This window comes from Protomyctophum parallelum (assembly GCF_964188405.1).
Source record: "Protomyctophum parallelum genome assembly, chromosome: 14".
Classification (NCBI taxonomy): Eukaryota; Metazoa; Chordata; class Actinopteri; order Myctophiformes; family Myctophidae; genus Protomyctophum; species Protomyctophum parallelum.
The window spans coordinates 31,287,608-31,359,696 of record NC_139709.1 but is presented as its reverse complement, the minus strand read 5'-3'; the positions used below and the strand labels follow the sequence as shown (position 1 = coordinate 31,359,696).

General features: G+C 42.7%; 5 protein-coding genes across 5 annotated transcripts; all 5 read left to right on the top strand.

Annotated features, from left to right (window-relative positions):
• The first annotated feature begins 22,706 nt into the window (after window positions 1–22,706).
• On the top strand, window positions 22,707–23,938 carry foxq1a (forkhead box Q1a). Its single transcript, XM_083781457.1, has one exon. The coding sequence runs from the start codon at window positions 22,943–22,945 to the stop codon at window positions 23,930–23,932; it is 990 nt and encodes a 329-aa protein (XP_083637583.1). The 5' UTR covers window positions 22,707–22,942; the 3' UTR covers window positions 23,933–23,938.
• Window positions 23,939–27,502: 3,564 nt separating this feature from the next.
• Window positions 27,503–29,884, top strand: foxf2a (forkhead box F2a; the record flags this gene model as incomplete). The annotated part of the gene is made up of 2 exons (XM_083782740.1): window positions 27,503–28,831; window positions 29,829–29,884. Exons 1-2 carry the CDS (start codon window positions 27,877–27,879, stop codon window positions 29,882–29,884), a joined length of 1,011 nt encoding a protein of 336 aa, XP_083638866.1. The 5' UTR covers window positions 27,503–27,876.
• A 10,025-nt stretch (window positions 29,885–39,909) lies between these two features.
• On the top strand, window positions 39,910–40,755 carry LOC310871250 (DNA repair protein complementing XP-A cells homolog; the record flags this gene model as incomplete). The annotated part of the gene is made up of 1 exon (XM_083782739.1): window positions 39,910–40,755. The coding sequence occupies one exon, from the start codon at window positions 39,910–39,912 to the stop codon at window positions 40,753–40,755; it is 846 nt and encodes a 281-aa protein (XP_083638865.1).
• A 7,437-nt stretch (window positions 40,756–48,192) lies between these two features.
• Window positions 48,193–48,600, top strand: LOC310871249 (small ribosomal subunit protein eS17-like; the record flags this gene model as incomplete). Its single annotated transcript, XM_083782738.1, has 1 exon — window positions 48,193–48,600. The coding sequence occupies one exon, from the start codon at window positions 48,193–48,195 to the stop codon at window positions 48,598–48,600; it is 408 nt and encodes a 135-aa protein (XP_083638864.1).
• Window positions 48,601–54,086: 5,486 nt separating this feature from the next.
• On the top strand, window positions 54,087–56,433 carry foxc1a (forkhead box C1a). The gene has a single exon (XM_083782965.1). The coding sequence runs from the start codon at window positions 54,413–54,415 to the stop codon at window positions 55,943–55,945; it is 1,533 nt and encodes a 510-aa protein (XP_083639091.1). The 5' UTR covers window positions 54,087–54,412; the 3' UTR covers window positions 55,946–56,433.
• The last annotated feature ends 15,656 nt before the right edge of the window (window positions 56,434–72,089 follow it).

Genomic DNA, 72,089 nt, shown 5'->3' with positions numbered 1-72,089 from the left:
GAGTACACTGAACACAACTGACACGTTTCAGAGTACACTGAATACAACTGACACGTTTCAGAGTACACTGAATACAACTGACACGTTTCACAGAGTACACTGAACACAACTGACACTACAGTCCTTCCTGTTCATACATACTGTATTTGTACATTATTTGAACAAAAAAAGAAAGAAAACTAAACGAAAATAAAAATAACAAGGCCATTTTACATGTAAATGGCCCTCCTCCTCATTGACCATGAGGCCTTTTCAAGAAATAAGGCAAATGAAAAGGTGTACTTTTGACACAGGCGCTTCAGTCTCTCGAAATCCTCCAACCATACAATGAGTTTAATATGGAAAGGTTAAGAGAACAGAGTAAGGGCAACCATGGGAAACGAATAGCTCCGGAACGACTAGCAGTATATGCCAGTTAAATTACAGACTGTTATAAGGGCTTGATTTAATTCACCTCAAATTAACAAATTAAACGAAGCCCTTAACTGTCAATATTGAATTATTTCAGACTTTCTTCCTCAACACCACGCCCACGCAACACAACAGTGGTCCCCAGGTTGATTCTTAGTCAGGGTGGTGGTCCCTGGTTCATAATCAGTCCAAAACCCCAGACTTAGGCCCATCTAGACCAGTACTTTAACGCCCCCCCAAGTGGTTAAACATCAAGTGAGGAAGTTATGTTCAATCTGTCCTACTGTATAATGGAAACAGACATTCTCTTGCGTTTTCCTCTTGACATAGGCTACTGTATCTTAGGGGGAATGAATTGCATATTTACGTACCGTAAGTAATATGACACAAGATTCAAAAAATGTATAGTGTAATTCAAGGGGTGCCGTGGATGAAAAGGTTAAACTTATTTTACAGGGGTGCCCTGAGTCAAAGCGGTTTGAGAACCACCGCCGTATGGCATAAAATGATATCAGTCTCTCCAAATTAAGAATTGCGTGCCATTCAGATCAAACAAACGAACCAATTCCCAACAGCATGAAAAGGAGATAAAGGTGCGATAGATGAGGTTGAAATCCACTTTCTGTTGATACAAGATTACACTCTTAAAACAGCTACACGCCCAGAGGATTGTTTGTTCCATATCGCATTACGTGAGCTGCGTGATTGCCTTTTGTTACGAGGTGTAACAATCCACTGAGAGTCGCAGGCTGAGCGCTGAGGTCTGTGTAAACCTGCACGGCCATAATGGCCCTTAAAGTGCTCTGAGGCCATGAGGTAATGGTGCCAGGGTGCACCGCCTGTGTCCGGTTTACTGTGACTGACATCACTCCGTCTTTAGAAAGACGGACAGGTCTGACAGCGATACTCTCCATGCAGACAATGGGCTGAACAGAAAGCTAAGAGGGTACTGTATAAGGATTACCCGTAAGCAAAGGTACAAATTTGGCTCAAATGTTAGCTCTATAGAGTATGTCCTTTCTATTTACTGCTTACAAGACTGGATCCCTCAATTAAGCGGAGGTGATTATAGTTATTTTAAGCGACCCTGACCTTATTAGCCTGACTCATGGTATACTTGATACATACACTACCGCCGACCATATTTCCAATGCATACTGTGGTTTGGTTGCTTTTCAAGGAAGCTGTGTTAGACGACATTCATTTCAGTACAGCATGAAACACAACTTGCAGAGACTTACAACTTACTTTAGGTCATCTCAAACACATTTAATATGTACAGTATGCATGCTGCAGTTAAATGTTTTGTAACAAAGTTACAATATCTTGGCATTTTAATGTATTTGAAATCAAGACCATTTGAGAAGTCTAACCGGAAATTGTCCACGAAATCTAAAAATGAAGCAATTATAGGCATTTAATTTATTCTAGATTCTGGCCATAGATTCTGGCCATAGATTCTGGCCATAGACGTGAGTAGAGTGATATTTAATTATTGATCCCAGTGTGTTCCTTCAAAGCATAGGTTATAGTTATAACTGGATGAGAATTAAATGGTATACAAAGTTGTAAACAATTAACTAAAATGCATACACTATTGACTGTCTTAATATTGTTAGATCCCATCAACCCATTTAGACCTGAGGACGATTCTACAAGTGTCTTCAAAACCATGACAGTTTTCTGAAACACCCATGTTTCTATATGTCAGTGGTGGTCAACCTTTTTCACGTCAAAGACCCCCAGAATTATCTGTATGTGGCTGCCGACCCCCATGTGAAAATATGTAGTTTGATCTCCCCCAGAAGCAAAGATTTGAGTTACAAACGTTCGCTCTGAAAGAATATATATTCAAAGATTTGCACCACATTTTCACGACTTTTCAAAAATAGCAGACCTACAAGCTCGTATAGCGAGCCACTCGGTGCTATGAGCTTGTAGATCTGCTATTTTCAATAGTTAAAGTATAACAACGCTTAAAACACCAAAAGGGGTTCCCGCCTTAAAACCAAGGGCTCTTAGTCTATAGGCCCCCTCCCATTTTCACTCCACACTACGCCAATACATCTTAGAAGGAATTGGGATGCTATAGGTTTCAGAGAGACCTCACTTCCGGGGATTGCTACATTTGAAAGCAGACAAATCTAAATCCAATCCTGAAGCCGAACGCACAAGAACTGAAGGACTACTGGTCAGTCAGTGTGGTCTCACTTTGAGATAGGGCAGGGCTACTCAACTTAAGATGGTCTCACTTTGAGATAGGGCAGGGCTACTCAACTTAAGATGGTCTCACTTTGAGATAGGGCAGGGCTACTCAACTTAAGATGGTCTCACTTTGAGATAGGGCAGGGCTACTCAACTTAAGATGGTCTCACTTTGAGATAGGGCAGGGCTACTCAACTTAAGATGGTCTCACTTTGAGATAGGGCAGGGCTACTCAACTTAAGATGGTCTCACTTTGAGATAGGGCAGGGCTACTCAACTTAAGATGGTCTCACTTTGAGATAGGGCAGGGCTACTCAACTTAAGATGGTCTCACTTTGAGATAGGGCAGGGCTACTCAACTTAAGATGGTCTCACTTTGAGATAGGGCAGGGCTACTCAACTTAAGATGGTCTCACTTTGAGATAGGGCAGGGCTACTCAACTTAAGATGGTCTCACTTTGAGATAGGGCAGGGCTACTCAACTTAAGATGGTCTCACTTTGAGATAGGGCAGGGCTACTCAACTTAAGATGGTCTCACTTTGAGATAGGGCAGGGCTACTCAACTTAAGATGGTCTCACTTTGAGATAGGGCAGGGCTACTCAACTTAAGATGGTCTCACTTTGAGATAGGGCAGAGCTTCTCAACTTAAGATGGTCTCACTTTGAGATAGGGCAGGGCTACTCAACTTAAGATGGTCTCACTTTGAGATAGGGCAGGGCTACTCAACTTAAGATGGTCTCACTTTGAGATAGGGCAGGGCTACTCAACTTAAGATGGTCTCACTTTGAGATAGGGCAGGGCTTCTCAACTTAAGATGGTCTCACTTTGAGATAGGGCAGGGCTACTCAACTTAAGATGGTCTCACTTTGAGATAGGGCAGGGCTACTCAACTTAAGATGGTCTCACTTTAAGATAGGGCAGAGCTTCTCAACTTAAGATGGTCTCACTTTGAGATAGGGCAGGGCTACTCAACTTAAGATGGTCTCACTTTGAGATAGGGCAGAGCTTCTCAACTTAAGATGGTCTCACTTTGAGATAGGGCAGGGCTACTCAACTTAAGATGGTCTCACTTTAAGATAGGGCAGAGCTTCTCAACTTAAGATGGTCTCACTTTGAGATAGGGCAGAGCTTCTCAACTTAAGATGGTCTCACTTTGAGATAGGGCAGGGCTACTCAACCTAAGATGGTCTCACTTTGAGATAGGGCAGGGCTACTCAACCTAAGATGGCTCAGGGGCCACTCTGAAAAATTCCAAAAGTTCCTCCCAAAGGGCTGCAAACTAAAAATGTCAGTGTTATTTTTGAAACGTTAACAAATTAATTTAGCAAAATACTACACGAATAGTCAAATATTTAAGGAAACAGGCAGTGAAAAGCCACATTTCCATCTATACGGTCAAACCTCAATTATCAAAAAACATTGGGATTAACAATGAAGTTACTAAATGAGTCACATATTAGATTATCACAGGCGAATAAATAAGTAAGTGGTTAATACAGCTGACATCAGACCATATCACTTGACAATACCTACACAATCCTGTTCAAAACAATGAAAACAACTCATTAAATGGTTATTGGTATATGACCATGTGACGGGCCACATGTGGCCGGGCTGCCACGGGCCGCGGGTTGCACTGCGATAGGGCCTACGTATATGGCTGCAGTGTTGCCTGCTGGATGTGGCCTAGCCTTCAGCTGATGCTGAGCAGACTCAGCAGAGCCTTGCTCATGCAGAGCACTGTGTTTGGGGCCCAGCTATAGGGAACAGAACAGACATGACAGATAGACATGGCTGCCCATGTTGTAAATCTGCCCAGCGTGACGGGTAGGAGCAGGCTAATTCACCCGGAGGAGAGCCTTGTGTATATCCATGTTGCAATAAACGTCCCATGAATTCTGTCAGCAGCGCATGCACTTGCGCACACACACTCTTTACAAGGCAGGTGGGGAAGACAGTGAACATACCAATGGGAACGCCACGCACGCATTCGCGCACACACGCACGAGCACATACTTTTCCCAAGCATGTGTTCCTGCTGGATCAGCCAGTTCGTTTGTGCACGGACTCAAATCACAACTCTCGCCTTGTATGGATCTCTCCTCTTTCTCTGCCCTTCCTTCCCCGTCTCTCTCTAGTCTACAATGGGCAACTGGCAACCCGGGGGCCCCAACTTCACTTAACCTCAGGTTAATATATCACAATACTGATACAGTATATTATTGATTTGCAAACATGACCCGCTTTAATTACTTCAGTCTAAAGTCAAATGTTATTGTCTGTTTATTTGAAATTAAATAAACATGTTACTTTTCAGGATTCCAATTCAAAAATGGCAACAAAAACAATTCAGCATTTCAATTCAAACAGCAAAAATTGCTTATCTACAAGTAGATCGGATACTTTTCCTACGACAGTAATATGCAACGTGGCCCTCTGGAGTGAGTGTGGAAATATAGGGGCCCGCCTCTCCATCTTCAAAGTTAGCCCACCCCTGGTCTACATTGAAACAAGGCATAAAAATGCCACACGCAAAAAAATAAAAAATAAATAAACACTCCCCCTCCCCCCAAGCACAGACATGGCGGGGCAAACACACACCGGGGCATTGTGCGGAGCGCGGGACGACTCAACAGAGCGGATCCAGAACAAGTCTGGCAGCGTGTGGAACTGGAAATAAATATCATTAAACTCAGCTGTCAGCTTGCATTTGGCTCCGCCGAGTGCCCCGCCATCCAGAAGAGTTTTGGCTGTCTTCCATACGGGCCTGCTTTTCTGTTTCTCCCTCTTTCTCTTATACACAGACACGTCGTGCGCATATACGCACGCATGCACATCACACACATACGCACGCACACACACACCCACACACACACACACACACACACACAGACAGACCACCTGGGAGTTCTGTTTACGGTGGCCAACAGAGACCGCACAGAGAAACTGACTTTTATTTCGTTTTAAGCACAAATATCTAAATATGTGGTTGTCAACGGAAAGAAGGATTATAAAGATATATACGTAGAACAGACCTGGTTATATAAACAACAGGCGGCGTCTTTATAGCTATATACTGTAGGTCTACGTGACAGTCCATATAGCATGGCTTACAAGTCCCTTGTGTCATCTCATAGTTAAAGGCAGTACGTGGCACTGGTAGAAATAAATACTATGCGGTATACAATTACACAAAAGTACTGTACTTATAGGTACAATCTTTAAGTGCTTTTTCCTTACTTGAGAATTTCAATTTCTTGCTACCTTAGATTTGTATACATATTTCTACTACATCTCAAAGTCAAAATGATCAAATGCACTTTTTGCTCCAGTGGGACAGGAGAGAGAGGGAGAGAGGGAGAAGGGGAGAGACATGCAGTGAAGCACGTCATGAGCGGGACTCGAACACGCAACGCGCTGCCAGGCCAAAGCCTATGGCATGGGCCTGGAGCACTAGGCCAGCGGGCACCCCCTCTGGTACAGTCCCCTCTGGTACAGTTATTTGACAGCTTTGGATATTCAGATGCCCACGACGTGTTGTGACTTTGTAGATTGGCTATTTTTGAATAGCATCTACGGTAATTATATCTATCCATCTAAAAATGCACCACGTGTCTGTGCATATACTGCATATAGGCTACTCCATATATGGCGCGCGCACGCGCGCACACACACACACACACACACACACACACACACACACAACACACCTAAAAGGGGTATCTAATTATTCCTGACACCATGCATGCATGGTTACAGGGAGCAAGTGCAACCGAGTACATGATGACAGAAACAGCAACAAACTTATAACGTCGCAACTTACAATACAGTCAAATGTAATCGCGGTAATCAGTAATTGCCCTCCAATTGACACCTGTGCATGCGCGTGAGTGTTTAATAAGTGTGCGTACAAGAAACGAGGTGTGCTCCGGTGAACGTGCGTCGAGGTTTCGTGCAAAGCCCGTGTTTCGCAGGCACTCACTCACCTGAAGGGAGTTCCTCCTCCCTGCTTGCACGCAGGGCCCTTTTGTTGTCTACTGGTACACGTTGTGAGCCTTCCCCATTCCCCTCCCCCCTCGCGTCTTTCTCTCTCATTCGAAAATAACCCAAACAGGTTCTGTGTGGACGTAGTAAAGGGTGATATTATCTAAGCACACTACACCTGAAGGGGGATCCCGTCACACAGGGTTTCTTTCCCCCTCACCTCCTCCTCCTCCTCCTCCTCCTCGTCTGCACGAATGAGGCCCGGAGCAGAACTCATTTTTTTCCCCTTTCCTTTTTTTCCTTCTCTTTCTATCTTTCTTTTTTTTTTTTTTACAGGCGAGAAACAAGTCGAGCACCGCCGGGGCATGAGGCAAAGCCCCTTCGAACGTCTTTCAGAGGCTTCGCTTTCTTTTCTCCCCTCACTGGCTTTACCGTAAAAATAGTCATTTTCTAGTCAAGGTCGGGACCTTTTGGATTTCATAGGCGTTTTAAATAAACAGACTTTTTCAAAGACCCACAGTAAATGGCAATGCTGACGAGGGTCAAAGGTGACAGGTGTGCGTGCGCGTGTGCGTGTGTGTGCGTGTGTGTGCATGTGTGTGGTTTTTAACAAATCATGCAACGTTATACTGTATCAAAAATAGCTATATGCAAGCTTGATGTGATGCTTCTTGTATCATAACTTTTAGGGGTTAATATCTGAAGAGCAACGTTCAAATAAGATCGTTCATTTATCCATTTGAAAACTCAGCAAGTGTAAATGTAACCTAATGGACATTTAGCCTGCAGGTCCATTTGGTTACGTGCGTGTGTATGTACACATAATTATGCAGTCAAAGCCCCCCTAAAACATGATCAGGTACTATGATTATACTAAGAGAAATGTTTTTTTCTTTTTCAAAATAAAGTGTACAGTAAGTGTTAAAATCATGTATTTATGTGTGATCAACCTAAACTGAAGCCGCACCCAATTGTTGTATGATAAAGGGGGAAGCGTTAGGGGAGGGGATGATATTGTGATGCCACTATATCACTGTCATCTCGATTCGGCCTTTTGAGAAACCAAAAATGCACAGGGAAGACATATTTCAATATTCTAACCCCACCAGGGGGTCTATTAGAGTAATGTTAAACTCCATAGATACAAAACAGAAATCACAGCACTCCATCGTTAAGTACCGGTATTTTGATGTTTGAAAAATAAATGTAGAGACCGGTCTAAAATGTTTAGGCATCAGACCATGCTACTGTTCACCTCACAGATTGGTTCTGATCATTTGGTTGGTCAGCTGCCTGTCTGTCTTCTGGCAAACAGCCAAATAAAACCTCTTACACTTAACCGACTACAAACTAACGATATATTGTGCAAAGCTTAACAGCAAAAGCCCAACATTCCATGGCTTCCATCCAGACACTTGAGACAAAGGGAAAATAATCGAGTTACACAAACACCGGTGAGAAAGGTTCACCTGAATGTGTGCCATGGAAATTAATTGAGTGTTATAGTGCCAGCGGTGGAAAGTAGCTAAGTGCATTTACTCAAGTACTGTATTTAAGGGCAATTTGGAGGTGCTTTTACGTTATTCTTAAAAAAAAAAAGAAACTTAACAGTATACTTCCACTCCACTACAGTACTTTTATACAATTATTTTAACAGTGGTTACTTTTCAGATTTAGATTATTAGGCTACTACAAAACATACCTTAACCACTTAAGCTGTATTTTATACTATACAAAAATAGCAAACCTACAAGCTCACAAGACATCTCTTGACAAAATTATACAGTATTACGGGATCTGCAATGGTTGGGGCTACAGTGATATACTGTATGCATATGCCTATATCTTGTATCTCAATTGACCAAGATATGGCTACACATCTCACTTGTTCTCATGTTTTTGTCACTTATAGGTCTGTGTCCTTCACAATGTTAAGAATGTAGCCCAATTTAGATACCATGCAATTTAAACGGATGCTATGGTTAATTGTTTACCTGGTATTCTACAATCTCAATTTACGGATTTGTATTAATTTAGTACAGGGTTCGTTTGAGTAGACAAAGAATAAAGAGGTCATGGCTGCTATCTGTTTTTGCATTTGTTCTTCTGGAGTGTCAGTTGGAATAAAACTGTATAATGTGGTCACAATTGGAGATGAAAATAAAGGCTTATTTGTTCAGATATTGTGGAAGGCTAACAATAGTTTAGCTTCATGGATATTCCCCGGAACTGCCAACAAGGCTATTGACATCTGACCAGTAACATGCAAACAAGTCAGAATCTAAAAACAAGAAGGGCTCACATGACTTGTGGTGCCCTTGACAATAAAAACAAAGGATGCAATACAAGTAAATGCGAAATAAATAAAGCCTAATGACCAATAAAAGTGTCCTCTGGCAGGTGAAAAAGTCAGGGGCATAGAGAGAAAATTACATAGGACCATGACTTCGGTTTAAACATTGACCATTTTCCATTTATACAGCATTCACTCCCACTGTGGTGGCCTGACTTGGCACTTGCAGTAACTTTTGGATTCAAGATTCAGTTCACATGTTCACCAATAACATGCCACTGCAGGTTATGCGCAGAAAGTAGCACAGAGGGAACAGGTCTTAGCCTGTTTATGGCTCAGAGTTGTTTCTATTTTGGTTATGTCTCAACGCCTCAAGGCCTGCATGGGCACACAGGGTGCCAAACAGATGGCAACCGAAATGTATCAGGACTGTCAATTAAAAGGACTATGGTGTAAGGTTACCCACAGGTGATGATGAACCCACGGTGTACCTCTTCTGGGTAATTGCCTTGCGCGCTGCGGCGCAAAGGCAATTACCATTAGATTAGAGTTTATGAGAGAGAGAAATAAAACGACAGATTATAACCGACTAAATGTAGTGTGTACAACATGTTAACTATACTCCATGTGAGCTGGATCCAAAGCAGCTTGAGATGTTCACATTATGCTTTCTAGTTTGCTCCTGACAGTTATGGTCCCCACACACCGAGCGCGCTTTTCTGATTTCTAGCTGCGTTTCTCCATCGGTTTTCCGAAAAACGCGTCCAGTGTGCAACCACCTTTACTCTAACATACACATTTATAACACAAGCACACGAGGCAGCACACCTAAACCTAACCATAACCCATGTCTAACCAATGCTATGTCTAACCAAAGTATGCCTCCCTAGCTAGCTTCTACCAAGCTACTTCTTTCCTCAACAATGTATTAGAAATCATGAAATCCAACACAAATCCAATAATTGCATTCTGACCCTAAACTTAAATTACAATGGTAATCCAAAGCTCATTTGGTAATATGCTATTGCTATCGAGCCGTATAGCTAACTATAAACAGGGAAGCCCAAACTGTTGCAATGCCTGGCTTATAGCTACTCTAAACGAGAGTGACTAGTTGGAAGGGAATCTGAGGAGATGTCATGAAAGGCCAGTCATGTTGAAAATCTATAAAGGTGCTCCTCGGCTAATTGTTTCATCTATTGCTCAGTGACAGTGTCATAGGCCTTGTGTGGACTTACATGTAGTGACTTGGTTCTCAACCTTTTTCACGTCAAGGACCCCCAAATCAGACCCCATAAGAAAGTATTTTGTGCCTGTGTCCCCCCCCCCCGCCCCCCCTCCACACCTCAGGACTGGATGGGTGGGTAGAACGTGGTCGACACACACTATACCTATACGGACAAAGCTAACTCAGCTCCTGACAAATCATGACAATGAACAAAACATTTTGGGCCGAACTAATAATTAGAAAGAAGAAAAACTCCAATAAAGTGTTCTACCCTCCCCTGTTTTTCTTCTTTCTAATTATGTTAGTCCCCCAAAATGCATTTAGTGTCATGATTTGTCAGGAGCCGAGTTTAAAGGTATTTAAATAAATATTTGAAATGTCTATGGAAGATTATCTTCTGGTGCCCTCGCAGGGGGCGGGACTGCGACGCTACATATTAGAGTAATTAGTCAAATTAAATCAATCTTTATCAATGACAACATCCGTATTATGGTCATACATCAATAGATTCCACATACTTATCAATCACATCCTTCGCAAAAATAATACATGCATGTCATGACCCGTGTATCCAAGGGGTAACAGGTATGGTCGCCCCTTTTCCATCTCGCCCCACTACTCTTCCTAGCTGTAAATAACAAACTTCATGTTGGTGATTATATAAAAGGTATTATCATATTAATTATCATTGTTAAGTTCACTCTGTATATCCACGGGCATAAAGTAACTGTTAACTACATTAAAACATTTCGCGGGGGCGAGTTGGTAAAGGGGGCGAGTCGTTTGGTATTCATCCAAGGCCATTGTTTAGCACAACAATTCATCAAATCATTGATTTCAATTTCAGCTTTCCCCTATAGCAGCATGGAGTCAATATCAGCACCACATATGCTACAAATTTCACTTTCTGCCAAATTAAGTACACAACATCTCAAGATGTATGTGACAATGTGCATTTGATGTTCCATAAACTGTTTGCCTGTCAGTGGCTTCCAAATTGTGGAAGGGGTCTATTTCTTACAAAAAAGATGCCATGTCATAAACACAACATCCAATCAACCCCTGGGTTGTATGCGTTGCATACGTCTGAAGGCCCTGGGTATGCAACCCAGCCTGGCATAGATATGCGCTCCATGGAGCACTCCTTTCTAGTTTACTGGATGTTTTCTGAAAGCAAATGTATATAATAATACATATTATTGTAAAATGAATATAACGTAATTACTATTGCTATAGTAATTCTACATTAACGTTCATTTTAAACTTGCAGTATACTACTACTACATATAGCAATTGGGAAATTGCCGTCAAGCACTCAACTCGTTCCTGCATTTTCTGGAGGAACAATATTCCCCGTAATTTTATTACTTTTTCATATTGATTATGTTTGTCATAAACCATGTATCCACGGGAGTTGGAATTGGCACTGACAGGTAATCAAATCATTGATAGCGCCTGAGGAAACTGAGGTGTTCCATATCATTTTAAGTATCATATCTTATCTGTCTCTCTCATAAAGTATGTTTGTCATCATAGCCCATGAGGATGTCTGCGTGCATGTACTGTGTGGGTTTCTGAGCTAAGATGAAAAGTTTATTGTGTTCACCTCTATTCTATATAAATAAATATTGGGTCATATTTGTTCCCTGGGAGTCAAGGCTGCATCACAATGATGACCTGTACCAAGGCAATAGCCTACCGTCAGTGTGAGCTATTAATCTAGGTGAAGAAGAAAAACAAATGATATGGGCACAAACCCCATTGTCAAAACACCAGTTGGCGCTTTAACAATAAAATTCTCCTCTTTTAAACGTTTGAGTGCCTTTTGATTGCATCCCCCTGGATCCGGAGAGCGGAGGTCCTCAGCTGTGGAACTGCTTGCTCAAGAATCTCAGGTTAGCTAAATCTGAATTTATTATGCTTGTCAATGCTTTTGCTTTATCATTTTATCAGTTACCGTTTAGTTTTATTGATGCTGTCATGTTTCAACATTTCACCTGTTATTTCACCTATGTTTACATCCTTATTGACTTTATCATAATTGTCTTCCCTGTTCCACCTGTTTCCCTTTCTTTTATCTCTTCTGTTGGCAGTTCGTAATCAATTACTCTTACCTTAGTACTGACAGTGTGCCAACAGCATTTACAACCAATCATATTACGTCAGCTGTGCAGACTGCAGACACTTCCGTGGAGCAGATATACAGTAACTATGAGCAGTCTAACGTCTGCAAGATACAGACATCCACACAGAGACATCAAGAAGACTCCAATTCAAGCTCCACAGAGAGAGAGAGAGAGAGAGAGCCTCACGCTGACATCATGTTCCTGATTCTGGGCCTGCTAGCACTATAGGCGCCGTGCACGCCAGTCCCTCGGCTGAGGTGAAGCTACAGCATGGAAACCCTGCCACTATACACCCTGCATGGACACTGCTGCTGCCTCGGCTGCTGAGGTCATAAAAAAGAAAAAGACATAATAAATGCCATTCTGCTGAGATACTCATCCTCATTATTATAGCATTCATATGGTGTGTACACATTTAAAATTATTAACTTCTTGTCACTACAACACAGCTCTGAGCCCCCCTGGAATCCTCCCTCGAACCACTTTAGAACACAGGTCGGTGGTGGATTCATGTTTTCAGTGACCTTTAACTGATTTCAGCACAGCATGTATCTGCTAAGTGAATGTACAAACTCTGTACAAGATGTATTACTTTCTACAAACTCAGTTTATGAGACACCGTATATAGTAAGAGATAAAGCATGATAAAAGATGTGCAGTGGTTTATGTCTGGTGATATATTGGATAAGAATCATGGACTATAGATTAGATAAGATGGCTTGGAATGTATTGGAAGATTTCATGCAAAGTCTGGCGTTTAAAGGAGTAGCCTGTGGGTGGTCAGAGAAGAGAGTTTGGAGAATACTTCACTTCGATACGTTTTTGTTTTTTTCAGTGTACAGAGATAGGATGCATAAAATCCATAAAAGAGTCTGTTGTTGCTAAATAAAATGCCCATAAGGCAATTTTGAAAGTGCTATACACAATATGCATTGATGTTGGCCTACAATAAATAGCCTACTACAAGTATACCGTGTACTGTAGGTATTACTTCCGTGTTCACAGCCATCTACTTTGTTGGGGATGTGATGACATCCCCAACAAACAGGAGTGGCTGTGAATGTGGTTAAACCAGGAAAGGACCTGGAGCCTCTGTAAGTACAGAGGATAAATTAGACTAAACAGTTGACTAACAATGTCCCAATGTCAAAACCCTCTTAAATCCCATTCCCCTACCCTTTACTGGCTCCGGCAACGTCCCAGCTCCCAGTCACAAAACATCACATGCACCTGCCGAACTCTGTAAATGGAATATTAAAAGTCACTAATTAAAATATGTCCCCTTATAATACAAATTCATTATCAAAGCATCGACATTTTTGCTTGACGTTTTCTTACCAAAGTAGTAGGCTGTATACACCTCATGCCTCCAGGTCCCCAACAAACACTCAAATCAGGCTTCTGGCCAAACATTAGGCCTCAAACATGCACCTACCCTTAAAGGGGCAGTGCTATGGTAGACTCAAACCATTTCTCTTATCCATTCAATTCAGAGCTAAACATTAGAGAAAGTTATAATAATGGTTAAATCAATGACAATTTTACTGAGCAGACGTATAGAAGTATAAAGCTGTGACCATTTTGGGGGAATGTGTTCAATACTCTATCCAACATTCTACAGCAAAGGCTCTGGCACTGCTGGAAGGGATGACCTTCTACTAACACGCATAGTGTCGTATGGTCGACTTTGCCTTGTTGCTCGCTAGGCGTGCTATTCTGCTCAAATGGAAGGATGCTGCCCCGCCCGTGCTCCATCAGTGGCTTCGTGATATAATGTCCTGTCTCGAGTTGGAGATGTTAAGGTTTTCAAAAAAAAAGAGTCATCTTCTCGCCTTTGCATTGACTTTGTATGTAATCGCACCAATCCAACTATCCAGGTCTGAATGCAGCTGAAGAACATTGTGGAGTAAAATTGCAACGGTCTGAATTTCTCCTAAAACAATCATCAAGTCCCCCCAGTATTAGATTACTGGTTGGCGTGATTGAAATGTATCTCTGGCCTTTCTCTACGCACCACTGCCGAGTAGTATTCCAGTCCAGCTGCGAATGTAACCGCTGCTTGTCAGTAACAGCTTATGCACATCTGTCTGTCTGAGGCGGCTGCTTACACGCTAGCCCCCCCTCGGTATATGGACTACACCACCCAGAAACCCAAAGGAGTACAAACAGAGAGACGGCTGCTTCTGCTTCTAAATGCCTCCAGTGTCTGTTATCACTCGGGCTGTTATGGACTTACGAAGCAACGAGCAACCCCCGTTCAACGCCTTACAAATTTTTCGGCATTCGTGAGCTGCATCTCATCCCTGCTATACTCTGGCACCGAGCCTCGCCCTCTCTGCTCCTTTCTTGGCACAGTTCACCCCCTTCCTCCTTTTTTTGTCCAAACACAAGAGAGGAGCTATAAGAGGTGTTCTCAGAGAGAACGCTTGCACGAAATGCACATCCTAACCACTGTACCACATTGCCCTCCAGCCTGCATCTCTCTGCTATAAATGCCTCCCCCCTTTTCCCTTTGCTCGGGCTTCCTCCCAGTCAGGCACAGGAAGACCTGTTTCTCTCTCTAGGCTGGAATCAAATCAGAGAACCCTGGAACCGTGTGCTAAAAGGGTAATGAGCTGTGTAGAGAAGCGTATAGAAGAATGCCATCCTGTCAGTCAAAGTGTATTATTTTCTTCATACCCGATACTGTATCACCTGTATACAACACACAATGATTATTCCTTATCTTTTTTTCTTCCCCCACTCGTTTATTAGTAACGTCAACCAAGCACATAATACGGTTTTTGGATGTGTAATGGCATTTAAGCATTAAATACAGGGTCCAAGGCTTCCCTTCGGGGTGGAAGTTCTCTCAAACGTGGGTTAACGTTAAATCAACTGCAATACAATTCATCACATTTATAAATTATTTCTGCTTTTGGGACAATGCAGACTTAAACTTCTATACAAGATTTGAAGTATTCCCAGATAGGGCGTTTCTTCATGTTCAATTCGCTGCCCATAATGTTCCTAGCTTGCAATCTCCATCATGCATCATAGGGTGTGACAGATTGAAGGCTCTTATCTATTGCAGTGTGACATGGGTGTACATTTTCAAGGTTTATGCCACCAATTGTTTAATGACAGGCGTTATAAAGAGGGAAGAGCTAAGACGGTTTAGTTGAGTGACGTATGATTCTGGATTGGTATATTTATCAGGGATAAAGACGTACTGTAGGACAGACACCTGAAATAGTATGCTCTACACTGATTTTCCTCACCTGTAACTGTCTTCTGCTTTTTGTTCACATTTCTTCTGAACATTGTAAGTGTTTTCCCTCTGAAGTGGAGAGTAAAATACAAACTTCTTAAGTCAGCCACACACAACCCCCTCTTTGCTACTTTTTGTTATATCATTGGGCATGAGTGAACTTGAGCTTTGTTTACTGTCATCTTCACCATTTTGGCTCATGCTGCTTTATTGGAGCTTGCCCAAGCAGCAAAACTGATCCTGAAGTTCAAACTTAATACCAAATTCATCCAAACGCTAACTCTTATCTGGTAAGTACAGTGTTTGTTTTCAAGTACTGCTAGGCAGTTGCCAAAGAAAAGGCAGTTGCGAAGAAACACAAGATGTGCATTAAGAGGGTGTGACTAAATATACATGAAGAAACAGTCCCTATTGTAAGCTGTACTATGATTACCAAGAGCACTCACATGTTTGTGCAAAACCATAAAGCTCCAGTTGGGCACTGAGGCACTGGAAAAGTGGTTTGAAAACAAAGCTGTCAAAATACTATAATTATTGCCTGATGAAATACGTTGAGGTGGAATGTATTGTACAATAAGAATAAACACACTGCTGTCATGAATAACAAGGAGGAATGTCTGGAATCAGCATGGAATTCCTTGTCTATTTTAAACCATTCAGTCCATGTCCCACTCAGTTGAAGGGGCTCAATGATCTTTACGCTCTCAACAGCATAATCTTCGGCAAAACATCTGAACATCTCGAATTATGTGCTGCCTCGCACGCAAATGCTTTATGTCAGCACGGAACGACAGACACAACCCTCAGGCTGAAGTTATGCAGACTTAATGCATGGCAGGTTGACATCTTCGGCTGGATATTTTTAGACAGCTTGCGCAAGTAGGTGCAACAGTTTACATAACAGGAATACGAAGAAGTCAAGATTATCCCCCCCCTCCCTGATGTTTCAAAATCTCAACTCTAACCATCATAATAATACATTTTGTTTGTAACTATATATTTGACAAAAACCTCAAAGTTATATTCATAGAATATAATATAAAAATCACACCCGTGTGAAGTGAGGGGCGCTCTTAGGGCCGATTCATACTCCTATTTTAGAGCCGAATAAAAGTCGGTTCGGTGCTGAAGAGCCTACAATTTGACGTCATTTGAGGTTCGGGGGGGCGGGTACCGTCCTAAAGTCGGCTCTTCGGTGCTACTGAAAATTTCTGACGAGCCGAAATCATTTCGGCACTACAGCGCCGAAACAGCGGTAAAATAGGAGTATGAATCGGCCCTTAGCATCATACATCATCGGATTCCGGCCAATCACAATTTGTCTTCAATGTTTGTGTTTTCACAAAAACATACTGAAATATTACTTAAACAAGCTTATCTTCGAAATTACATTTAGCTTTACCAAACCTACACAGTCACAGTCAATTAATACAATTGCATGGATTATTTGTTAGAGAAGCATACATATAATGTGGACGGTATGCTCTCAATCATACAATAATTGCTCTCCTATTATTGTGTCAAGAACATAAATGAACAAAATTAATCTACTAAATGCTACTATAACTAAAGCTACTGTACTGTAATGGCACATTAACACTGCCACATAACTTTGGGTCCATTCAATTACATTCCCATTATACATCTGTGAATACTTCATGTGGATATCAGATACCTCCTACTACTACCTGGCTGGAGGCTACAGTTTCCTATTTGAGGGACATTGGTTGGTGTGTAGCTCTTTAATCAAGAGTCAGTCACTATTACTATAGAGAGAATAAAAACGGCCCTGGCTTATTTGTGGTGGGGCCGGGGGGGTACTCATTTATCATTGATTGGGTCTTTATTCTTTAATATACATTAACATTTCATACTTACAGTATTCGCTTTACACATTTGCACCCTTTGGGATTGCATTATATTCAAGTAAGTAAAGAATAAAAACTGTGGGACAGTGTAAAGTAGCTTACTGTAGCTAAATACATTTACTTACTCAGATCAGCTATTTGCATATTATATAGATGCAAAAGATGCATATATATATTTGAAAACTTGAAATGGCACAGTGAGTATTTCTACTTTTTTCTACATTTTGATGCCAATACTTTTGTACTTTTATTCAAGTACATTTAGAATTCTGGACTTGTAACAGAGTACTTCAACATTACTTAAGTAAAACAATGTAATACTTTTTCCACCAGTGCTGTGGGTTTATACTTGGTGTTGTTATTCCTTCATGACAATACTACCTTGACAAAACAAACCACAAACTCCTCAGCTAAACAAATACAAGGATGGGTGAAGCATCATCTACCTCGTTAAAACGTTAAGAGAAACTAAGCTACAGAAAAATGAAAAACATTCATTACAAGCAAACACACAATACACACAACTCAATGCAAATGTGACACATAAAAGCCTATATATAGTATGCCATGGCCATTACTTCATTCTTTAGTCAAGCACCTGCTGCAGTCCACTAAGAGAATTATTGTTTATACTTATGCCTGGGGCCCTCCGACCAAATGATTTTCCTTTAGAAACAAACAGAGGGAAGGAAATACCAAGCATAGGCCTATGTCTGCATTTCATTTAGGATTAACTGTTGTTAGGGCCAATATCAGTCCAATGGACAGTGCTATATAGACCTGAAAACGTTGAATTAAACAGAGAAATGTAACATCATCTGTTTCATGCACGTCAATGTGGATTAATTAAGCTAACCATACTTTATTCATGCAGCTATTTCAACAGTCATTACAGGGAGTGCAGGTGTATAAATTGAGTTTGTAGTTTCTACATCAGTAACATCTGTGCTAATTTATTCAAGTACGAATGTAACCTAGACTAGTGCACTGTCAGAGTTCTAATAACTGTGGATTTTACAGTGTGGATTCCCCTTTGTTGAATGCTGCTAAAATGTGAGCTGACCTGCAATTGCAGTTCCTCATGCAAATGAGGCTTTTAGAGGCTGCGTGCTGATGAGAACTACATTGACAGCATACCTGTAGACAATTTGTGCATCTGAAATTTCTGGATCAATGTCAACCATAGCAGAGGGTAGGTACTTTTACAGTCTGTGCCCTCTCGCTTCCCTCACAGAACGCAACGCAACGCTCTGGAATTTATTCACACTGCTCATTGAAATGTGTCTGTGTGAAATATGTTCATATGCATATAGTTCACAGGTCAGGTGCTCAAAGGTGTGTGTGCACGCGGGCGCGTATGTGTGTGTGTGCGTGTGTGGTGGACGTGGGTTTGTGTGTGTCTATCTGTCTGTGTGCATATGTTAAAACCTGACTTTTTTCATTAACTGGAGGGCCTTATCTGATCTAAGGCTTCTCGTGAGGCCCCGAATGTAATCTAATGTCTTCATAAATCTCATTATACTGAAAACTAGCTGACAAGAGGCGAGACGGCAGGGAAGACTGAGACAGAGTGAGCAATAACTGTCAATCAATTGCTTCATAAAACATGCACACACACGCGCACGTGCCCACGCGAGCACACACGCACACATATTAGATTGTTGAAGACAGCAGCAATATTATAAAATGTGAGTTGCAAGTGGATAAATCAATGTTTGTCCATGTTTTTTGTCATTGAATTAAGGTGGCCAGTATATTATTTGTTATTTTTCATGAATAATGTGAAAAGCACACAGCAACCTATCAGCGACAGACAGTGGCCTTGTGGTTACAGTGTCCGCCCTGAAACTGGGAGGTTGGGGTTTGATCCCCGGCTTGGTCATACCTAGCCTGGGCAGCATTCCATTTGGGTTTATGATGGTTGGGAGCGGATGGTAACTTTCGTCATGTTGTAGTCAATGATTTGTAGTCATCTGGCAGGAAACCACGAGACGGAATCGGTACTATGAATGTACTTCTTATTCCACCTTGTGGTTTCCTGCCTGATGAATACAAAACAAGACTACAATATGACGTAAATTACCATCCGCTCCAGACCGGTTCACACTGCGATTTTGGAACACACCTCCGAGGTGGAAAGCCTGGTGACGCAAGGTTAGGTCATACCAAATACTGTAAAAATGGGACCCAATGCCTCCCTGCTTGGCACTCAAGCAGGGAGTCACTGGTCACTAAACTGCCTCCCCCTGGCCAGCCGGGGCACCTGATGGAGGGGAAAGGAACTGGTTGGAATAATGTGTTCCTTCCACGCGCTACGTCCAACCAGGGAAACTCCCCCTGTCAGGTGTAAAGGAGCAACTTGGACACTCAGGCATGAAGGAAGCATGAGTTCAAGTCCGTTGCTCTCCCCTTGTCCCCCATATATGGGGACTAGGTTGGTGGAGGGTGTGTAGAGCCCAGGATCACATTAGATGATTGACACAGACAAATGGGTTACAAAATCGTGGGATATTTTTTTTTAAATAAAAAGTCTATAACACTGTCCCAATGTGCATGCACCTATAATTTTGGATGAGGGGCTCAGGCACGTTCCTTCACTCTGGACCAACCTGTTGATCTCTGTCAGATAAACTATTATTGAGCAGATCAAGACCTATATACGAGGGCACCGGTGCACGTATATACTCACAAGCTGCTACATGCACGGCGCAGAATACCATATGCTATTTGAGCTCTTGTCTTTGTGTGGTTAGCTTACAGGAATCCATCCATGATGAGCTGCCTTTCAAAAACAGTGACTTCACCTTGGATTGGGTGTCATGTACAGCACAAACAGATTATCACTCTGAAGCCTCTATCAAAACAAGCACGCACGCACGCGCACGCACGCACGCACACACACACACGCACACACACACACACACACACACACACACACACACACACACACACACACACACAAAAACAACAACAAATCGCCATGTTGGCTTGTGTTGGACATTTTTGTCAACATTCCATTTTTGCCACAGACATACAAAATTAGTGGACAATAATATTACCAGAAACACATAAATAGATAACACTGAAGGACCACAACAGGTCTATAACTCTGAGAGTGTTCAAATGGTCCCATTTGAACACTCTCAGAGTTAACGGGGGGTCCTAGCAAATACAACATTTGAGAACCACTAGTACCATAGTGGACTCCTAATGTGCTGCATAGTGTCATAATAAATAATTTTCATACTCATTCTAAAGAAAACCTGGAGATTGACATTCAGTTTGGTGTTATGATCAAAATAAGAACATTATAATAGATGTGTCAAACAGATAATCTAGAATTTTCCACGGACAAGCCCGCGTACGGACATGTTGGTGACCCCTGAATCTGACTATCTGCTGTTTACACCTTATTATCAGGCTCTATAACAACAACACAGCGATGGGTTACTCAGTTTATCATGACTGCCAGGTGAACCTGCCATGCAGTGTGTGTGTGTACTGTGTGTGTGTGTGTGTGTGTGTGTGTGTGTGTGTGTGTGTGTGTGTGTGTGTGTGTGTGTGTGTGTGTGTGTGTGTGTGTGTGTGTGTGGGAGGAGAAACGTTCACACACAACTGGAGTAAACATAGCAGAGATTCTGAACTTAGGAGTGGCACTTATTGCAATGAAACATTGGCATTAGGAGACAAAGACGAAATCGCATCATTACTCCCGTATACGCACTCTGAGAACTTTAGAAAGATGTGTCAGGAAGACAGACAAAGAGCATGGATAATTCATTATGCATTCTTAACCAAAGACTGATGCATATTTTGTGCATTCTTAACCAAAGGCTGATGCATATTTTGTGCATTCTTAACCAAAGGCTGATGCATATTTTGTGCATTCTTAACTAAAGACTGATGCATATTTTGTGCATTCTTAACCAAAGACTGATGCATATTTTGTGCATTCTTAACCAAAGGCTGATACATATTTTGTGCATTCTTAACTAAAGACTGATGCATATTTTGTGCATTCTTAACCAAAGACTGATGCATATTTTGTGCATTCTTAACTAAAGACTGATGCATATTTTGTGCATTCTTAACTAAAGACTGGTGCAGTGATGCATATTGATGCATATTTTGTGCATTCTTAACCAAAGACTGATGCATTTTTTTGCATTCTTAACGAAAGACTGATGGATATTTTGTGCATTCTTAACGTAAAGACTGATGCATATTTTGGCAATTTTTAACTAAAGACTGATGCATATTTTGTCTATAGAATGCCAAGAAATAACCATTACTGACATCCATGGATGGACCTGCCTTCATCCAACACATTATTCACTATAGGGAACTATAAGATATAGCCTTAGCAATATAGCAAATAATATAAACAAATGCTATTTTGTAAATATTTCTACTTTGCATGAGCTATTGACAAAATCCCACAACCACAATCATGGCACTTAGGGAACAGGGAGCTATTCCCCAAACATGACCCTTATCCAGTCTGCATTTATATCCAGACTTTATTTATATCCAGACTCTTTGTATAACCTTATTTGTTACATGGACATTTGCCCACCCCCCATTTTCACTCATCAAAAGCCCATGCAATATATATTGCAATAATTTAGTAATTACTCAATATAATGATAATCCATTATCCCATCACTATGCAACATATCTGAAATATACAACTGTCTTTAAAAGACAGAATTGTCTATATGACTGATGAAGCCCATTGTCATTTGTTGTGACAAGACACTTTGATGTAGCCTATTAGATTAGAGCATATACTGTATAGGCCTATAGGGTATTCCCCTAACTGCCTTTATAACATTGACATTGACAAATGGGAATATCCATCTTAAGACACAGCAAAGGGACTTGCCATGGATGAACTGCACATCACAATAAACAAATCCACACTTGCAGCAACGAGACACATTAAAGGATACGTTTGAATAAAGGTGATCCTTAATAGCACCGTCACCTTGACATTAATGTGCAGGAAACGCACGCCACCTGGTTGTCTCAGGTGAAATACTCCGCGGCTGTGTTGTTTGCCAGATCAAATTCTGCAGGTGAGCCAATAACGAGCCTTTTATTGGGCTGATGAAAGGAATATGCTACATGAGCCTTCATTGACAAACAAATCATGTACCCATGTCATGAATCCTTGTATTATAATGTATGGTACATCATCCCCCGAAATATACTAACATGTTTGTTTGAACAATATAAAGGCTTTTGAAACTATAGCCTATGCTCCGCCCTACAGGGCTGGCTCTGAGGTGAGCCTGATATAAACGGCACTCTGGCAAGACTGTAGGTGAGAGACGGGCTCCAGAGCTCCTGCAGGTATGACAAGGAGCAGCACTTCCATTGGATTCCAGGCTCGTTCCGATTCCTCGCACTTGGCGTTATTTTGACAGAGGACACGCGGGCGACTTTGCACTCCACGCGCGCGGATATAGCACATGTCATTGTTGTTGTTGTTGTTGGAAATAAACTGGACCTATAGAAGAATCCTAACGGGACTGGAGTATAATAGAGGATATATATATACATATCAGAAAGCATGAAACTCGAAGTGTTCTGTGGAAACCATGTGAAACAACCTTTGGTGGACATGTGCAGTGATGCTGAAGGCAGCGTCCGGTCTCCCCTCTCGGGCGAAGAGGAGCTGGGCTCGGACGGGGACTGCTGCGTGGCGCGCAGTCCGCCACCTGTTACTCCACCGCCGTGCACCGACGGCAGCAGCAGCAGCAGCAGCAGCAACAAGGCAAACAAGCCCTACACGCGGAGACCCAAGCCTCCGTACTCCTACATCGCACTCATCGCCATGGCCATCCGCGACTCCCCCTCGGGCCGTCTGACCCTGGCGGAGATCAACGACTACCTGATGCAAAAGTTCCCGTTCTTCAGGGGCGGCTACACCGGCTGGAGGAACTCGGTGCGACACAACCTGTCGCTCAACGACTGCTTCCTCAAGGTGCTGCGCGACGCGTCGCGGCCGTGGGGGAAAGACAACTACTGGATGCTCAACCCGCACAGCGAGTACACGTTCGCCGACGGCGTGTTCCGGCGGAGGAGAAAGCGCATCGGCAAGAAGCACAGCAGCGGCCATAAGGACCCGGAGATCTCCGAGGAGGAGGAGGAGGAGGATAGCAGCACGCCGCTGCACGCCACCACCACTAGTAGCACCGCCGCCTCGAAAGTTGAACCCGGCGGCTGTGCCAAATTCACCAGTTCCTTCGCCATAGACAGCATCCTCAGCAAACCGTTCAAAACGGAGGCGGCGTCGTGCAAAGACGATGTTGTGACAGTTGTTGTCCCCCCTCCTCCTCCTCGCCGCCATCATGTCTTCAGCTGGCCGTACATGATGCCGCCTCCTCCTCATCTTCCTCCTCCTCATCCACCTGCCGTCCCCTTCCCACACCACCACCACCACCACCACCACGTCAAGACAGTGTTCCAGCTGGACTCGTACACTGCGCATGTGCTGCACGCATACCATCACGGCGGGGGGCTCTTTTCAAAGGGGCATGATCGCGACAGCAGAATGTGATGATAAGCACTTGAACCCTGCAGTGGTGGAAAAGTATACTTTTTTTTTTACTTAAGTAAAAGTATATTAATAGCCTACTGCAATATATAGAACTAGCCTACTGTAAAAGTCCGGAATTCAAATATGTAAAAGTGCAAAAGTATTGGTATCAAAATGTACTTAAAGTACTAAAAGTTAAAAGTATACTATATGCACAATTAATGTGCCATTTAAATTTTTCAACTGTAGGCCTCTTTTGAAAATAGCAGATCTACAAGCTCACCATGCATGCATCGCACTGCCACGCATTGTGAACTTGATCTGCTATTTTCAAATCGCCGAAATGTATATTGGGGCTGAAGTGGTTACTGTATGTTTTGTCATAATATACACTATTTGGATCCGAGATGTATAGTATAGAAGTAAAAGTATTGTTGGAAATTGGAAACATGCACTCAAGTGAAGTACAAATACCTCAGAATTGTACTTAAGTGCAGTTAGGCTACTTAAGTAAATGTACTTAGTTACTTTCCACCACTGGAACTTGTAGCTTGCAGCGAATATATTTGGTATAGAGAGGGGAAAGCAGCTCAATATACCAACTATACAGAGACAAACCAGGTCTACTTTAGTCTCTAATATGAGACTCTATATGGGTTTCAATGTTAATTCTGCTGTCCTCACAGTCACCGACTGGAAATCAACATGTTGTGATGTGATGACAATAAAGGGGCGCGGCAACGGCGAATAAATAATTTGCCTATACCAACATGTGCACTTTGTAAGTTTGTATTGTATGTGTATATTTTATTATTTTGACAACCGGTCATTTAGGACATGAGGAGCCCTGCTTTTTTCTTTTGTGATAATAAAAACAAGGATATTTGTTTGTTTTTAAAACATATATGGCATGTTTATGCACGCTATATAGTTTCACGATTAACCAGGAATGTTCATTCTAAATGTTACTGAATTTGGTCTGAAATTTTGTTTACAGTGACAAAGTGTTCAAGTCAGCAGTTTGTATATAGCCTATATGTTTTCCTGTATTTCTTCTGTTTTCCCAAGCAAACGTTTCACATGGCAATAAAGACTATATATGTTTTATAATGCAGTGCAGTTGCACTTTTTTGTTCCTTATATTTAAAAAGCAATAGAAGTAAAGATACATTGTGAAATGAATGCCATTGATTGATTGATTGATTGATTGATTGATTTTGTGAAGTTTGCAGAATTACGTACATTTCAAGCACAAGCACAACTCAATACAAAAACTGTCAACTATGAGTGGACGACCCAATACAGCATTACACTTAATTGTTTACACGAGGGTCCACCTTTTTCAATTCATCATAAACATTTAAGACAGAATGTGATGAATTGCCTTTATTCCGAACATCATAAAGAGAAGAGAGTTGGTTGGTGGGTCAATAATTAACTAGCCTATACATTTAAAGGTACAAGTGGTATATAGTGCGTAATCTCATGATGTTTAAGTTAAAGCCAAGGGCTCTATTATGATATCATTGCTATATGGTTATGGGGTCTTTGTTCAAAACGGATGTAGACCTATAACTATATGGTGGAGACTGGAGAGAGGAGAGAGAACGCATCCACACCAGCTCTTGTAAAACAGTTGCAATTGTGACTGCTGCTAATGTTTTGTTTGTTTGTTTAATCACTTCCTATAGTATATAGGCCTATACCAATTTGCATCCGTTTATCATTTATCCTATATGAGTTTTCTCTCTCCTGTCCTGATTTAGATCAAATTGGTATATGCGGTCCTGGAAATGCATTTTCTGTTTACTAAACTGATGGTGGGAGAGCCCATGCACAAAGATTGCAATCGGAATAGAGCTATCATTTATTCATTTTAATAATAATAATAATTAATAATATTAGCTAATCATTAATCTGAGTTCCCAGAAGTTTTCGCCAGCTCTCGGAAATACAAACGGGAGGGGCGAGTAGTTGAACTCCAACATTGATTAAGATAACATGACGTTAATTAATGTGTCATTATCTCAAGCATACAGGCCTCAGTATAGAAAGGCAAATACAGTATGAATGTGGAAGTGACCATTCACATGCAGTGCGCAATAACGCCTGCTGCATGATGCAAGTATATAGGCTATAAGTATACACTTCCACAAGACAAGTATAGGCCTATACACTTCCAGGACTGATGGGGTGCCAACAGCGCAGCAGCAACAAGAAAATGATGATTAGGCCATATATTGGGCCTAATCATCATCTAACTATGGTCTAATCGGTGCCCTAGAAGCCCATACAAATACGATATGCATAGGCGTTATACTATTAGGCGTATAATATAATCACGGGATGAATTTTAATTTACAGGTATAGGCATATAAGGGTATCATTTATTTACACTCAGAGTTAAATTAACACTCATGCAGCATTGTGCTGCTGTGTGTATAATATTATATAGACATGGCCTGTTTAATGTTGTCTTTTATAAAATGGTATGTTGGTTGGTTTGGTTGGTTGGTGCATGGCTGTTCTGTCAAATTGGACTCACCGATTATATGGAGAAATTCACTCCCCATTATTTATTTGTCTGCGTCCGTGAAGCTGCACTGTTACCGGATACGGGTATATCCAATATTTATATTTTGTGTCTGGTTCTACAAATAGCTGTCGCCTCTTTCACCACACATGCGCAGGAAAATAAGAAATAGTACATGATGTCACTGTAGTTCAATTCAATCCCGCAAGCGATGTCAAAGTATAAAGTATGACCCCATGCATGCAGCTGCTTGTGTTGCGCACGCACGCAAACGGAAAAATTAGTTGGGGATTTATTTACCCCTTGTTGAAAAATGAAAATGATTGTATTTTTCCATTGTTGTTTATTTATTTTCTAATACATTCTAGATATAGATTGTGACCTGCATGCAATGGTTCAAAAGGCCAAAGCGTTTACCGTGATAAACCAATGTGCAATGTTTATTATTAATATTTATTTATTTTACCTAAAATATCACTGAGCATGGCATTTGAGCAATTCCTTAAATTATGATGAAGTATTCATACTGTGGTGGGCCATATATATAAACTATCCAAACTAATTTATCCAAAAATGGCTTATGGAAGCTTTCACAAAATAAACATCAATGCATGTTGGGAAACATGAAAAACAGCACGGTTGTGTCTTAAGCTAAATATAGGTTATTTAATAAATTAATTTCTCCAGGGATAGGCTACTATCCAGGCGCTATATAGGCGGTAAGCTGACACTTGTGCGCTGTGTGTGGTATGTTGGCAGGACCTGATGGAAAAAAAACAAAAAAAAAACATGCTCACCCTGAACAGCGCAACTAGACCGTTATGTTATGTTATAACTTATTGCTATCATTGTCAAATGGTCACTCTGAAAAGCATGCGTTTGCTTACCATGATTTTTATACAGACATGCCAAATATTAGATGAAATGAGACGGAGGTGATTTGGGGAAGTGACTCCAAGTGAGTGATGGTGGGAGGAGATTTTGTGTTATACACTCTTTTCACCCTGTGGCCGACTTCGAAGCCAGAATGATGCCTGGAGTTTGGCCAGATGGGGAGGGAATATTTTCTGCAGTTCCTGAAGATTTCTTGGAGAGATTCGAAGGGATCTAGGGGGCAGAGAGATTTAAGAATTGATAGGTGGTCGAGTTTTGTTTGGCCAAGTTGGATCGCGGCTCGAGCAAAGTTGAGGAGCTTTTCTTCCCACTCCTAGGATTATTTCCAGCTATGGACAGAAAGAGGGACTGCAGGGGAGCAGTGCGCATGGCATGCTGACACACAGCTGTTGTTCTTGAACCGGCGGTCGCTCCAATTATCGCATTATAGGGACCCTTTTTCGAATGAGTTTGTGGAAGGTATATAGCCTAATAGGCGGAATATTTTTTGTTTTAAATCTCGCAGTGATTAAATGTTAAAACAAACGGGGCGGTCATCATGACGACGACTGAGCGCTCGCAGCAGCAACATCTGGACCCTGCAGCTAATCCTCCGGCCGCGGCTCAGCAGCAGCAGCGGGTGATGGAGACGAACGGCTCGAGTGAGTCCGCGAAGGGGAAGAAGGGGAACTCTGGCCTGCGGAGACCCGAAAAGCCCCCGTATTCATACATCGCCCTCATCGTGATGGCGATCCAAAGCTCCCCGACCAAGAGGCTCACTCTCGCCGAGATCTACCAGTTTCTGCAGGCCCGCTTCCCCTTCTTTCGGGGCGCGTACATCGGCTGGAAGAACTCCGTCAGACACAACCTGTCCCTGAACGAGTGCTTCATCAAGCTGCCCAAGGGCCTCGGCAGACCCGGCAAGGGCCACTACTGGACCATCGACCCGGGCAGCGAGTTCATGTTCGAGGAGGGCTCCTTCCGTCGCAGACCTCGGGGGTTTCGGCGGAAATGCCAGGCTATGAAACCCATGTATCGAATGATGAACGGCATCGGATTCGGCGCCTCTATGTTGCCCCAAAACTTTGATTTCCAGTCAAACGCCTCACTGGCATGCCACGCCAATGGCTACAACCTCGACTTAATGGGCAACACTGTGCCAGGGGGCTTCGACGGATTAGGGGGAGGGGGACATCATCATGCCCCGCACATGTCACCAAACTCCGGGTATATGACCGCTTGCCAGGTGGGCTCCAATGCAGACTACTGCAGCCCGAACAGCAGCGGAAGCCCCTTGCAGTCGTCCCCAGTGATGATGGGCGCCTTGGACTGTCAGTCGCCTTATGCTAATGCTGCCACTTCACACTGGTCTTCATCTGGTGTGCCCTCGTACATCAAACAATCTCTGGAGTCAAACTCCCCCACGTCCTCTACATTGCACTCGGGAATGGCACCTTACTCTCTAGAACAAAGCTATATTCATCATAACGGTCGAGACTCTTCAGACATTTCAGGTAGGCCTATATAGCAAATCTTTTTGATGTATTTTATCAATCATGTATACATACAGTTGCTCTCCATACAACAAATTATTGAATGATAAGAAATAGTTGTTGGATTTGTAGTTCATAAAAAATAGCAATTGCCACATCAACATGAAAGTGACCCGCATGCTATTGGCCAGTTTCCTTTTCAAATTTCAATTGATTCCAAATTTGATATAATAATCAGGCAATATTTTTGTTATATTAGGCTATATAACACACATTATTGGGGAGAAATATATTAGGCCTACACATCTGCATAAAATAGATTTTCAATTTGAGCGATTCTGGATTATTATTATCTTTATAAAGTAAGTGGGTCTATTTTTGAAATGTTTATAGAACAACTGCTGTAAGAAATAAACATGCACATTGAATGCTATACTCGATCCAGCTGTATGAAACAAAGTTAATTTGACTATTTTTGTGTCACAAATATCCTAGTCAAAAAAGCATGTATTCCGCTATTTTGACATCCAAAATTGGACATAATTATGGAGATTTTAATATGCCTATACTCAAGTTTGCTTTACAAGCTCTGTTGAGAGAAGCTTCCACTGAAAAACATTGACACAATTATAAACAAGTTAATTCCAAATATTGTTTAGTATAATTAATTGGGAGAGTTTGCACTTTCAGACATAATTTAAACATTACAAATGGGGGAAAAAAACTGTTGATGTTTCTTGCTGCAACAATCATAATTCTCCCACTATAAATAATCTATAGCCACTAGAATAATGAGTAGGCCTATATAGGCCTATACTGACAAATTAAGGCTTACCAAGGAATTTAACAACATCACAACGAAAGATTATTTCCATTTGAAATCCATGTTTTACATGACCTAATTTTCTCTCACTTATTTCACAGTGGGACTATCACGATATTCAAACCACTCGGCGCCTATGTGTGACAGGAAGGATTTTGTGTTCAATCTGAATGGAATCTCCTCTATGCATCCCAGCACTGCAGGGGGATCTTACTATCAACTCCATCACCATCACCAATATCAGGACGTAAAGCCTTGCGTGATGTGACAAAGCTGTGGGCCCATGCAGTGAAAGAAGAATAAGTCAGGGTTATCAAATCATATAGCCTACTGATGGGGTTCTCTTAAAATCCAGTAAACAAACACAAAAAAAAACATGTGTTCACTTTCACTTCAATCCTTTTTAGGCTCTCTCATGTTTTTTTTTGTGTTTTTTCATGACCCAATTGCTGGATCATGAAATAAATAAGAGGTCCTTAAAAATAATTAAGAGAGTGCTGCTGGTGTTTGTTTTTTTGTTTTGTTGCTGTATTCAATTCAGAACCGTGCTGCCGTGCACCCGATGAAAGAACTGGCCTATACCGGTGTTTGCATTCTCTTTTTTCCCCAAGTTTCTCTTAATCAAACTCAAAGGTGGAATCAGTTCCAGCAAAGTTTTGAAAGGCAAATTAATCTTTTCTTATGAGGAGGAATGTTATAAAAGGAACCCCATACTGGCCCTTTTTCTATGCTAGCCTATGATTTTATTGACTGCTAAGCACATCATGATGTGACAATGGTGTTTATTTTTGTATTATGATTACATCTTATATCTGTGGATAATAAATGCCATATCCAAACACATGAAGTTAACTGACAAATCACATGTATACGGTTGCCCAAATCTTTATTCATGCACTTATGTCTTTCCTACAAAGGTTGTTTCAGTTGTCAATAAAGCTTTTTTTTTGTTCTTAATCTAACCGATCAATATTTCATGACATTTCTTGACTCAATTAATAATTATTTCGTTAAAATAAATTAACTCGAGTGCACGGTTATTTGTTTGTCTTTGTCAAATGTATTGTGCAGAAATATCACAGAACTCTTAACATATATGGATATTATAAAAGTTGGCAATATTAAAAATGAGGCATTCAGCTGCAGTTACAAAACAATTCAACATTACTTATTACAATAATGTTTCGTCAACTTTAATTTCCCTTGAGAAATAGCTCACAGTTAGTGACAGTAAAACTTAGAAAAACGTAACGTTAGGTGTATCGTTTTGAATCCGAAATAATTTATTTCTGTCTTTCCAAAATAAAAGCATTGTAGTCAAATAAAAGCATCGTTTTCAATATTTTTCAATAATGAGGCATGTGTAAACATCTATTTATTTTTAAATAATTTGCAATTGTCATTGTTGAAGGTTATTCTATATATGCAGTTTTCTACTCTGCTATATATTATTCAGTATAGGTGCTGGGCTAATGCAAAACCTTCAACTATTTGATATTTTACAATAATAATTGCATTCAAGTTGTTAAGCATGCATGGTAATATAAAAACAAAGAAAAAAAAGGCCAACCAAAAATATATTTGCCATTTGCATGCAATTCATGCCCATTTAGGAAATACAGAAAAAAGAGCATTTGATAGAAATATTGGATTTACAGTATAGTGGATTTAAAAAAGAAAAGGCTTAAGTATTCAGTTCTGATGCTATACATGCACTCCCTGTTAATACGAAGAAAAAAACTAAAGCAGTAGCAAACTAGAAAAAGTGTCCTTCTGGGCACAGGTCTCCACCAGGAGGATAGGAGTGTGTGTGATGTTTGGCAGACAAGGTTTTATGCAGATGTAAAGATGTGACTGCACAGTTTCACTGCTGCCATGTGCGTTTATGATTTGCAGCATTTTGTATAGTCACTTCTGAAAACTTTGGAAGGCAATCTTAGCCAATCAGTGTAGAATCTGGGAAATCCAACAGACTCGTGAGTCGTCTTGATCATCGTCATAGATCATGCGTACCGATTTGCTTGAGATTTTGATTAAATCCAACAATGTGTTTTGCAGAAATCGGCCTCATGGTGGCCATGGAAAGTTTTCTCTATAGGGAGTGCGCATACAAAGTTGTACACAGATCGATGCAGTTATAGGTAAAAACAGGAATTGGCCTGTTATAGCGCCACCGTGAGGCTGTTTTGGAAAAACACAAGTGGAATGTCATCCTCTAGTGGAAATGTGCGTGTATAATTTATTAATTTCACGGAAATTGCACACTGTGTTTGTGATTTGTGGCATTTTGTTCGAAACGGACCAATCATGTGAGCTTTGGAAGCCATATAGCCAATCAGGATGGAATATGCAGAACCGTGTTGAATTGATCACATGATTATGGAGATAATGTATACCGAATTGTGTGATGTTTGTTGTATGGATAAAATGTGTATGAGTAATCTATAGAAATGTGTTTTACCAAATGGTGGCGCTATAAAAGGCCGTTGAGGAATATTTGGGGCAGAGGTCGTTGGCAACTTGGCATCCAGGGAGTGTGTGCACAGTTTGGCATGGATCGGGCCAACGGTGTCCGGAGATTAGCTGTAGGCCTACACGGACGGACGGACACACACACACACAGTCACACACACACAGTCACACACACACACACACACACACACACACACACACACACACACACACACACACACACACACACACACACACACACACACACACACACACACACACACACACACACACACACAGTCATCTCTACAGGGGGGCATTGGGGGCTATTGCCCCCCCCCAGATTGGATTTTGTCCCCCTCCAGTACTACCCAGTAGTACCCTATACCCTACCAATATTGTAATGTTTTATACAAATGTTAAATCTATAAATTCAAATATGTTCTAATTATTTGAATAGTTAATAGAAATATAAGGTAATATATGCATGCAGAAGACATTATAATGCTCAACATATTTGTATTTCTTTGTTTGTTGTTGGTGCTGCTGCATAATTGTACCCTACTTTTAGACTTTTTCAAGCATCACTTGAAAATGCCCCCTTTGGAGAAAAAAAAGTGTCGGACGACTCGGAGTGCAAAACCTACTCTCTCCCCAATAATGCCAGACAAAAATAGCCTATCACACTTCAGTCTAAAGCAATAATTAAGGGTAAAATTCCACAAAAGTACACAATTGAATAGTATTAGTAGCACAGTAGCACCATCTAGTGGCACTTTGCACAGGTTGCACGGTGCCGCATAGTAACATTATTAGATTGTGGAATGAAAAAGTATATATATATATATATATATATATATATATATATATATATATATATATATATAAACAGTATATAGATGATATTATAAACACCGCTAATGTGTTGGGGTCAATACATGTTGCAATTAATATTTTAGAAAGTGTTTAATAGGCCTATTATGTTTTTATGTGGCCTCACCCAGCACCCACCAGTACATGATAAAAGTATACCTTTTGTTTTCACCTTAGCACCATGGGGGACTGTGCTAGCCAATAAGTACTGCGTAAGTACTGAGTAATGTTAACTCCATAGACACATACAAAACAGAAAAACCTCATCTTTAAGGGTGCATTAAAGGTCAAATGAGAATCTTATTACTGCAGGTAGAAGGAAGGACATTTTATGAGAAATATACTACAGACTGCCATGTAAGCAAGTAAGCACAAGTGTGCTCAATGTAAGCACAATAATTTGTAGGACCAAGCCTGCTAAAACTATAAATAAAATAAATGTATAATAATGTCATGAAGTAGTCTATAGTAGTCTACAGCCTGCATTAAAAAAAAAAAGTTTCTCATGATTAACGCGATCAAAAGCTCTCGATGCATCAATAAAACACATAAACATAGTGGAATTGTGTCCATTATATTTATCTAAAATTTCTTTAAGTGCAAAAATACACATGTCTGTGCCATGCTTACGTTTAAAGCTGCGGCTGTAGTACTGTATAGCCTGGTGCTGCTGGCTGCTGCTGCTCTGTCGCGGTGCTGGTGTTGCTGGTTGCTGCTGCTGCTGCTGCTCTGTCGAGGTGCTGATGCTGCTGGTTGCTGCTGCTGCTGCTGCTCTGTCGAGGTGCTGATGCTGCTGGTTGCTGCTGCTGCTCTGTCGAGGTGCTGGTGCTGCTGGTTGCTGCTGCTGCTGCTCTGTCGCAGTGCTGGTGTTGCTGGTTGCTGCTGCTGCTCTGTCGAGGTGCTGATGCTGCTGGTTGCTGCTGCTGCTCTGTCGCGGTGCTGATGCTGCTGCTGGTTGCTGCTGCTGCTGCTCTGTCGCGGTGCTGGTGCTGCTGGTTGCTGCTGCTGCTCTGTCGCGGTGCTGGTGCTGCTGGTTGCTGCTGCTGCTCTGTCGCGGTGCTGATGCTGCTGGTTGCTGCTGCTGCTCTGTCGAGGTGCTGGTGCTGCTGGTTGCTGCTGCTGCTCTGTCGAGGTGCTGGTGCTGCTGGTTGCTGCTGCTGCTGCTCTGTCGCGGTGCCGATGCTGCTGGTTGCTGCTGCTGCTCTGTCGAGGTGCTGGTGCTGCTGGTTGCTGCTGCTGCTGCTCTGTCGCGGTGCTGGTGTTGCTGGTTGCTGCTCTGTCGAGGTGCTGCTGGTGCTGCTGGCTGCTGCTGCTCTGTCGCGGTGCTGGTGCTGCTGCTGGTTGCTGCTGCTGCTGCTCTGTCGCGGTGCTGGTGCTGCTGGTTGCTGCTGCTGCTCTGTCGTGGTGCTGGTGCTGCTGGTTGCTGCTGCTGCTGCTCTGTCGCGGTGCTGGTCTTGCTGGTTGCTGCTGCTGCTCTGTCGCGGTGCTGGTGTTGCTGGTTGCTGTAGCACTGGTGCTGCTGGTTGCTGTAGCACTCGTGCTGCGGCTGGTTGCTGCTGCTGCTCTGTCGCGGCCACCGACCCAGCAGACATCTTTGGCCCGGCCCTGGTTGCCTCCCATGACCCATATAGGGCTATGCGGGTGCAGCTTTGGTGGTTGAAGAAGCCGAACTTCCGCTCCTCCTGCCCCCATCTCCTGATCTTCCCTTCTCCATCTGGAAACTTCTCAGCCAGGTTGGAAATCGCTGCCGCCGAGATGAGGTACGTGGTGCTCAATGCTAGTGTGACGACCCTGCGAAAGACCCGGCCGTAACGTGATCGTCCAAGGGAGCTATAGCTCTCTTGGCTTGTTGCTTGCCTGGTCTACTGAGTTGGAGATCGGGGTTCGTCTCCAGCTCAGGGTGCTAAACGTTACACTAGACTAGAGTATAGCACACCGTTTTTCATCATTTTTGAGCATTTGAAAAGAAAGATGAAAATCACTCGAGGCAATGGACCATAGCCCATGGTCTCGGAGTGATGTTCGTCTTTTTTTTTTCAAATCCTTGTTTTTCATCATTTTTTACCATGGGCTATAGCCCATCTCAGACGGCATACTATAGCACACCGTTTTTCATCATTTTTGAGGATTTTCGTCCCGCTTTTTCGTCATGCTTTTCATCATTTATGACCATGCCCATCTCAGACGGCATACTATAGCATGCCGTTTCTCATCATTTTTGAGGATTTGAAAAAAAGACGAAAATCACTCGAGACAATGGACTATGGGAGTGATTTTCGTCTTTTTTCAAATCCTCGTTTTTCATCATTTATGACCATGGTCTATAGCCCATCTCAGACGGCATACTATAGCACACCGTTTTTCATCATTTTTGAGGATTTGAAAAAAAAAAAAGTGCATGTCATCTATACAATAAATGAAATCAAAATATCCCTTTGTGCAATGGGTCTTCTGTACACACAGCTAGGCTTTGCTTGTATGGGGGACTGAGTGCAGTGGATAGGGTTTTGCTAACATTTGACACAGAACAAGATAGAAGGCTCTTACTTCTCTGGTGTTGTTTAATTATAAGGCGGAAAAGCTTCAAAGCTTCCAAAATCATGAAAAACGACATACTGTATGTCTTCCGAAACCATGAACTATAGTACTATAGTAGTGATAAAACGTGTGAACAGAGTTTCTAGGTCTAAGTGATTTTCTTGATGTGCCAAAATCTGCCATTGACCCCCATTATAAGTCTCTCAAATTTGAAAGCACAATATTTCTAAAACTATGAAACATTTCAAAGATTCATTTTAAAGGCAAACATTTTCACCATGAACCTAAATAGATGAACCTAAATAGGTTTGAATGGGGTTTCTAGGTGTAAGTATGTAGGACTAGCATGCCAAAGTTTGTGCTATTGCCATTGAGAATGCATTGGGCGTTTAAGTTAAATAACTCAGAAACCGTTTTTAGGCCAAGGAGTGTTTTTCGTGCAAAACAAATGCTTGACATGAATTCAGAATCATGAAAACCCCCTAGTTTGACATGTCGCAATTGTCACATGCTACTTAAAGCATGATGAACTTTGGGAATTTTGCCTTATATTGGTTGTCTATGGTGTGGTATACAAAAATGGCCATATCTTTTCTTCGCAATGTTTTCGTCAGAGCAGGCCTCTCATTCTGTGGACCTTAATGACCAAGTGAATAGAGAAAACACAAATGAAAAGTACAGCATGACATCACAGGTTAATCCTTAAGCGTTGAGCTTTTGGGCCTGTGGCTCCCCGGCTAATGATAACAAGGCACTAAAACGTAATGGAACTGCAAACACTGTTAAGATGCTCTGTATATATGATCCCAAGGCCCCATTTAAAGTGACAACCAGAAGAACAACCTAAAACAGAAGTCAAACTATGAGCAATCTCAGAGAGCTCAGTGACTCCCAGTGTTAAGGCAATGTTTATGTGAGCCAGAGGTTGTGAGTTCGAACCCAGCTGAGCTCTGTGTACTTTCACTCTGGAGCATACTTTGGAGAATAACATTGGAAAGAGATGAAAAGCTGAGGAGGTTCTCAAAGATCATAGCTGTATGTATACTTGTTGCGACCAAAGGTCGCAGTTAACTATGAAACCTTGCATTTTTGTCATGTCACTCAATTTGTCACGTCATATATTGTGCCTGGTGAATAAACAGATTGCGATTAACCCATTTAGACCTGGGGCCCGTTTCACGAAACTTGGATTAGAGATTAAACCGGGATTTAACAGATATCCTGGTTTAATATATCCTGGATCAGTGATTAACCGGTTTCATGAAAACTGGTTAATCTTGCCAGATTAAGTTTGCCAGTTAACCTGGATATGTTGAGGCTTGATTTAGTTTCATAAAAGCAATGCCACACTAGCTACCATGGAAACTAATGCTGTGGATTTAGCCTGCTCCGGACCAGGCTAGGCCAGGTTTGATGAATGCAATTACCATTTCAGATTGACTCAGTCCAAACCTTTTATTTTCGGTAGAGCACTGTATGTCATGTGCACTGTATGTCACATGGTCCGCCCCCTGGATTCTCCACATCACAGATCACCACATCACAGTGGACATAATATATCTACAAGATTTGGAACAGAACAGACTTGGTAGAGGCTGAACAAAGATTTGGGCTTTTGACTAAATGCATAGTGTACATCTGCTCCCTTACACTGATTTAAGTTATTAAGTCAATAAGGCTGGGAACAATATATGTAAATAACTTTACATTATGGTCATATTCCAAAAACGTATGGGAAAGCATTTTAAGCATGCAATGTAAAGTATTGCCTCCACAAATATACATGGATCATGTATGTACAATACATGTAACTTATGGATCAAAGAGTTTAACAATGGATCATCTGAACTCTATAATGCATTTCTACTGTTCAATGACGTTACCTGTCCTGTGATATTATCTTCCTCTGTGGAAAAGACTGCACTGAAGCGCTTGAAGTGACTTGGATTCTGTACTCTAGCATCAACCCAGACAGGGTGGAACACTACATGGTATGGATATTGCAGGGTTGGGACAGCTGACAGAGGAAATAACAGTTATAGTGTGTTCTCCTTTAAAAATTACATTTTTTTTTAGGTAAAAAAAATGAACTTTAGGTGTGGAATTCCAATCCCCACCCCCCTTTGGAAATTGGTTTATATCAGTAGTGTAGAACTACAGAAGCATTAGCCTACCCAAAACAAGACAACCTAGAGGTGTGCAGAGTTTAACCAAATTGCTGCAACTAAACTACGAACATAGTTTGTTTTGGCATTTCCAGCACCCTCTGGTGGACAAGGCAATGTCAGACAGTGAGAAACACTGACAGACTACAATAGCTCAGCTCAGTCAGCTGTGCTGCCTAACTAGTATGAATGAGAACCTGGAAGCTCTGCAGGTAAAAAAAGAAGAAGAAAAAGATAACTGTGTACACACATGTATACACAGTATATTACCCCCCAATGATGAGGTCCCATCTGGGCAGGGATGTTCCATCATTACCAAGTGTTGCCCAGACGTTCCCTAACTTCAGCTCCAATTTGGGATTGTCAGACTTTAGCAAGTTTAGCTTCACTTCAAAATATAAAGGTTGAGGCAGGTCTGTTGATACAGGGTACCGATCATCATAAAAGGACTCATAGGACTCATCTAGCAGAGAGAAAAGCATGATTAAACCAATATTACTTGAACTCCACATTTCCTGTCAGTCTACTGTCCTATAAATAATTATAAAGAATAAAAGCCACAAAATAAATCTAAAAAAATACATGTATTCATTACGTTTTAGAGTATTCCGTTTAACAAGGGCTTGAATTAATTTCCATTTGCCTGCAAGCCTACTTACTCATTGCCGTCAAACTCATCTCATTATTAATCAGAACTGACATTACTACTCGGTAAATATTATGGATTGGATCCTTACCCCGAGCAAGTCTCATTACAACTTTGAATTTTTGTCCTTTTGCAGGTTCAGCATATCTGGTCAAAATACTAATGAGAATGAGACACCTAAAAGAGAGATATTTTTTACATATAAAAGCAAACATTAGCCTATATGAATTCCAGCAAACGATAACAATAAAACTACAAACCCTGATCCCCAAAAATGTCCCATGGCTTTAAAGAAGCACAGTTAAAGTTTAGTGACACACACACCAGCAGCCTGGTGGTGTAGATAAGGGTTCACCACTCCCAAATACAGGTGAAATCTATTAGTCTCTAATGAAGCTATAACTCTGATAGGCTGCATAGCCGCTATGCAGCCTATCAGCCTAGACACCTTTGGTTGTTGTGCGGCACACTCTTCCTCTGAGGCCTCTGCTGGTTCTGATTTGGCTGTCTTTCTTTTGGTTTTCCCACCATGGGGATCTTCCTCCGGGTGGCCCTTTAGGCCAGGGGTGTCAAACTCATTTTGGGGCAAGGGCCGCATTGCGCGAAAGGTGACTTCATGAGGGCCGTGGCAAGTTGCAGCTCATGTGCGTTGACTTACACAGTTGTCACTTAGCTTTGTTTTCTAGACTGTTTATTGACATAAATTGACTTTATTTGTATTACAGTTGTAGGCTAGAAGACGTTTGCTATGAGAGGTGGAAAAAAGACCCAATAAATCACTCGAAAATAGTTAAAATCATTAACCATTAATCATCATTATTTTATTATTAAATACATAATTCCGTTTTTTTGCCTTTTGTTATTTTTTTTAAATATCGTGATATATCATATATATTGAAGTCTCTTGCAATATATTGAATATCGCAATATATCAAATATTGTGATATTATCATTATCGAGGGCCTAATATCTTCCCACACATGCTTTAACAGCTTTCATTACAAATTAAACCATCTGCTGCAAACGCCTTTCTAACATCATCAGCACTGGAAAACACCAGAGCCCTCTTTTCCGTTTGCCTCCTACTATAACCACTGGGATATCGAAGCAACAGAGCTCAGATCAGGCTGAAACCTTCCCCAAATTTGGAGTCATAATACGTCATAGATGACTGACATCATATAGACTGGCCACATGAGGAGTCCGATATCCACGTGCGATGCACATTGACCAAACACCTTCTCCGTTAACTCACCCTGTGGGTAATTGATGCCTCAATCTATACATCAAGTTAATGTTTTCTGTAATCGTGCATCAAGGAGACCTGCAAGTCCATGTGCGAAATTAATAGCTATACCGGTAACTGAAAAATGAAGGACTTCCCGTTCCTTATAATAGCGTATGATCAAATTAATATCAAATACCTAAATATTGTATCAAGCAACTTCAAAAAGGTCTGGTGTCAAAGTCCGGAGGCGAGCTGTCATACTTGTCCTTGCAACGGTGTAACAACCACAACGTGAAGTGAAAAAAGAAACAAATGAACGCACAATATATAAAACATCGATTTAACATATAGTCAATGTCATTCCAAGGATCAAAGATGGATTCGGCAGAATCAACGGAGGTGCTGGATGCATCTGACCCTGACTCAGATGCTTCCAAAATTGGTACCTCCGGCCCCACTGAGCTCTCTGCCGCAGTACGGGCGAAGATCGAGCGTAACAGGCAGCGGGCGCTGATGCTTCGTCAAGCCCGACTAGCGAGCCGATCTGTGGCCGCAGTGGAGGGCGCGACCTCTGCAAAAGTGTCCAGGATCATTGACTCCGGTGCTGGATTCTTCATTGACGAAGAGGAGAATGGAGAAGAGGAGCACAGGGTCACGACTGTGGTGCACCAGCCAGCTCCAGTGATGGAACCGGACTACTTGATATGTGACGACTGTAACAAGCGTTTCATGGATTCCCACCTCAGCAATACTTTTGACCTGTCTGTGTGCGACGGCTGCAGAGACAGCGACGAGAAACACAAGCTCATCTCCCGCACGGAAGCCAAGCAGCTGTACTTGCTCAAAGACTGTGACCTGGACAAGAGAGAACCTCCACTCAGATTTACGGTGAGGAAGAACCCTCACAACCCCCGTTGGGGAGACATGAAGCTGTACCTCAAACTGCAGGCAGAGAGGAGGTGCATGGAGGTGTGGGGCTCAGAAGAGGCTCTGGAGGCCGCTAGGGAGACCAGGGAGGAGAACAGAGAGGCAAATAAACAAAGACGCTTCAGCAAGAAGGTCAAAGAGCTCCGCAGGGCAGTACGGAGCAGCATGTGGACCAAAGACGCCAGCGCACACCGACATGACTATGGGCCTGAAGAGCTTCTGGATGAAGAGGAAGACCTTTACCAGAAAACATGCACCACCTGTGGACATGAGCTCACCTATGAGAAGATGTAGACACACACACACACACACTGTAACCCCCTCCGTGGGTAGATACGTCACAAGGCGTTCTTTTTGTTGTACAGACATTTATTTGGCTGCTAAATGCCGTGAGAACTGAATAAAAACATAAAAGAGAACAATAATGATAAACAACACAGGTTACAATAAACAAACACAAAAGTAACAAATATACCTCATTGGCCGCATCCACTTTGGGGGAAATAAACGGGGGAAATCTTGTCAGTATCAGTACAATTGACTCTGTGGCAGCAGCAATGCACTTTAGCTGTTGCACGCTGAAGCTCTCTCTCTGAATGAACAGGCTCTGCCCTGCTCTGCTAATTACCAGTGATTGAAACCACCCTTGCTCAATCAGCAGATCAGGCTTCAAATGCTCAGAGGTTAAAGTGACTTTAGTCAATCAATCAACATAAATCTCACCTCAATATACATTGAAATAAAGTAGAAACACATAGAAACATGAAATTGACATTAAACAAAAAACATTATGAACTTCTTAACTTATGTAGTTATTTATAAATGAACCTTTAATTCTGAAGGCAGCTTTAAATCTTGATGACAGCTACACACACACACACACACACACACACACACACACACACACACACACACACACACACACACACACACACACACACACACACACACACACACACACACACACACACACACACACACACACAGGTGCTCAGTCGCTGAACACCACAAATCCAAGGATATTATTCTGGAAGTTCCTGTTGTCCTCGTATTAGTGGACTTATTATCCTGGTCGGCCAACAACCACTGCAATCATTAAGAGAGCACAACAGAGACTCTACTTCATCAGAGTGTTTAGGACAGTGGTTCCCAAAGTGGGGTCCGGGGATCCCCAGGGGTACTTGAGGGAGTTCCAGGGGGGACCCAGCTAAATGATAGTTTGGAACCAAATGGACCCTTATGGGTCTGTAACTCAGAGAGTGTACAAATGGAACTAAATGGACCCTAACGGGTCCATTTGGTTCCATTTGTACACTCTCAGAGTTAAATTAGCATTGATTTTACAATATAAGTTGGGGGTCCCAGAGATAGAAATGCTATTAAATGGGGGACCGTAGACTAATGCATGTCAAACTAAACTATATATATATATATATATATATATATATATATATATATGGTACACAGGTTGCTCTGCTGCAGAACAGAAAACGGCTGCCCATGCAATGCCATCCCGGGGCCCAGGGGGACATTGCTACCTTGCTATCTCAGCAGGGCCACTATGCACTGCCATCCCGGGGCCCAGGGGGACATTGCTACCTCGCTATCTCAGCAGGGCCACTATGCACTGCCATCCCGGGGCCCAGGGGGACATTGCTACCTTGCTATCTCAGCAGGGCCACTATGCACTGCCATCCCGGGGCCCAGGGGGACATTGCTACCTCGCTATCTCAGCAGGGCCACTATGCACTGCCATCCCGGGGCCCAGGGGGACATTGCTACCTTGCTATCTCAGCAGGGCCACTATGCACTGCCATCCCGGGGCCCAGGGGGACATTGCTACCTTGCTATCTCAGCAGGGCCACTTCTTCACCCCCTGCATGGCCACCACCTCTTTGACCTATACTGACCCCTGGCAGGCGGTATATAGTTTAGTCTATTCAGGAATAGTTTCTTTCCCACATCCATACACACACTTAACTGCAAAATAAGCAAATCACGAAAACCAAGAGACCGGTTTATGCTGCCTTCCTGCCCTGGAACTATTACTACCAATACTGAATATTAAACTTTTGACATACTGGGAGGGTGTTCTTTTTTCATTTTGCCTATGTATGTCCATTTCAGCACGGACAGCTGCAGTAGTGCTCTGTGACCTGGGGTGGCACTGTTGGGCGGCTAGTGATGCCAACTAGAAATGCACTCTGTCCAGCTGCCAACTTGTGCGCAAGCAGAGCGCGCCGTGAGGTGCGCTCACCACTGCTGCTCTGAGTCCTAAAGCTCTCTGCCGCTGTCTAGATTTGAAATACAGCAGTGGTCAGTGGTCCCTCATTGCCCGGTGGAGTACACCGCCATACCCAGCCGAAACATTCCCTCCTATTGACCTTATACCAATTCTGAAACCGACTTTAGTTACGTCATCGAGAACACCTGGTTTCTCATTGACTAGTGGAATGTACCATCACATACCCAGCCGATCGCTGCATGTCCTTGGTCCCTGATTGGCCGAGCGACGCCACCGACATACATACATACATACATGGTCCCTGATTGGCCAAGCGACGCCACCGCCATTCGCAGCCGACTACAGTACTTGCGTGCTCTGCTTGCGCAAGTAACAATAACAGTATAGTTGCACCGCTCAGTTCACACAGGTGTGATTTCTAAAAACGTTTGGAGTTAACTCCTTGGTTTGAGGTCGTTTTCAACATCGTGTATTGTATATTATGTTTTTGTGTGACACATGTTTTACTTACACAGCAGTTGGAGTTGGATATGCGGGCTGGTCGTATTTTTCCAAGAATACTCAAGCTTCTGCAGACTGGCTTCAGTAATAACATTTGGTCCACGTCAGGGATGAAACCTACAATAACATAACATGTCAAACGTTATGGCAATAAGTCGCCTATCAAATTGAGTAACTCTATTCAAAGATTCTTGTATTTATCCAAATCGTTATGTTAGTGATGACAAGCATAAAATGCGGAACAAAGTGCCACATTATCAGCTTGACTGGAGTTGCCAGGGTTACGTCGATCAGCGTGTTTAGGTTTCAGTACCAGGCATTGGCTAGGAGGTTATTGCATGGTTCAAAAAGTCTCCCCCTATTTTCAGTATCCCTCTCCCCCTGCCCTCTGTTCTGGTCTCCCTCTGATCCCTGATATCAGAAACTACTGAAACCGTTTGCCGAACAATGCCAATTTCCAAAATCACATTTTGGGTCATTTTGTTTACCTCTGCCTATAAAGGCCTCACTCACACGGTCACACCTAAGACACACGCAAGACACACTTGTATCCTGTGTCTTCTGTGTGTGACAGTGTGTCATGGCCGCCTCATGGGGGGAGGGCAGAAGACAGCCATGCAACAAGGTTGTGTCATGAAACCATGTGACTCCCATTGGAAATGCATTGAGGCGGCCATAAACACACAGAAGACACAGGACACAAGTGTGTCTTTAGTTGTGAGTGAGGCCCAAGCCAGCGACAAATGCAAAACAAACAAACAAACTAACTAACTATTAGTTATTGACATCGTTTATGAATGTGTATTTGCACACTGTATTTCATTTATGGTTAATGCATTATTAACTAGAAAAAGTGCCCTTCCGGGCACAGGTCTCCACCAGGTTATCCACAGATCCGTGCAGTTAGAGGTAAAAACACTTTTCGGCCAGTTATAGCGCCACCTTGAGGCTGAGTTGAAATTGTTCATGTGGCATTTTGTCCTCGGCCTAGTGGGAATGTGGGTGCACAATTTCACGGAAATCACGCGATGTGTTCATGATTTGCAGCATTTTGTTTGAAACTGAGCACTCCTGTGAACTTTGGAAGCCAATCTTAACCAATCAGGATGGAGTCTGATAAATCTGAAAGACCCGTTTCGTTGAATGGCTCTAGAGAGACTGTGTACCAATTTGCGTGATGTTTGGACAAAATCTGTAGGTGTACTGTGCAAAAACTTGTTTTGCACAAAGCGGCCTCCTGGTGGCGCTATAACAGGCCGTTCTGGAAAGTTTGGGGCAGAGGTTCATGGTTGGCATCCAGGGAGTGTGTGTGCAAAATATGGCATCGACCGGGTTAACGGTGGCCGAGATTAGCTGTTCACGGACACACGGACACACGGACACACACACGGACACACGGACACACGGACGGACACGCGGACGGACGGAGTGCAAAACATACTCTCCCCACATGCCTTCGGCCTGGTGGAGACAATTATCCCCTTCATGCCCGAAAACCCCCAAATCCCATAAAATGCCATCTTAACATTCTCAATGAATGAATGATTGTCTTGGTGGTAGTGCAGCTAGTTTTTTAAGTAGATGCATGTCCTTTCCCATTCTTTTCTCCCCAGACTAGTAGTCTAGTTTCCTTCATAGTTTCCTTAATGGAACAGGACCTGAAGGTCCAGATGGTACTTGCCTGGAATGCCTATAGCACAAGATGAGGAGAGTGTCGAAATCAGACATGCGGGATCGAGGAGGCATTGCAGTATCCCTGTCCTCCTGTTCCATCTCTTTCACGTCTGACTCAATCTTGAAGCAGATGTGACAACTCAGGTTCAATGTCTTCAGGGTCTCTTGCTTCAAGGTTATTCAAATAATCCATCCTGCACTGTGGCTCAGTATACCTCATGAAGGTGAACTCTATGAACTGTCCACTGACTATTCCATGCTCCACCGACCAACTCATTGGAGGCAGTGTGGAGTTCAGTGTCTTGCCCAAGGACACTTTGACGCATGTGGACAGGAGGAGGAGTTGGGATTCAAACCGTCGACCCAGGGATCATTGGACGTCCTACTCTACCTCCTGAGCCACAGCCGCCCCACTGAAGGAACTTCTTCCTCATTCAACATCTTGGCAAAAACATCTGACAGTCACAGAACACCAGAAAGACCACTTTCAGCTAATAGTGAACCTACTGTATAGGCCTATATATAAAACAAAATCAAGGCATGCATACAGTGTTGTTTTTGGCAGCAAATTTCTATTTTAGTTTTAGTCATAGTCTCTTTTCACTTAGTTTTAGTCACATTTTAGTCACCTGGAATGTTCTAGTGTTTAGTCTAGTTTTAGTCGACTAAATGTCATACGATTTTAGTCGACTAAATCTACAGTTGATTTAGTCGACTAAAATGTGTTTTGACAGGCCTTGATGTCTTTGTAATGACATATTTTACACTTTGGTTGCTGCGACGCGTTGTGAGATTGTATATCTGCTATTTTCAGCATGCAACCCAGCATAAAACTGGATCTCTTGTCCACTAGTCCCTTCCTAACATTTTAGTCTAGTTTTTATTTGTTGACGAAATTGTCAGTATATTTAGTCTTAGTTTTAGTCATCATAGATTCGTTTTTATTTAGTTTTAGTCAGTGAAAAAAGGTAGTCGACGAACATTTTTTGTCTTAGTTTTAGTCGACGAAAACAACACAGGAAAAAGCTACACACGTATGCATTGTGGTTATAATCTGTAGCCCACAGTGTTGAATTGATAATAATTGATTGATTGATAATATTATATAATAATGATTTTAAAATGCTACTTTATTCAGCTGACTGTTTATTAATTTTGGTGGAATAATATTTCTGCTATAGACCTGTATTGTTTAATGGGGTTAAAGTACTCTGATAATTTGATGATTTTGATTTAAGTAACTTTACATTAAAGGTGATATAGACAAGTTTTCAGCCATCATTTAAAATATATATAAATGTATTCTTTTGGCCTTTCCCCCCTGTATCTTTCCCTATATTATGATGCTGAGGTGTTCTCCTGCAACAGCACACTCCCCCTTTCCCCCCCTGTGGCTGAATGCACTGTTTATATCCACTACAGTTTACTACTCGGGACGTCGGAGGGGATTTAAACTTTTAGCCAATTGCAGCGCGAGGCTGTGACGGTGTGTTCAACCCAGCACTGCAGTATTGTAATGAAAACGCGATGCGATTTCAATTGCAATGTATAATATTATCCCCATATCTTAGTTTCACTAACATTGTTCATGTGAAATAGTATGTTTATGATTTAATATGTAAGCCTATTGAAATTATGAGAATCGCTATGTATAGTGCATGGTTGGGTGGTGTGAAACTGAACAACACCAGCAGCAATAAGCACCCCACAGAACTCAGGATCCTTAGTCACAGAACAACTCAGACCCCAATAAAATCTCCTGTTTAGGCCTACATCAATATCGTTCTCGTTCATGTGGAGTGGGTTGTATGTGCTTTTGTTGAAATGGTGGAAGTGGAAGTGAGTAATAGTATTTCACCCTGCACCGCCGCGGCGACTGCCTGCCTGCCGGCCGGCTTGAAGCATGCATTCAACCGGTGCTCGCCAACGGTGACAGGCCGTTGCGGATCATCATAGCGATTTTTCTTCATTGCAATGAATAACCGTGGACAGAGTAGTTCACATGAATGAACGATGCTGTAGTGGCATGGGGCATTTGAGGGGCAATATGTTTTATATGCACGATTACAAATAAAAGAGAATTTAATTGAGAGCCAGTGAGTCTCCTCTACTTCCTACTTCCTCATTTGCGGGACTCGGTGTGATATTGCGATTATGCTACAGTTACCCTTAAAAGACCATGTCAACTCAATGTCATTGTTGTAACTAAGATATCGATAGAAATTCATAATTTTGTAATGTCATATTTAGCCATACGAGCGCAATATCCATAGCGTCCGTCCCAGCAGCAACAACAATCCCATAGCCTGAAGTGACCTGGCTCAGCCAATAGAATGAGGGGGGGAGGGGGGTGGAGCTAGATATGCATTTGTTTGGAAACACTCACTCACTTCTGTGTACAAACACTGGAAACTTGTCTATATCACCTTTAAATCTCATAACCCTATTTTTGTGGGAAATGTTCGGTGCCATAGCTGAGGTGTCACAGTAAGCCCAGCTTGACACCTCACCATTGATTGCCTACAACCCTACGTGGTTACAGGGCACAGCTCCATGGATTCGTCTATAGGGCACGGGCTGCCCCGTGACACGTCCATATTGTGTAATCCTCCTTCCATCGCAGACAGACAGACACGCACGCACAACATAACATTTGGGCTATAGATCGGTGACTGGCTGTAGAGCACTGAAACAGTAACGATGGAAGTTGGAGATCCATGCCCCACCCGGCTATGCAATACCCGTTGTACCCGCGTCAGAGTACCCGCTCCACCCATCTCTCTGTGTCCCTTTTATGCCCATATATGGAGATTTCTGCATCTGTCTCTCTGTGTCCCTTTATTCCTATATATGGAGTTCTGTGTCAGGCATGCCCAAATATGGAGTGTTGTGATGTCAGAAGACTCAGAACAGGCCAGCTCCATATATGGTCGGACAACAGTGGGTCTGACCGACTTGACACCGGGCACTCCCTGTGGGGGTGTGGGAAGTTGGGAACGAGTGTGTCGAATTTGAAGTCGGTGGGGCGAACGGCTCTTGGGTTACGTGGATTACAGCCGTACACACGTACTGTACGTACAGGCAGACGTACAGAGACAAGGTGCATTTAAAGATAGATAGTAAAATTGAAAAAACTTGCCTGCCCGTTGCTGAGGTATTTTGCTGACAAGCGCGTTCATGTTTCGGTACTCAGCATTGGATGATGTCAATATTGTGACATCAGGCAAGTCCATATGTGGGCATAGTCCAGACACTTATATACTCAATATGCTCAAGTATTCAGTGCAAATCATTCTTCTTTCAAATTCAAGATGGGACGTGTAAGGACCAAGACTGTGAAAAAGGCGGCAGGTGTGATTACAGAGAAATATTACACCCGGCTCGGGAACGACTTCCAGACCAACAAGAGGGTGTGCGACGAGGTCGCCATCATCCCCAGCAAGGTGCTCCGCAACAAGATAGCTGGTTACGTGACCCACCTGATGGGGCGTATTCAGAGGGGACCGGTGAACGGGATCTCCATCAGACTGCAGGAGGAGGAGAGAGAGAGGAGAGATAACTATGTGCCAGAGGTGTCTGCTCTGGCCCAGGAGGTCATTAAGGTCGACCCCAACACCAAGGAGATGCTCGACCTATTGGATTTTGGTGGTCTGTCCAACGTGCAGGTGACTCGGCCCGCAGTGGGGATGAACTTCAAGCAGCCACGAGGCGTTTTTTAATGGGCTTTTTGTCACGAGGCTATGGCGATTTTTACTATAGTAGCCTCGTAGCCTATAATACTCCAGACATGTGCGCGTGTTGAACTGAAGAAGGCAGATTCTTGGATGATGTGAAACATTTCATGGTCGAGACCATGGTGCCAAATGGCTCTGACAGCATCATCAGTGGTGTGCACAGACCAGACATTTGGAGGGAGAGGTGCTCAAGTGAAAAAAGGGCACCTCGATGTGCACCATGGGCCACATACTGTACACTGGAGAAAAAAAATAGAAATGCACGGTGTCGAGCTGCCAATTAGCCCATACCTGGCCTACTTGTGCGCAAGCAGAGCGCACAAGTAGCCTACTGCTACGAACGTCTAATACAACTGCTGTTCTAAACCCTTTAGAACCATTATTGACCTTATATCAACCTCAGGCAGCCAATGAGAAATAGCTCTCAACTAGACCGCAGAGAGGATATTTACCAGTCTGCAACTGGTAAAAAAGATTGTGCAGCCTCTATATCTGATATAGATGATGAGAACGTCATCATACATTACATTCCGTGCTCAGCCAATCAGCTGAGCACATTCCATGATCATACAGATCATAAACAAAAAACTAAACTAAACTAAACTAAACTAAACTAAACTAAACTAAACTAAACTAAACTAAACTAAACTAAACTAAACTAAACTAAACTAAACTAAACTAAACTAAACTAAATAAAATAAAATAAAATAAAATAAAACAAAACAAAACTAGACAAAGTGCCAATCGGCACAGGTCTCCACCAGGGCAGGTCAGGTTGTGGCCTCATGGTGGCGCTATAACAGGCTGTTGAGGAAGATTTGGGCCGGAGGTTCGTGTTGGAGGGATGCAGGTACAATGTTTTTCCATGTGTGCATACATAAGTTGTATACAGATCGATGCAGTTATAGCTAAAATCAGGAATTGGCCTGTTATAGCGCCACCGTGAGGCTGATTTTGAGGAAAAAATTGTGGCATGTCGTCCTCGGCCTAGTGAAAATGTGTGTGTATAATTTAACGGAAATTGCACACTGTGTTTGTGATTTGTGGCCTTTTTTCGAAATGGACGAATCGTGTGAGCTTTGGAAGCCAATCTTAGCCAATCAGGATGGAAGATGGGAAATGGTGCCGCTCCGTGTTGATCACATGACTATGGAGATAGTGTATACCGATTTGCGTGAAATTTGGATAAAATCTGAAGGAGTAATAATAGAAAATGTGTTTTACATATGTCGGCCTCCTGGTGGCGCTATAAAGAGCAGATGTGAAAAATTCCAGGCAAAGGTTTTTCCTTGGCCTCTAGGGAGTTGGCATACAAAGTTATCCACAGATCCGTGCAGTTAGAGGTAAAAAACACTTTTGGGCCAGTTATAGCGAGTCTGAGTTGAAATTGTTCATGTGGCATTTCGTCCTCGGCCTAGTGGGAATGTGGGTGTACAATTTCACGGAAATCACGCGATGTGTTCATGATTTGCAGCATTTTGTTTGAAACTGAGCACTCCTGTGAACTTTGGAAGCCAATCTTAACCAATCAGGATGGAGTGTGAGAAATCTGAAAGACCGGTTTCGTTGAATGGCTCTAGAGAGACTGTGTACCAATTCGCGTGATGTTTGGACAAAATCTGTAGGTGTACTGTGCAAAAACTTGTTTTGCACAAAGCGGCCTCCTGGTGGCGCTATAACAGGCCGTTCTGGAAAGTTTGGGGCAGAGGTTCATCGTTGGCATCCAGGGAGTGTGTGTGCAAAATTTGGCATCGACCGGGTTAACGGTGGCCGAGATTAGCTGCTCACGGACACACGGACGGACACACGGACGGACGGACGGACGGACACACACACGGACGGACGGACACACGGACGGACGGAGTGCAAAACATACTCTCCCCACATGCCTTCGGCCTGGTGGAGACAATAAAATCTACCAGAAAAAAAGGGAATAGCTCATAGCTCTAGACTCTAGATTCACTCTATTTGAAATAGATAACATAAAACATTTCCTAAAATATTTGATATAGTATCCCAACAAAACATCTATCTATGTATAAAATAAATGCACCAAGTCTCTGTACGTCTGTACGTACAGTACAGTCTGTAATCCACGTAACTAGAACCGTTCGCCCCACCGACTTCAAATTTGTGCAGTGCCCGGTGTCGAGGCCGTCGGATACACGGTTGCCCAGAACCGGCACAAAAGCCTCTGCCCGGGATCTGGACCTGCATCACCCCTAATATCTCCATATATGGAGCTGGCCTATTCTGACATCACAGATCACACTGATGTTCTGACATCTGCATAGACTCCATATTTGGGCATATACCTGACAAAGAACTCCACATATGGGCATAAAAGGGACACAGTCATATAGGCCAGTGCCCCACGCACTCTAGTAATCCGAATGAATATGACTTCAAATCTTTAAAGTGGTTAGCCGGACGTAGCTGGATAAATCAAACAAAAGATGCTGCTTCACATCATGCAGAACACATGCTGACTGGACTGGGACTTGTGGTCTCATATACTAGGCAAAATTATTACTTACTTCAGAAAATGTTTTGTTGTGGTTGGCAGCTCCTAGCACACTCCAAACATTATCCCGCACTCATCTGTGTTAGTCTTTGTATGTAGGAGTGTCAAGTCAGCCTGAGAGCATAATTAACTGGGGAGTGGGGACTGAGACTGAGGTAACTTCCTTGCACTTCCTGGTACCCAGCTGGGTTTTCAACCTCTTGATTTTATAGACAACCGTCCAGCTGCCTGGCATCAGGAGACTACATTTATATTTTTCAAGCATTTGAATGTGGTTGGAATCGTTGGATACATCCAGGCTGTGCTTATTCGTGTTTCACATGATTTATGGCCAATTTGTTCATTGTCCATTGCTTTGATCGTATGACTGTATTGTTGACTTTGAACACGTGATGGCAGTAGAGTCTTTTCAATGAACCGACCTACCACGGTTTCGGGTTTAAGGAAGATTTTTAAGTCAGCGAAATAGAGACGTTAGACAACTCAATACATGTTTTCACACTTTGCATAATATTCCACTGACTTCTCACCACATTTTACGATGCCTTCAATACTCAAATTCAATACATTTCCAGGGGGGAGGGGGTAATTTACGATCACACGGAAAGTGGCCAGTGGCCATGCACCGTTTTGGAGATATATTTATATAGGCTACTAAAAGGTTCCCCTATTTACCCACTAGAGAGAGCCAATAGCACAGTGAACATTGAAGAGGCCTATTTTTGTGACTGGGGCAAAGGGTCTCATTTCACCTCCAACCTTTTAACTTCATTACAACCCCCGTCCACCCCTCTTTCTCTCTTTCGCATACCCCTCTCTCTTACTCTCTCTCTTATATAGTCCTCTCTCTTTTTCTCTCTCTTTCTATGTAGCCTCTATTGAACAATGTTTAATTTTTTGTATGGGTGTTGAATGCAATCAAAAGCACACGGAAACAAAACTAAAACGTATATGTTATGCATGCTCCTTTATTATAATAGGCTGAGTGGATCAAAGTCAACATACATGTAATACCTTAGTGGTATATTTATAACCGTTATAAATGCATGGGTCTTATCAAATAAAAATATTTATTAATTTGCTATGACCATCAACTTAATCGTGTGTTTGCTTCCAGAAATATATTATACCGGTAGTCCACATGCATTACAGTGCGCATGGCTTTGCTGGCGCATGTATCCCCATTCCCCTGCAATATACATTATATGCACCTTAAATTGTTAACCCTGCAATCTATAGAAACGTTCTCATCACTTGTGCGATAGTCTTATATTAATTGATTGATTGATTGAAAAATGTATTGTACAAATGTACAGTTTGTAGAATGGGTAGGCCTACATTTCAAAGAAAGTATAGGTCAATTCAAAGTCTAGTAGTCTATAAGTATAGCCTATAAAACCAGAAAAGGCACCAAGACACAGGGGGTCCTCCATTTTCAAAATGGATAATGGACAATACCCCCCCACCTAACTATGAATAAAACAAATACAAATTAAAAATTAAATAAAAACACTGCATGATTTTTCTTCACTTATAACGTCGATAACTTAACATGTCTATATGGGACTATACGTGGACAGACCATGCATGGGATTAAAAGTAAAAGGGACGTTGTGAATTGTATAAACAGCCCCGAGGCTGTGGAAAAAGTTCATTCCCGGGTCCATGTAAGAGGAGACCGGCGGAGCAGCAGGCCAGTGCACGGCCGTTTAATTAAGACGAGCTGCATAGGATTAGAGCTATATATGTGACCGTAACTTTGCCTTAAAATGAACATTAACAATTTCATGCCTACTCGCTTCTTTCGCACTATAAGGCCTGCCATGAAGCAGTGGGCGAGTAGAGCCCCAATAGGCCTGCAAAACGCAGAGCAAATTAAGCCTTCCAATTATTTTGTTTTACCAACCATTTCGAATATTATTTCTGCACAAACTTTGAAAATAGATAGGGGTATAGGCCTATATCAACAAATACACATTTGAAAAACGGATTCAATCGAACGTCTGTCTGATTAAATCAATTAAGCCATGAGCATAAATAGCCCAATTTAACTTAAATTCTTAGGCCAAACAAAACTGGAATATATAGGTCTATAATTATGTGTATTGAAGTCAAGACCTTAATAACTGTTAGGCCTATGTTTGGTGGAAAACGACACGTTAAGCCTTAAAGGTGTCATTGCAATGCCATTTGGAACCTTGTCTTTTAATCTTTTCCTGAATATCTTAACGATCAACACCTTTGGTCAATCTCGGCCGATCTGTCCCTATTCTCGTTGTTCTGAGATCGACACATATACCGCCCACTGACAATGATGTGTGAAGCACTCTTGTGCTTTGATCCGGTTGCGATCCGTTGATTGAAAAATATAACAGTCAGCATCAGTAGGCCTAGCAGCAGCACAAGTCGCTAAAATGGGGAAAGGCGATCATTCATTATTGTATCGAATTTTAGCGGCTAATGTTTTTCTTTTCGCTCAATCAATTAAATCAGTGGCAAACGCGCCTCGAGTCATGTGTGTGTTAAAATGATTGCAGGCCTAGCTACTGTCCCCCCAAGTCCCTATATTGACAAAGAACATTGAAGAACAAGAGAGAGCTGTCTGCACATATACAATTCAATTGTCAATTGATATTAGTGTGCCACTTTTGAAGTTTACATATATATATTTTTATGTCTAATAAATAATACAGTCAGTGGCATGTCCCCTCCCTTCCCCATGCAGTCTGCAGCAGTATGCAAGATGCCATAGTCTGATTGTGTGTATGTGAGCTGCGTTCTCACGTCTGAAATGTTGGCTGGAAGTGGGCTGGGAGTTACCGACACCTCCTCTGGTTGTTCTACAGCCCTGTGTGTGGCCAGGAGCCGGTTCCATTCCTGCTCTTAGTATTACTGGCCTGACTTCCAATTGGACGACGTGGATCCTTTTTTTTGGGAGGAGCTCCACTGGGCAGCAAAAAAGGAGGAAAGAATTTAACTGCGCAAAGCAAAAGTCCCGTGTGTAGTGGAGTTCAGAACTTTTTCAACGTGTGCTTCAGAACCGCACAGAGATGGCAACAGCTTAAACACTGCTAAGATCCTAATCAAGCTGCACCGTTATTATTAGGCCATTGTTTTTAAATTGAGCGGACAGTCAGTAAAGCGACTTTGATTTGAAGCACCTCGGGCTTCCAGTGAGTCAGAGGGGGGGAAATCGTGGACCTCTCCGGGCTGCGTCTTTTGGAGCGTTCCTTCTTCTCGGCGGATCGAATAGCGGCGGAGGAGGAGGCGAACATGCAGGCACGCTACTCCGTTTCCAGTCCCAACTCGCTGGGCGTCGTGCCTTACATCAGCGGCGACCCGAGCTACTATCGGGCCGCGGCCGGCGGAGGATACGCCGGCATGCCGGCGCCCATGAACATGTACTCTCACGCGGCGCACGACCAGTACGGCGGGAGCATGGCGCGGGCTTATGGACCGTACACCCCGCAGCCGCAGCCGAAGGATATGGTCAAACCCCCGTACAGTTACATCGCGCTCATCACCATGGCTATTCAGAACTCGCCCGACAAGAAGGTGACCCTGAATGGGATTTATCAGTTCATCATGGAGAGGTTCCCGTTCTACAGAGACAACAAGCAGGGCTGGCAGAACAGCATCAGACACAACCTGTCTCTGAACGAGTGCTTCGTCAAAGTGCCCCGAGACGACAAGAAGCCGGGCAAGGGGAGCTACTGGACCCTGGACCCGGACTCTTACAACATGTTCGAAAACGGGAGCTTTTTGAGGCGGAGGCGGAGGTTTAAAAAGAAGGACGCGCTGAAAGAAAAGGAGGACCGGGTCCAGAAGGAGACTCCGACCCGGGGAGGAGGAGGCCGGGAGGAGCAGCCGGTGCAGGGCTCCTCTCAGCCGGTGAGGATCCAGGATATTAAGACGGAGAACGGCAATGCGACTCCGCCGCAGGCCGACTCGCCCTCCTTGGGCGCCGTGCCCAAAATCGAGAGTCCGGACAGCAGCAGCAGCATGTCGAGCAGCGGCGGCAGCCCGCACAGCATCCCCTCCTCCAACCGCTCCATCGGCATGGACGGGTCCTCCTCCTCCGACCACCACCACCACCAGCAGCAGCACCAGCAGCACCAGCAGCAGCAGCACCACGGCCACGGCCAGGCCTCGACGCAAGGCTTCAGCGTGGACAACATCATGACCTCTCTGCGCGGGTCCCCGCAGGGAGCCGGCGGCGAGCTCCCCCCGAGCCTTATAGCCTCCACCGCCCGGACAGGTATAACGCCGTCGTTGTCCTTAAACTATTCCCCCAGCCACCAGACGTCGTCGGTCTATAGCAGCTCGCCCTGCAACCAAAACTCGATCTCCACTACCTCGAACGCGACCTATCATTGTAACATGCAGGCCATGAGTTTATACGCGGCCGGCGGCGGCGACAGGTCGGGTCACCTCGCTCCTCCGAGCACCACCGCCGGCGTGGACGAAACGTTGCCAGATTACTCCATCACGACCACGGCGGCCTCTCTGAGCGGCCACGGTAACCTAAACTCTGTTGTGGGCCAGGAGGGAGGGCACCACCCGCACCAGGGGAGGCTCACCTCGTGGTACCTCAACCAGGCGGGCGACCCCCTGGGCCACCTGGGCGCCGCCTACCCGGGCCAGCAGCAGAACTTCCACGCCGTGCGAGAGATGTTCGAGTCTCAGCGGATCGGCTTGAACAACTCGCCGGTGAACGGGAATAACAGCTGTCAAATGTCCTTCCCGCCGAGCCAGTCCCTCTATCGCACTTCGGGAGCTTTCGTGTATGACTGCAGCAAGTTCTGACCAAAAATATATCTATAGGGGCTTTGATTCCCCCCCCCCATCCCCATGGTGGTTCTCAATGAATACACCCAGTGAATCGTTTCACTCGCCTGGGCCTACCTACCTACCATGGACATAATATGAAACAGAATACTCAAAAGACAGCATGACTTGATCTTGGTTTATACAGAACAGTGTTACTGCCGACACGTAAGTCTCTTCTCGCTTTTGTGACTTTATATTATGTTTAGGGATGTGTCAGTTTTCATGGACATATTATAATGTGTAAATTGCATATAGTAATTTATTTCTAAACTGTAGCCAGATATTATGGACCAAACACCAAAAAAGTGTTTCTAAATTGAATTGCCTTAATTGTCCGAAATTGTTCCACTATAAAAGAAAAAAAAAAGGAACTTGTATATCGCCGTACTATTTCAAAGATTCATCTTTTGTTGAAAAGTATTCTGAAGGATTTGCATTGTTTGTTTAATAAATTGTTCATTTTATGTGAGTTTAAATACGACTGGTTTCTTAAAAATCGAATTTAGTAGACCTATGTTTTTATGGTGTGTATGGGCTGAGGCTCGTCGTGCGCGCATTGCAGTTAATGCTGTGTGTGTGGGAGGCAAATAGGCCTCTTATGAAACACATTTGACCCTGCATGTGTTCTGCTGCTTTGGTAACTCCCTAATGTCACATAGGAGTAGTTAAAGTCTCAATCAAAGGCTAGCAATTATTGATAAACATTTTAGAGCAGATTATAGCTCACCCCAATATAAAATATCGTGAATTTGCGGCCCCCGCCCACCTTCTTTCTTTCTTTTTTTCTATTTTTTTAATCAACAGGGTAGAATGGGAAGAGACTGCATGGGAAACAGAAATGGCTCTATTGGACTATTGGCGCTTACAGTCGCCATAAATCTGTCAACATTGAATATATATGCTATTTAGGACAGAAAATGAAATGTAATTTACTCACATCAACTAAAACCATGCAGCATCCGTTAAGTAAAAAAAGAACCGTGCAAAAATAATGTAGTTGTTCAACTTGTAAAAGAAGGGGGGGGGGGGGGGGGGGCATGCAAGGAACCCTGTCGATGCCGATAATAACCAAGATCATAAGCAAATGTGCACGTCCAAACGTATATATGCAACAAAGTGTGCAGGGACATCTTCATTTATAATGACATATAATTCACAATTTAAATGTTTATATCCCGCTGTTGTCAGCTATAATAGCAGAAAGACGAGCTGACTGACACCGTGTCGACCCCATGCAGGTCCTGCTGAAGTATGAGGCAGAAGTCCAGTCCACACTACAAAACTTTGTTTTGGACAGCCACGTGTGTTTACCGCTGCATTCCATTACTTAGTTAATATCATACCGCGCATGCCAAACATAGTCTTGTTGTCACCGGAGAGCTATGGTTGGATTGTTAAAAAAAGAACCGTAAAAACATAAAAGATCTAACGTGAAACTGCAACATCGCATGGGCGCATGTATATGCTATAATATTATGCGACAATTTATTTTATTTTATACGTAACTGCATTGGATTGCAATGTAAATGCAGTTAATCTATAGAATAATACTAAATATCTAGCAATCAAAGCAATTTACTGAGGTCCATCACACTATATTGGTTTCATTTGTGTCACCTCAATTTATTTAAATTAAATTGCTCACTTTTATTCAAATAGTAATAACACTCAAACTACTTAACAAAATAACGTTTTGGTATACTGTTGTGATTCTTTCCTGCATGCACATTCGAATATTCTAAATAGTCTACCTTTCTTTTCTTTCTTTCATGTTTGGATGCAGGCAAACAATAACCGTTTAGCATTTCTTCGTTTTGCAAATACTGCAGTGCACGCATTAGGCTTGATATAGGCCTATTAATGATGAATATATTCAAATATGAACGTTTTTGCGGATTTTGTTATAATTTGTGTGTGCGTAAAATGCTTAGCCTATATATGGAAATTGCTTTGTAAACTCCCAAATAACATCATAATGGTGGATTATGAATTAATATGCATTTTTACTTGCATATTATTTATTATTGCTCTCAACATTTTCTAATTTTTACAGAAATAAGGAGAGGGTGGTGAAAAACGTGAAATTCATAATTGACAGATTCCATACTGGCATTTGCCCCGTGGCGTGCATTGTATGCGTCATTTGGAACATGAAATCAAAGCAATATTATACATTTTAATAGTTATATAGGCTACAACAAAAGCAGCAGCGGAGAGGCTCGAGATATCGATTATCCTCTCATAATAACACGTTTTGTGTTCACGTGCCTCTGTTGTTATAGGCGCATTATACGCCCGTCACAGAAACAAAGAAAGAAACATAAAAAAAATCATCCAACATGGCAAACAGTCATTTTTCAATTAAGCTTTTGAGGTACAAATGGCTCACTGGATTCTCTCACTCCTGCAGCAAACTGTGTAATCAGGCTCATAAAAGCCATTAGATCCTTTCCCCCTCAAGTAGGTCTAATAAACAAACGTCGTGTTAGCCCAAAGATTGATGGCGTCCTCACGGGGTCAGGAAGGAATAAAATTCAATCAGAGCGCTGGAATCATTTTTCACGAGACGGAAAAGGCAGAGACTTGAGATGGGGGTCAATGAGGAGGATGTCGGCCGCGCCAGAGCGCCATCAACAATATAACAGGACACGGTGCAACTCCAATATGTATATAGCTTGCCCTGTATATTATGGGTTATATAACAGCACAACTGTAAAAAATAAAATAAAAATCTAGACATTCATGTTTTCAAATGTTTAGGACCTATACGAAATAAATATCCATAAATGAATTGACAAAATTCTTCACCACTTAAACTCTATAGTAAAAACCGACGTGAGTTTCAACTGGACCGATTTTTTCCTTCTACACAAACCTACACTACAATTATGCGTGCGTGAGCTTGCAAGATGCAGCAGATCTGCTATTATTTTGGCTAATGTTTAGAACATCACGGGATACTGCATGGGGTTCAATTTGTTATTATAGGCTAATAGTATAGACATCAGGCTTGCTCCTATTTAGATTTGTGATGTATTATTACTTTTGTTGAGTATTTTCTCTTCAGGGCAGGGGAGAAGGGCTGCATGACATCGGCACTGGCACTGGCACTGCTGTCTTGTGCTTTATGTTCGACATTCGCGTCACCTTTCTTCTGTTTTCCCGAGATGTTCCGCTACATTCCTTAAAATGCACGGATTCGCATGCATGCGCCTCAACACACACACACACACACACACACACACACACACACACACACACACACACACACACACACACACACACACACACACACACACACAACACCCGTCCTCTCTATAACACTAGACAAAAGTGACTGTGTTCTGCATGCCTTTGATATTCAACTAAAAACAACACCAAGATATTCATCATGCGTATAGATCATGTATATAAGCCTAGTAATCACTAATCAGAATGCTATTTGTAAATAAAAGAAAAGAAAAAAAAAACTATTAGAACGTGTTATTAGGTGAACAAAACTGTTAATTTTATTCACATATACATGGGAAGGAATAATTCAGTTTATCCATAATGTTAAAAAAAAACATATAGGCCTAAAATAGAACAAATGCGACATGTGGTTTGGTATACTATTAATAATTTGCAAACTGAAAACGACATGGAGAAGCCATGTGATCATGGACAAGGACCACCAGAGAATAATAATGCTGTGAATATATAAAGGTCAAAGTTCGTAACTGTCAAAACAACAGCAAGAAAAAAAGAAAGGAAAGGGTGGAAATCACGAGGTGCCAATGCCATATAGATTACAACGTTAACTGCTTTTAAAAAAAGCATGACGATAAACAATAAACCTTTGTTGTTGTAATATAAACAGACCTTTATGAATGGCAAAGCAAATAAAGTGAACGGAAAATGGTTTATTTGGCTAATGTCTGCATGAAGCGCCTCTCTGTGCGTAACAAGATACACCGCGTCAGATCAAGACGCATGAAGATAGCAGGACTAATAACCAACACCTTTTTATTTAATTTTTTTGTTTCTATATACGTCCATCACCGGATGATATATTTTTTGTTCGGCTGCATATGTTTATAATGGGCGAATGGATTTGTTTATATATTTATTCCTATATTTCTTCCATCCCGGTATACAGATACAAAGCAAACGACAAAACGAAACGCCCTCATATTCTGCAGCCAGACGAGTGAGTTATGGGGGCACTTCTGTATATATATATTATATAATAATAATAATATATTCCAATGATACCCGAAAAGAAACCTCCTCTGCTGTTAATTTCCAGCTAAATCACCCCATGTTCCACCAGAGCAGATATGGGCCGCGACGGCTCTCCGTGGCCCTAGGGACCGTGCACCTGTGTGGCTCCATGTGTAACTGCCTCCGCTCAATGGAAAAAATGCTGTGTTTTACCTCACAACTGTATCGCCTACAAGGCCTTAACTCCAACTGCCATCTGTTTCCAATTAGGAGCCCCTCATACGCACACTGTGCTTTGCAGTCAAACCAGTAAAAAAAAGAAAAAGAAGAAGAAAAAAATAAAGGCTGGAGGTCCAGCACTTGTTTTTAGTTTAGGAGGAAAACAATCCCTCCGTATAGACTATATAGCTTCTTCTCTCTCAATGTCCCATTATATGTCAGTGTTAAATTAAAATTACCGTGATCAAATAGCCTTTTTCTTTTATTTTTCTTGACATTGTAACATCGGATCAGAAATGCTGGCCTCCAGGGCTAAGCATATCAATGATTGGAATACACCAAGTAAGTTAAACATTTGCAGCTATAGGCCTACATTTATACAAATTTTATTTTATTTTATTTTCTATTTTAAGTGTTTGGAAAACACGCCTTAAAAACGGAAATGCCCTTCAGACCATATTTTATTATGACCAATACATTAAAGGAGGACCGAATACATTGAAACGTGCGCCCAGCGTTTCTCAAAGTGGGGTCCGGGGACCCACAGGGGTCCTTGAGTATATAGCGTTCAAGAGGGTTCCCGACCAAATTAGTTGATATCAGTTTAACCACCTTAACATAGGCCATTAGGCCCTATATCGTGTGTAGACCTACTTTTAAAAAATCTTGATAAAATGTGAACATTTTGAATATTTGTAATGTTTTTAACAAATCGGGAGGTTCCTGCGTGGTACAATTAGGCAATTTTCCAGATAGCGGTCCGCGGCCAAATAAATATATAGCAAATAGACATACTAATTTGGAGGTCCTTTTTCCTTGACATGAATCAAGTTTGGGAACTTTGGGAAGCACGGTGCATGATGTAGGGATTGTAGGCCTTTCTGCGGTGGAATAATGGGCCAGTGTGATTTCAGAGCGAAGGGAAACGGCCGTGCCCGACGACCTACGGATAACCCGAAAACCTTGGCACGAAAACCCTCAAAGCAACAGAAGTTCTACACAAAACCTACTTCTCTGCACTCTGCTCCAGAGTGTGACGCTGATGGCTTCTAATTATAGCACCTTTTTAGCACCGTGGACTTGAATGTCCCAATTATATGAACCAGACATAGTGATCTTTTTTGTACAGCGGAGATATAAGGCCTACTATTTTCGATGGTGTCGTATCGTATATATACACCCACTGGCACCCAGACTTGAATACGTGAACAATTTTCACTAGTCACTATAGTCACGTCACAGCTGGTGTCATGCTTATGCTGTGTTCACACGGGCAGACGCAATGACGCAGTCTACCATTCATTGTCAATGGAAGCCAGCGACATGACGATCCAAAACGCAATGATGCATGCTCCAAATGATCCTCCCATTTGTCTTTGCGCATGTGAACGCATCATTAACGCCATACCGCGAAATATATAGGCCTCTCTCTCTATATATATATATATATAATTACTATTTGTATTTGCACGTGACCCTTTGCAACGTTATTCAAGTGAGAAATGTGATAGTCATATATTCTGCTGCATTGCGAGATGCACTCGATGATTTAGGTCAAATGTTAGGGGCTTTATACTAACTACGATTATTATGTGTATATGCCTCCTTTCTGCAGAGAAGGGGTCAAGGGATTAAGGGAATGAAAAGTAACAACAAACCCTGTTGGACTTAATTTGGACATAGTGTATAATTATATAAGGCTATATGGGCTCAAATTCATCAGGTATAGCCTAAACTGTTATAGTTTAAAAGGCCAAATGATGGATGAATTGCATAATCGGAACAGTCAAACGCCACATCACTTTATGACCATGCATGCTTTAAAAAAAACAAAAGAAAAAAACATTCGAAATATTCGTGAAAGTAACGGCGCAAAAGCAAATTCCGTATATGTTGTTTATTATATATCTACTGGACGATGAATAAATAAATACATTTCGTAATCCAATTAATTAATGTATATAGCCTATATAGTTGAATAGACCTTAGACGCCTCCAGTTGTTCCCTGCTATAGAGAGAGAGGGCTCAAAGTGAACAAACTTGAACTCTGTCTGCAGCGGCACATGTCACATGATAGGACCAGGACGGGACAACTTCAAAGCTTCGCGGCTACTGCTATTTGAGCCACAGTAGCAGTTGTCTGTGTCTTTCGCGGGTCTCATCTCATTTTATGGTGTATAAAAGGAGGCCACGGACGGACTGCAGCTATTAAAACATCAACAGAGAGGACGACAGAACTACTGCATGGTTTTACATGTCAGACCCAGGCAATCAGCAACGTGAGGAATGTTATAATATTTCATATGGTCAGTGGGACAAAGTTCGTTTCTTGCATAAAACGACTAAAAATAATATATATATATATATATAATTATATATACAGTACATATTTCACTTTATGATTTTCAGAACAAAAAAAATACAATTTATAGGTATACTGTATCACAAAGTTCTGACTTCCTTCTGCTTTGTAATTAAAATGTTTTCTCTTAATTTCTTTCCTCCTGCATGCATGCCATTTACAAGTCCCCCCTTTCTCAAAGTATCATCTTCATAATATACCGGCGGTATATACAATTATAAGTCACGTCTGATTATCACAATCACAGTGTTAATTAATTTTCAGTATTAATATTGTACATTAAATGCTATAGCAAAATCCAGGCGATATTTATAACTCATGGAATATAACATGTGTGGGTAAAAAAACAAAATTGTGTCATGGAGCATATATATACATACAGGACACTGGTTCTCAAAGTGGGTCCCATGAGTCCTTGGGGGGGGGGGGGGTCCCCAGCTTAATCAGTTTTAACCATGTATACTTTAACCATATTTTATATACTGAAAAGAGCTGATCTATAAAAACTCACTGTGATGGGCTTAGATCTGCTATTGTCACCAAAAAAAAGATCTTGAAGAATTGTGGAGAAAGAAAACTGGAATAATATGCTTTTGGATTTTTTTTACAACAACATAAATCTTACAGGGATCACTGACTGGCACAATATATTTTCAAATGGGGGTGTGCAAATACATATTAACATATATACTCCTATAAACACTCACAAGATAAGGATGCAACACACACACACACACACACACACACACACACACACACACACACACACACACACACACACACACACACACACACACACACACACACACACACACACACCTCCTTGTTATCTCCAGACCTTTCCCTGGTATTCCTCACACCTTCTAACTCGGGGCGGATGTCATCAGAAGTGATAGAGGAGACAGCCATGGAAGTGACCCCCCCCCCCCCCATCATCATCATTGTTTTCCAAACAGTGGGTCGGGACCCATCTGTGGGTCGTGGACACACTGTCATGGGTCCCCTAATAGTTCTTGTTTCATACATTCATTGTTTTTAATTATAATTTAAAAACATTTTCAAAAAACATTCCCAAGGGGCGCCCGCTGGTCAAGCAGTCCTTGACCACTATACATATAGGCTTTGGCCTGACAGCGCGTCGCGCGTGCGAGTCCCGTTCATGACGACCTTTGCTGCATATGTCTCTCTCTCTCTTTGTCTCTCCTGTCTATCTTCACTTGATACTATCAATAATGGGAGAAAAGCCAAAAACATTCCCAATAAAGCAAAACCTTTCACAAATTAATAACAAAATCCATGGTGATTCTTTCAGTGATGTCATGAAGAAACGAAAGGAAAAATCTAAGAAACGTTTGGGAAGCGTCTGGTATAGATACGTACGTATTACGTATACATAAGTATAAGAATGACTGTAGAATCTTTCAAAAAGTAGCTGATGTTTCACTTTTTGATGGGTTCTTATCATAATATTATTTATTCCGCATTACTTTATCAAAATGTTATGCGTACCATTAGTCTACTATGCTCCATTATTATTACTATATGTAGCCTATATACCGTTATTACTTTTCCTGATTGTTTTTATGTATTTTCTATTGTGCAGCAATCTACATTGACACGTTGTGAGATTGTAGACTGGCCATTTGAACTATTGTTCTGGAAAATATTTAAAAAAAGGCAAAGAAGTTTAGGGATAAGCGGTTTAGCGGTGACGAAAATGGAGCCCCTCGTGTTTATGAAAAGTGCCATATAAATAAATTGGATTGGAAATTAAAGTTGCTCTGTCAAATTTGTATAATGGAGCACTTGCTTTTAAAAATATAGGCCTATTCAAATCAAATGTACACGCACGCTTTAAAACTACCTTACTAAATACTTACACCACCAAATGTCCACCAAAATATAAAAAATATATAGTGAAAATAGCTGATTGAAAAGCTAACAGCAGCGATATGATGCAGCTTTTGTAGATCAGCTATTCCTAAAAATGTAGTAGTCAAAAGTACAACATTTGTTTTTGAAGTACAGACACTCCAAAAATGTACTTAAGTACAACAATAGTCAAGTAAATGCACTTTATAACTGTCAACCACCGGTAGAATGCAGGGGAGAGAGAGAGAGAGAGAGCACTGCACAGTGTGAGGGAGAGACAGTGATGAATAGGGCCTGCATAGTAAACAACCATCTTTCCTTAAGACAGACACAATAATATGTTGTACAACAGTGGTTTCTGGAAGAAGAGGAGGTGGGCCCAATGTGAACCAAACAAACATGGACTCTGATTGAACAGTGACGGGTGCTGTGTGTACGTGTGCATGTGCGTGCATGCGGGGGGGGGGGGGGGGGGGGGTTATGTATGTGTGTGTGTGTGTGTGTGTGTGTGTGTGTGGGGGGTTACGGGTGGGATGCACTCCATCAATCCATTGCAAAAGTCAGCCTGCACCGCCACGAGGAATGATGAAAATCATTGTTTGTTTGTGTGTCTGTGCGTGCGCGTGCATGCATGTGTGCGTGCGTGCTGCGTATGTGTGGGATGTCGTGTTTGTGGTGGTATATATAGGATGCTTGTGTATAGGATTGTGTTGCTCTTGTGTCTGTGGCCGTGCAGAGCTAGCAGGTCCATTGGGACCGCTGGAACTATAAGCGAGACCACCAGAAGTGCAGCGGCGGAGTCGGACCTCCCTCTCTGTCTCTGTCTCGTGCAGTGCTCCCTTTTGGCTGGATCACGTCCCCCTCAGCGCCGTGTTGCCTTTATACGCAGCGCTAAGTGTTCCAGTCTGCCAAATCATGTGCTCTCCGGTGCATTCAGACGTCTGTTATATATAGGGAGTCGTCAGAGTTCACGAGAGCAAGCGGTGTAGTAATAGGTGTAATTCACTAAATGATGCAATGCAACGGTCATTTTCAACTCTGCATGGAGAAAACTAAACAACATGAACCAGTTCATGTTAACCACTTTATAATGCCGGTGTCCCTTTTTTTTGGCCATTGAGTAAGTACCCATTATTGCACTTATATATGTCCCATTTCACATGTTTTCAAACATGTAAATCTTTTGAAAACAGCCGATCTACAAGCGATCGTCTATTTTCAAATGTCCCAAATGTATATAGGGCTGAAGTGTTTAATGTATGTTTTGTAATAATAAACAAAATCTACAAAGTAACTAGTAACTACAGTTTTGTTTGTTGTTGAGCAAAGTACAATATTTGACTCTGATATGTATAGTGGAGTACAAGTGAAAAGTTTAGAAAATTGGAAATACTCCAGTAAAGTAAAAGTATATAGAACAAAGCGGAGATCCAGGCATACTTAATGTTAAAAAGGAGGACAACTTTATTCAACGGACATGTTTCGACCTATACGGTCTTCATCAGGGCAAGTAAAAGTATACCTCAAAATTGTATACTTAGTTACTTTCCACCACTGTCATTAACCAATAAGGACAGGTCTGTGTGTGTGTGTGTGTGCGCGCATGTGTATCAGAGATGATGATGATGATGATGATGATGATGCAAGAGAACAAGAGAGAGAGAGAGAGGGAGAGAGAGACCATGGAGACTAAGGCCCCATTTACACTGGCAGCCAAATCCAGCCTATAGTGAATCAGATCTGTGCCACATCCAGATTTGAATCCGATTTGTTTAAATAAGTCTAAACACAAACAAGTCACATGGAAACCGGACTCACATCTGATTTCAGGAGATCTGTCTCGACCTGATCTAAATGGGATTCCATGACTCGTTTGCGTTTAGATTTATTTAAACAAATACAATTCCAATCTGCACAGATCTGATTCAAGGCTGGATTTGGCGGCCAGTCTGAGCACACAACAGATCTGTGACAGATCCTGATCTGGATCACATGCAAATGCAGTGTGAACGGTCCGGCCAAATTAATTAGATTTGAGAAATGAATCAGATTCGAATGGGATTTGACTGGATGTGACTGCAATCTAAATGGGGCAAGGAGGAAGCTTTGCTGGAGTGACAGCCTTGCACTCATGAATGCTCCGTGTTTCCAACCAGATTATGATCAGTTCTTGCAACTGGAATGGCAGGAAGCAGGGATTTACCTGCTGAAGCTGGGAGGTTTACACGCACGCACGCACGCACGCACGCACTGATTCCTGCTGGAATTCAGGTGCGAGGTAAAACACAAACTCAAACCCGGTTAAAAGAATAACATTCATTAAAAACACAACAATTAGAACATTCTACTGGCTACGGTGGTTCTCAAAGAAGGGTCCGGGACCCACCAGGGGTCCTTGGGGCGGTTCCAGGGGGTCCTAAATTGGTTGATACAGCATTAAAATCAGTTTAATCACTTTAACACAATTCTATGGTATAGGGCTATTCGACAATAGCTGATCGACAAGCTCACAACCCGTTGCGTTGTGAGCTTGTAGATCTGCTATTTTCGTAAAAGTTATAAAATCTTGAAGAATTTTGGAAAAATCCTTCAAGTGGGGGTCCCTGGCCAAATACATACAAATGTTGGGGGTCCTTCACATGGAACAGTTTGCGAGCCAGTGACCAGAGAACATGCACTGAAGCAATATGTTTGATAGAACTCAACAGGAATTATGACCAGATGGTACTGCATGAATTAAATCATCATGTGGACCCGCTTCACGATGTAGCGCTAACCTCAAGTGGATACAGATCCTGTTGTAGTCTTATATAATACCGTGGAAATACTGGGAAAAATAAGAAACACTGGGAAAAATAAGAATAATAAGCTAAATGCAATAAAACGGAAACGTCTTACCTTCCTTCTTGAAAAGTGTGTGATTCCCTGTGCGCACACACATCACACACACACACACACACACACACACACACACACACACACACACACACACACACACACACACACACACACACACACACACACACACACACACACACACACACACACACACACACACAGCAAAATCCCTTTGTCAACTTATCACTTTCTTATAAACACACACAAACAAGCACAAACGCATGGCCACGCACACACACACACACACACACACACACACACACACACACGCACACGCGCACACACGCACACACGCACACACACACACTAAAGCGTGGGAAACGGCAGTTTTCAAAGAAGATTCAAGATGAGTCTCAAGTGTCGCCTGTCAGAGCCAGTGTCAGTGGACAATGTGACCTTTGACCCCTGCGGCGCTCTTCCTCCGGCATGGCGGTGCGTTTCAGCACCTTGTTGTTTGTCTTCCATGCCAGTTAACTCGTTCTCTCAGAGTCCTCCTTTCATACGTTTAGCATGCCTGGTTGCATGGTTGGTAATGGCTGGGCTCCCAAAAAGCACGCACAGGAAAGGGAGATATACTGTAGTTCAAAGTGGGATTATTACGCGGCAAATCCGGCAATATAAACCGAAACATTTTTATGAGAAGAAAGAAGGCAAAAGTTAATGCAGGGTCTTCACATTGTCTTGTTGTGTTTTTGTTGGCAAAGATGCATAGATATCAAGAATACTGAATACTGATAAGCTCGTGATTGCTCTAAGATAATATAACACGTGTTTCTTATACTGACATTTGTTTTAACTTCCAAAACGTGAAGTGGCAATTATTAAAATGCCCGTATACCTTTTGACATTCCCTCCCCGTTTTCAACCCCCCACAACAACAGCTAGCCTATAAGCTAGCTGGTATAGCTTGCTAGAGGTAATGGCAGCAGGCCCATGCCACTTCTCTATACAGACATAACCTCGCCTCACCAGGCTTTCCACCACCTCGGAGGAAAGCCTGTTCTCTGTTTCAAAAGTCCGTATGATCCGGTCGGGAGCGGATGATATCGTTACGATGTTTCTCAATAAAAGCTCTCGTAGCCTGTAGCTTTTAATGAGAAAAATCGGGGGGGAAAGGAAGTTGCCGCCCCGTTGTTCCTGCCTGTCGACTACAAAACAATACTACAACATGACGTAATGATATCATCTGCTCCCGAAAGGATCATATACCCTAAATGAAATGGTGCCCAGGCTACTATAGAATGAGTACAGACACACTGTCAAATGTTAATTTAACTCTGAGAGTGTCCAAACGGCACCAAATGGACCATTGGTTGTATTTCACACAATGTCAAGAGTTACTGTCAACTGTGTTGTATTCATCCCTGGTGGCTTCTATGAGTAACGTTTATCATTCGATGGAAAAATGAATCGGTCTTTCAGTGGATTATGTTTGAAACGGCGCCAGCACTGTTTGAAGAAAAGGAAGGAGAAAAAAAAGAAAAGAACGAAAGAACGCATATAGTCTGAAGCTTTCAGAAGTTCTACTGGGCTGTTTGGTTTTGGGCAAATAGCCCATCTGACAAAGTCTTCATAAAACCTCAAGTATTACATTTGTTTTTTTGCAATATGCTCAGCAGAGACAGCAGCACGCCGCTTTGATGAGGCCAGACACAACATGTACTGCACACACCAAAGTAAACAACAAAACAAAAACAACAATAATAAGACGAAGATGATTTCACAAAGAGGTATACGAACCCAAACAGACGTTTGTTGTACAATCCAGGCCTCACAGCTTGGGGGGGGGGGAGGAGCTGGTGGTGCTGGTAATGGTGGTGGTGGAGGAGAGGATGCAGGGGTTCACAGACCAGTTAAAGCAAATACATACAATATGACTGCAGATCCTCAAGGATTTCTATGAGGTGTGCAGGTGTGAGGTCTTCCCCGTCTGGTTGGGCGGGGGCGAGAGACATCCAGATGGTGTTTGTGTGTGCGACGGCGAGCGAGCCAGCTAGCGCTACAAGCGGCGGCGGCCTCCTCTCACACAGATCAGTGCCTCAGTATCTCCGTTCCATCTACCAAGCTCCTCCAGGCTCGTGTAAACATCCCCCCAGTCAGTCCGCTACACGGAACCTCTGATGTTTTGGCCATTGTATTTACAGAGAGAAGTGCAGGGCAAATATACGTGAACCTCAGGACAAAGACGAGGCGGGGCGGGACAATAAAGAGGCTTGCGGCGGCGGGGGCATTGGGGGTATTGGCTTGAAGCGCCGCTGAGAAACGAGATGCATGAATCCCACGATGATATAGGCATTCTAAATCAAACGTTTCTTTTTTTTGGCTGACGACGCGACCCTACGTTTTAGGGCCGGGTCGGGGCCTAAAATCTATGCTAATTAGTTGCTAAATCTATGCTAATTAGCAGTTAAGGGCCTAGTTAGGGCCGGGCCTTAAATTCCAGGCCCATTGAGAACTCTAATGTTGAGGCCACTTTGTTTGACTGAGGATTGAGGCCGGAGGATGCAAGGCTAAAAAAACCCCCAAAACATATAACCACCCAATTACTACAGTACATATTATCATCACATAATTATCTGATGCACGGCCGATGGGGATCGGATGTTCCTACAGGGCTGGACAACGTGGCTGAACCCCGTGGAGCATAATGGGATTGTCATGACCCCCTTAGTTCACACGCTGTGCTCTGCCCATGTAGTCCCCCTCGGTAGGAAAGATATTCAATTACACTCAATTACGTCCAGCATGTACAAGGAATGATCCAGAGGCACATGTGGAAACAAACAGTGAGTTCATCAAAAGTTGAAAACAACAGCCAAGAAAAATAGCTAAAACGACTATATGTAACAGAGCAAATGGACTGGTATAGCATTCCGTTACAGAAATCAGGGCTTTTGTCTCGGATTTACAGACAAAAAACATGAGCCAAATCAAACCAAAACAACGTAGAAAAAGCTACAACTCCGAGATCAAAGCACTTAGTTCCTCCTTTTCCTCCCCCTTCTTTATTTTCAACCTTCTGTTTTTCAGACGCAGAGTGGAGAAAACCCCCCCGCGTGGACATCAAAGCGAGAGACAGAGAAAGTCATTTAGCCTTATCTTAATTGGGCTCCAATTTCAATAATGATCTTACACATAGGGACCGGAGAGGAGAGAAGCTGCTGCAGGCAGAGAGAGAGAGAGAGAGAGAGAGGGTGATGCCTGATGTACATATATGTGTCGCACGCCCCCCCCCCCCCCCCCCCCCTCCAAACAGCAGCTCTACAAGCTCATTAATGCGCTTGTAATGCTTGCAGCTCTGCTACAAAGATCTGCCCACGAGAGTCCGTTCTTCCCGCGGCCCTATAGGCTGCACTCCACTCCGCTCCACTGCTGTCTAATCTCAGCCCCAGACATGTCGCTATGGGCCTGTGATTAATGATGACCTAATGTTTTGTTTACTAACAGGCGAGTGGATTGCATAGGGCATGCCGTGTGGGGGGGGGGGGGGGGGGGGGGGGGGGGGGGACGACATGAAAGAAAGCTGCTGTGTCTGTGACCGGGCGCTCGCAAAGGGTTTGCCGTTCCAACCAGAGCGCAGAGATAAACAGCTCTGCACTTCGACCACCTGGCACAGAACCGCACACTGCAAAAAAACTATAACAACAACAGCAACAAAACTCCAAGCTGCGTGAGTGATTTGACATGTGTGTGTGTGTGTGTGTGTGAGAGGCCCATCCATCAACAATGCACAGGTCACACACGTTATTTGAGCTTGGGAACAACACGCATTGACCCTCTTGTTCACGCACTCTCTTAATAATTAGCTCGTCCCTCGCGCATACGAGCCGAGCAAACATGTGGGGTCTGACGAGTGCCTGACAATAAAGGGTCAAGAGTCCAGTGCGTCGGTCCACTTTAAAACGTCACGAACCCCGCTTCTGTCTGTGGTTGTTCTGGCATTTAGCAGAGCAATTGAGAGGGACTGAGGCAGCCAGTCCTTGTTGTTGCATACAGGAAACGCTGCTACCGCTAATGAAAATAAACCCAGCGTTGACTTCAAGGAGGGCTCCGAGCGTGTGATCGGGATCGTGAAGTCGGGGGGGTTTCATTCCGAGTGCCTCGATCGGTGTGACGGAAGGGCCTTTTTATTGGTTTTCCATTCTTGGAAAAGAAAAAGAAAAAGAAAGAAAGAAAAAATCCAATCTTGACATGTTTGTCATCTCAAATCCTTCCCTTTTCCTCCCCTGAATGTTGACAATACTTTGCCCCATGCCTCAGCACCACTCCCCCGCCGCATCAGAACACACAAAAGCAACTGTCAAAGATCCTTTTCCTTGTTGCTTGTGAAAGGACGGCTATTTTGGAACGACGGGTGTGTTTGGGAGGGTATATGGGCGAGCCCACGGAGAGGCAGACAGACAGACAGAGCCCTCATCTCAGCCAGCTGTAGAGAGGTGCAGGGCGGCTGCGTTTCATGACCTCACCTTCAGGACTCTGATGCGGGCAGTGTAACAGGGCTGTGCTCTCCTGTGTAGCTTCATCCGCTCGCTGTGAAGTGTCTGAATAAAAGCCCCCAGCTCAAA

What these genes read in the sequence shown, in the direction of transcription:
- foxq1a (XM_083781457.1), top strand. Translation starts at nt 22,943, where the DNA reads ATGAAACTCGAAGTGTTCTGTGGAAACCATGTGAAACAACCTTTGGTG.
- foxc1a (XM_083782965.1), top strand. Translation starts at nt 54,413, where the DNA reads ATGCAGGCACGCTACTCCGTTTCCAGTCCCAACTCGCTGGGCGTCGTG.